Raw genomic sequence first — 72,089 nt, forward strand, 5'->3', positions numbered from 1 at the left:
CTCTAACAGTTTCGCATTCAAATCATAAACATCTAATTTCCTCCATTCGGTCTGGGATACACATCTCACGATAAAGTACGCAATCATGCTTTATCATTGTTTTTCGATTGTTACAACTTGCAAATCCTAATATCTCATTGGCGTGTCTACCGCTATTGCCGCAACAATAGTTAGGAAATTAGAGACAAACTCAGGTGCCCGTGTTTTGTTTGGAAACGAAGTTTAAATCCGTGATTGGTCATGGGATATTTCCACAAATCAAAAATCAGCTTCTATTTCCCCACTGTGTATGACCACATGAACACAAAAGCGCGGAGCTAAGGAATATCTCATTTTAAAACAATCCATAATAAGACGTTCTTCAAGGGATAAAAATTACTGATCTGGTGTTCTGTATTCAGTCCAAATGTTTGACAGAGGGCCGGGTCTGTGTTACAATGACGTCGTGTTTGTGAGGTACCGAGAATGATTCACCTTCAACTCAAGCAGTGTTCATTTACATTTACAATGTCGCTCACCGGAACTAAATGGTATTGACCGCAACATAACAACAGTTTGTTAGATTAATAATAAAGATTGCACTGTAGCGAATATATCAGTGACATCTAAAATTAACCAACATCACAATTTGAGATTGTAATATAATCGCTGTTTTGTTACTTGTTTGTGGAGTACATCAGCATAACATTAGCATAACATTGCGGATCAATGTGTGATCGATCGATCAGAGCAGTCAGCCTGCTAAAAGCAATCTGATACCGAATCCGCAAATAAGATTCAAGATTCGGAGCAAACAAAAAAAGGACAAAAGATAAATAACACAATAGTAACAACAGATTAATAAATATGAATTCATAATATAACTTATATGCATAGATTGTTTATATATCCATAAAGCGACGCCAGACTGTGCATAAGGTAACTGACAGGACATAATAAAGTAGTGGTGGAGTTAGTTGGTGGAGGTGTTGATCAGCCTTACTACGGGAAAGTAAGTTTTTGAATCTGGGGGTCCTGACGTGGATGCCAAACAGACTCTTCGTTAATTGGAGTGAGGTAAACAGTCCATGCGCAGGGTGGGTGGGATCCTTCATGATGTTAATGGCGTTCTTCCGTCACCTCTCTACCTCTCTCTCTCTTCCTCCCTCTCTCTCCCTATTTTTTTCTCTCTTTCTCCTCTCTCTATTGTCCCCCCTCTCTATTTCTCCCTCTCCTCTCTCTCTCTTGTCCCCCCTCTCTCTCACTCTGTATATATCAAAGGTTCAAATTTCAAAGTAAATTTGTTATCAAAGTACAACCCTAAGATTCATTTTATTGCGGGTATACTCAATATATCCGTGATAAAATAATAACCATACTAGAATCAATGAAAGACCGCACCAAACTAGGCATTCAACCAGTGTGCAAAAGACAACAAGCTGTGCAAATACAAAAAGAAATAAGCAAAGAAATTTAGAACATGAGATGAAAAGTCCTTGAAAGTGAGTTGATAGGTTGTAGGAACACGCATACACTCATATAGATACGTAATTTTCAATCGCATCCACACGAAATTCTGATTTGAACGTGTTATTTTTATCTAGAATATGTGTGTAAGGTTTGACGTAAAAGCGCCCATCATTTTGGACATTTGTTTCGTGTTGATCTAACTGCAGGTTTCGAGAATCTTTTAAAGTTGTACTTGCTCATTTTAACCGATAGGCCGCGCTATTGTACCGTGCTGTGCTCAGAGTCGGAACAGCGAACTGCTGTGCTTGCAAACTCAGACGCACAAACTTTCAAAACACTTCATAGTTTGTGTGCATATTGGGAAGTTTTGGATAGGCTATTGAATGTGTCTGTGCTGAAGGATATTTAAATCAGGTTTCGATTACAGAAATATGTCTCCATCGAGGCCACAGATAAACCGTTTTTAAGCACTGACAAATCATCCCGTTTTCGCCAGCCTAACGAGCACTTGCCTAAAAGTTGCCAGTATTGTTTGTAAACATTCAGCATTGTAGCTGACAGCACGGAAACCTTCTTCGTAGACGCCCCCCCCCCCACTCCGCAGGCGCACAAAACTATTCTAGATTGTGGAAAACTGTGCATCTTTGATCTTTCGACCTTACTGAAAATGTCGGAGTTATTCTGGTTCTGTTGAATTAGAACACCGTCCAGGCGAGGAAACATTTCGGACGCTATGTACCTTTGCTACAAATTTGTTAGCGGCAAATACTGGAACAGATGGTAGCAATCGTTAAATCCCTGTCAGATAGACTTCACTCGAACTGGTTTCTTTCACAGTTGACAGAACTATTTCTGAAAAAGAAATCTTTTGACGAGTTTTCTCGGCATTTGGACGCACAATTTGCTACGTCGGTGTGCATTCCTACCAGTATTTCATACGAAATTCTGCGAATGAAAGATTGGTCGGTACAATGAGCAATCATAACTTGACCTTGTATGAACTCGCGCCTTTTACTATCGATGTACAAAAGCAGATTCGAAACCCGATCCCTCGAAAGTCAACCTTTCCCGCCGCAGGTGCACGCGCACAAATGGACCACACTTATTATCAATTCCCGTCAACATTAAACATGATTGCTAACTGCATCGACTGAACTCATATTAAACTAGTCTGTCCAGCCCCCTGAGTAGCAATGCCTAATTAAAACACCCGCAGCAACTCACACGGAAATTTGCAATGCTTAAGTTTTAAAACAGATACAGTAATTATTGTACACATCCACAATAAAATTATTATTGAAAGTCAGACGCCCACAACGGTTGGGCCGTGAATCGGCAGCCGGGTAAGACTGCAGCAGAAATTGTCCCTCGCAAAGAATCGCGATTACTGACCATCGATAAGGATGAAGGTGGAAGAATTCCCACCACCGTTTCCATTAAAATCAACAACTTTGCCTCCAGAACGGAATTTCTAAGAATCTGTTACCCCGGCGTTATATATTATTTATTTTGAATCCAAAGATATCGCATGCTAATTTGAAGGACTTTGAATAACTTTCAATACACATAAGCAAAGCTGCATCGGCCTTATCTATTTGCTGCTCTTGTAGCCTTCGTCCGTTTTAAACGGAGACAAACAGTCTTGTCTCTCAATACTGTGCGGGACAGAAATTGTTCCCAATACAGATCCGATAGAGTGGCGAGCGGGACAGGAATTGTTCCTGGTACCGACCCGATAGAGTGGCGAGCGGGACAGGAATTGTTCCTGGTACCGACCCGATAGAGTGGTGAGCGGGACAGGAATTGTTCCTGGTACCGACCCGATAGAGTGGCGAACGGGACAGGAATTGTTCCTGGTACCGACCCGACAGAGTGGCGAACGGGACAGGAATTGTTCCTGGTACCGACCCGATAGAGTGGCGAACGGGACAGGAATTGTTCCTGGTACCGACCCGACAGAGTGGCGAGCGGGACAGGAATTGTTCCTGGTACCGACCCCCTCCCCCGCCCCAGATAGAGTGGTGTGCGGGACAGGGATTTTTCCCAGTAGAAACCACAATGCTTTGATTTACACCAAGATGCAAAAGACCTAGTTTATAAGGAAGAAAACTACCAACTTGAACTAATATTTAGTTAACCGTTGAGTACCCAATGCCAGCGTTACAAACGCAGTCTTTCACGGGACAGACACGAACACAATTCTGAGCAAACTCCTGTGTAGAACGGCCAAGAGGAATACCTTCATGTCTTTGTTAGTTGTTTTACAGAGCAGTATGTGCTACAGACTTTGTGTCTGAAAATATCGATGGAGTAACGATTTATCGTTCAAGGTATTACCAGAGATATCACGCGTATTACGGGTGACGCTCAACGCATCACCGGCACAAGCCTACCCGCTATCAAGGACACATACGGAAAGGTGCTGGAAAAGGGTCAGCAACATCATGAAGGATCCCACCCAACCTGCTCTTGGACTGTTTGTCCCACTCCCATCAGGGGGTAGGGTACTAGGGCCAGGACTACCAGATTCAAAAACAGTTACTTTCCCTAAGCAGCAAAGCTGATCAACAGCTCCACCCACCACTACTTTATCATTTCTTATCAGAGTCACTTTATGTAGAGAAACTCCTGTGCTTAGTGTCACGCTATCTTATATACATACATTGTGTTCTTTATCTTATTGTGATTTTTCAGCTGCATCGAATCCGGAGTAACTCTTATTTTGTTCTCCTTTACATTTGCGTACCGGAAAAGACAGTAAACAATATTGAATCTTGTTAGGGTAAAGATAAGATTGAATGATGTGCAAATTAATTTATACGGGAGGCTTAACCTATAGCATAAACTGTGCATTGTTGTTATTCTGGTATATTGGATCTGTGTAAAATGCGGGGTCATTTTAAGGTACATAAAAAAGTTTTCTTAATCTTTTAATCAAGTTAAATTTCTCAAAAATAAAGCGTTTCCGTTGACAAATGTGCAAGAAGCGTAGATTTAAAAAAAGCAAAATATAAACATTTGGGTGAATAATAATTATTATAGTGAACCACACAAGGAAAAGTGCACATCTTCCAAATTAAGGGACGTCCATTTGAACAAAGATGAGGATGAATTTCTTTACCCAGAGGATGGCTAATCTGTGGAATTCACTGCCACAGACGGCTTTGGAGACGAAGTCACTGGATATATTTGAAAGCGGAGGTTGATTAGTCAGGGCCTCAAAGGTTACGGCGTAAGGCAGGAGAATGGGGTTGGGTGGGATAATAAATCAGCCAGGAGACTCGATGTGCCGAATGGCCTGACTCTGCTCGCATGTATTGCGGTCTCATCACTGCCGGTAACATTTCCTATCGCGCAAATCAAATTGTATCTAATCCCAAACTTCATCCCCTGGCTTAATTCTTACGGTCTAAGAAACATTGCTAATATACGGCTCTGTTTTCCAAAGCCATCGACAATGAAATGTGATACGGAATTTCCTACTAAACCGCCTTTCTGAGGTCCAATAACTTTCTCCTTATTGTGACCAATGATTGTGTGCGTGTCTGTGCGCGCGCAGCGGTACGTGTTAAAGGTGTTTAAATATGCATTCTGGTCCCTTATCTTACAGCTGCATGCACTTTCTATAACTTGCTCTTTTACGTTTTTCTTTATTGTATCATCCATATTCATGTCTGCGTGTCCAAGTAGTTTTTGTTCACGGACATATTCTTAATCTTTGAAATGTGTGCGCGTGCGCTTACACAATTATCATGTCATATGGGCGATGCATTGAACTTTCAAAGTATCCATACGTATTTAAATAAGTAGGTCTCCGACAGTTGTATGCATCTTAAGAATATGAATAACCTTTGCTTTCAAATTTATTCTTAATTGGAAGTTCACCCTCCACATCTCCAAACACCACTACTTTATCATTTCCTGTCGGCGTCACCTATTTACAGACACTCCTATGACTATCGCCACTTTATGGACATACAATCAATCTATGTATATAAGCCATCTTATGTATTTATATTTATTGTGTTTTTTAAATCTTATCTTAGATTTTTGTGCTGCTCGGATCTGGAGTGATAATTATTTTTTTACTGGAAATGACATTCAACAATATTAATCTTGAATCTTGAAGTTAGATGGGTAGATCTGAAGGCATCACTCGTCAGCGCTTTGAGTTAATGATCATACTCAGTTATTTTTAGGACCCCTACGTAACAGCTTAATTCAATTGCGCAGAATGTGTCGGTATAATCCTATAACTGTGTCCAGGATTCACATCAATCTCTCTTTATAATTCTGTCCCCTTGTTTTAGCCGAGTTGGTAGGTACAAACGCTTGCACGAGTGGGGATGCTGCTAGCGCCGCTGCTTTCATTCGTGCGTTTGCACAAATCAGCATTTACCACAGTAGTCCTGAATCCGTTTTGTATAGTTGTGGAAAGTGGAGCATAGACGTACCCCTGATTTGTCCCCTTGATTAACCGGGGGCAAATGCATTGTTCAACACAGGAAACCCAGAGAAACACATAAAATGCTGGACGTACCGTTGGGTTCCTCCAACATTTTGTGAACTGTTTTTTGTATCCCGGAATGAAACGAACTCGTTAGTCACACAACCGACAATGTCCCAATATACAGGTCAAATTAAGAGACCCACGCGTTTTAATTTGAGTGATTTCACTCAATGGTTCGAATTTATCTCCCCTGAATGCTTGGATTATCCTGTGCGTTGTGTTAAAAACAAGCCGTTAGAATATTTAACAGCAGGATTGGAAGTGGTTGGGAGGACAGTTTCAACAGACCGAGTTATTTATTTATGGACAGAACATGTCCAGTAAGTAAATAAGTAACTCGCATTTGTGAACATGAGGCAAGTTCCAAACCAGCACACGTCAGCTCCAGCAGCAACACGTTATATATCTAAAAGTACCACAAGAAAACGAATCTGAGGGTTACAGATGGTGACATATATGTATTTTGATAATACATTTACTTTGAATTGGACAAGATAAAATACATAGACCTGCAATTAAAATATATAAACATTGCGGTTTTATCAAACTGAATTTTGGAATATCACTGTGTGCTAGTAAATTATTATTCCAGGCATCCTCAAACTACAAATTTCTGAAGTTATGACACGTAGTCGTGTCCTTGGTATCGGCCACGTTTCCAGTAACAAATTTCCTCTGCCCGATGCAAAATTCCACCCTTGCCCTCCCCCTTACCTCTTCCATCCCCACCCATCCATCCACAACTAAACGGCCCGGAAACGCCGTAAACTTACGGAAAGAATAGGGCCTGGCCTCAAATTTCACCTCATACCCCTACTCCCAAGGACGTAATTTACATCAAAGTAAAATGACTGTGTTTCAGAGAATCGCGTATTGCCATTCTACCGTACATCTACTACAGAATATAGTTCATGTACATTACATCCACTCAGCAAAACAAGACAGCGCAAATATTGTAGTGTAATAACTGTACTGAATTATACTAATGCGTCTCCCTTCAATCTGTGCTTGAAGTCTAAAGCAATTTCTTCCTTCCCGTCCAGGAAAGTCAAAGCATACCATTGGTAAACGGAATTAAACTGAGCCATTTCTTTCTTTGACTAGTTTTAGTGTTCTGGGATTGTCATTGTGGTAAATTAAACTGTGAAATTGTTAAAAATCTGGGGTTCAGTGGGGTAGGGTGATTTGAAGCATAGTATTTCCGTCCGTACAAGCAAATAACCAGATCTTAATTTGATATTCATTTTAAGAGTGAAGTTACAACCGTAACTTAGATCTAGCAGCTAACCAATTACTCTGGCTTTTTGGTTACACAGCTTCATTTCACTTGTTGGTGCGAAACTAATTTACAGGAGGATACAATATCAGACAAAACAACTGAAGAAAATTCGGCAAAAGAGAGAACATGCATTATTTTCTACAGACTGGACAACTTTCAAGTAACCATCGCGTTTAACACTGAGGGTAATCCAGAAACGCTGAGTGTGCAAGCTTAAATTTAGTGTAATCAGATAACAGTAATTTACTAAATGCGGGTATTATTTGATTATTAGTTATTTTTTCATATTTACATATGTGTAGTTACTTCAACACAATAGATTTCGAGTCTAAAACAATACAACTACGGGACCTGAACAGAAAGCATTTAACGCATCTCTACGCTATTCGTTTAATGATATTCATCTTACGAATATAGTTACGACTTTCCTGAAGTTTGGCACAGTATTTGGTATATAACGAAATAATATTCAGGGGTAAAAGATGTAATAGATTCCTTCGAGATTATCTATTTACTTTTCCCAAATAATCGGTGTATAGGATATTTACTTTCCGTATTAAAGAAATGCTTGATAAATTCTCTGTGGGTGTAAATAAATGCTCTCGCTACAAAACCAGCAACCGGAGTAAACGACGGCAGGTGAAACTGAATCGTTCGGGAAGAAAGCGGCTCGGTGATCACCAACCTCTATGCGGCGCTGGCCACTAGAGGGCACTCACGTCCCTTGCTCAACACGCAGTGGCAACTATTGAACAATAATCCCGGATCCATACCCAACTGAAATATTTCACCCGATCAGCACGTTTATGGTCAGAAAACACTTCTTCTTTCTGTCAAATTCCTCTCTGTATTGATAAGATAATTTAGCTGAATATGTTCTGTACGCGTGTAATATTGACCTAGCGTAGAAGTGAACTGGTCTCCCGCTGCTTTTAATACTATAAATAAAGCTGATTTATCAAATATTGTAGCCAATTCAAAAATAAATGTTGCAAACGTTAATTGAAAATATATGTGTATGATTTTTTAAAACTCACCATTAGTTTTATATTTAAGAGGGGGTAACACGTGCAGAATAAACGATTCTATTTGAAACTAGTCATCATAATGTATTAGTTAAAATATCTTATAGCATATATAGATTGCAACATATACAAAATGTATGCAGATCACTTTTAACCATCATATATTTACTTATCTGCACCGCTGTTCGTATTTATAATTAAAATTATCTGCAAGATTCACTCAAACAGGGATTAAGATTATTAATTAAATACGCCGATTCAGTAAATAAGAAAATACTTGCTTGCGCAGTTACACGGGCAGGTGTTATAGAGTGATTTTAAAAGATATTGTGTTTCTGCACGGACACACACAAATAATTACATTTCAAAATCAAGATATTTTGAAGATAATGTATTTCAGGTTCTGAATGCGCTTCACCCCCTCCACCCCCACTATCTATTGGGATTTTCTTTGTACAGTTGTTGCCGTGTTATAGAAGTGAATATTATATTGTTGCTGTCATCAGAATAACACTGTAGCCAGTGACCGGGTTAGTGGATAAACTATGCACTCCCGCCACTCGCTTAGAGAAGAGAATTCCCCACAAAACCACCACATTAGACTTGAAGGTTGTGCGATCGCTTGTTTTATGTAAGTAACAAAATATTACTTTAACATAAATATATAAGGGACTCTGATTTCCTTCTTTTATCTTCACAAGACACATTGAAAGGTACCAAAAACAATCTTTCAAAGGGGGGGGGGGAGCATAACGAAAATTTTACATCCCACATATAACATCTAATCAATTAAAACTACAGAAGAAACAGTTTTCAGAACTTCTTTAAAAGAAATAAATACATTGAGGCAGGCCACGTGAAAATGATATTAAAATTCCCTGGGCAGCATTATGGAAAAATGTATACAAGGAAAAAAATCATTCAGATTATGTTTATCTTCTTCAATTCAAAAGACAAATTTATGTAACATATTTACATTGTGGTATAAGATGTGCATGATAACCGCTCTCCATAAACCTAGGAGAAAAGGTTCTAACAAAGTCTTCCACTTTCAACTGCATTTTACTAAACGAACCGACACAGAATTTAGTTCGTGTCTCAGGGTTACTTCTGTCTTTACCAACCTATCTGACCCGGTGTTATTTTTAAATATATTTTTAAATGTTTTCTAACACCTTACTAAATTTTATTGTCTTTAGGAATCGCTATATCTGCGGTTAAATTACAATCATATCACCACATCAAAATATCTCAAATATGTACACACCTTTTCTAGAATTTTGAATGTTTGGATATGTTCTTTGTAAGAAAGCGCAATATACTGATATGTTTTAAAAGATTTTTTTGTTTCATTTTATCCGACTGGGGATTGCTTTTATGTTAGATTGTAGACGCACATTTAATAAGTACAATGTTTTATACTGTAATATATTTTTTTCGAAAAAAATGTGGCAGGAACTACAACATTTTGACTCTGCAATTTTATTATTTCATTATAGTACAGTGCTAATTCGGAGGCGTGAAGACGCTAGCTAGCATATTTGTAATTGTCCTCTCCTATCAAATGTATTGTGTTTCTTGCCACCGGAATTAGTTTTTATTAAACATGGGGGGTAAAACTTTGAGTCGTGATCTGTAATACTTAATAGCGCCTGAAATGTATCGATTTATAGTTTATTTATTTACTTCTTTGTGTTTATGTGGATTTGTTCTGTTTGCAATTTCGCAGCTCCCAACTTCAGTTCCCGGCGAGAACTGTATCGTTTGAGCTGAGGTCCCTCTCCGCTTGACTGACACAGCCTATTCTCTGCTCACATACACTGCCTCTTGTCTTGTACAATTCAGCGCCTAGGAGAAATGTCTCCCACTCGGTCGGGATTTTCTTTGAAACAACCCCGCAAATGGTGGCTAGTGTATTGGAATTTCCTTGCCCCTTTTACCTTTTCGTGTAACAATCAAAACTGCAGCTCCTTTAGCCAAATCTCCCTCTGGCTTACACACACACACACACACACACACACACACACACACACACACACACACACACACACACACACACACACACACACACACACACACACACACACACACACACACACCTCTTCTACCTGACACATTAACAATACTAGCAGCCTTTTTCCGGGCGCCGCTCTATCCTGGGCAGTTTTGTGTCTCCCCACAGCTTTCTAACGGTATGTATAATCAGTGCCTCTGTTATTATTTATATACTCACTCCATTTGCCCGCCAGCTCCGTCTGTATAGGTCAAAACCACATCATTAACATGTTCTACCGCAACGATAGTCCGGTGTTTTAAACTGTTCGTTTAAGAAAAGAACAAATTAAATGAACAAAGAGCGTGTGGGGGACAGCATTCACTGTACAGAAGTCTGAACTCCATGATGTGACGGCGGGGTGTCCCTGGCCCCATATACATCCTCGGCTCCGGGGTGGGCTCCTCCGGGAGGAGTCATTCGTTTCTCTTTTTGTCTTCTGTTACAAAACCAAACCCTAACCACCTCCTTCTCCAGCTGCAGACTGTCCGCCAGAGTGGAAATCTCCTGGGCCGAGGGTTTTGGGCACTTCAAAAAATGACTTTCCAGGGCCCCCTTGACGCTCACCTCTATAGAGGTCCTCTTTTTCCTCTTCCTCCCCTGGGCAGCGATTTTGTCTATGCTGGTGGGGCTCCCGGACGACGAATCGGCCTCCTCCAGCCACTTGTTCAACAACGGTTTGAGTTTGCACATGTTTTTAAAGCTTAACTGAAGCGCCTCAAACCTGCAGATGGTAGTCTGCGAAAAGACATTACCGTACAGCGTCCCAAGAGCGAGTCCCACGTCGGCCTGGGTAAATCCTAGCTTGATCCTCCTCTGTTTGAACTGCTTGGCGAACTGTTCCAGGTCGTCCGAGGTAGGGGTGTCCTCGTCCGAGTGCTCGTGACCCTGGTGCTGGTGCTGGTGATGGTGGTGCGGCGGCGGGTGCTGCTGGTGGTGCTGACTGTGGTCGCCGTGGTGGTGGTCGTCGTGGCCTTCCCTCAAGCCATGGTGCATACCTTGAGTCGAAGCTGGGTTGATCATGCCGTTGACCGTAAAGCCCGGTTGCGAGTAGATGAGGCTCTGGCCGTTGGATGCCATGCTGGGGATGTGAGCTGAAGTTGTGTTGCCCCACGCTCCATGGTGGTTCCCATGCTGGTGCACCATATGAGGCGGCCGGTGGTGCAAGGTGCCCCCGCTGTGGAGTTCATCCCTCCCCGACTGCACCGCGGGTTTGATGTCTTGCTGGCCGAGCGGACTGGCCGCCACGCCGGCCGACCACGGGGATCCCTCGGCGTGCGAGAGCGCTGTTAACCATTGATGAGCATGGCTGAGAGGGTGCCCGTTGCTCTGCATGTAATCGTTCTGGACCAGTTTCTGTGCATCCCTGTAGGCTGTGCCTTGTTGCATGCTCCCCGGCTCGGCGTGCACGATGGAGTTGGAGGTGAGGATGTTGCCGCTTGTAATGTAATGATTAGATGCTGTGGTCGCCATGACTTGCGAAGCCGGAATGATCTGACTTGTTAAACGAGCCGAGCCTTTGACAACTTGCATCGAGCCCGGATCTTTGGCAACCAGCGCGAGCAGGGGAAAAGCCGACGCTGCGCGCGCGCCGGTTCCCGGCCTCCAATTGGCTACCTGCCTCTTGATTGATGTGAGGAACCATGGCAACCCAGGCCGGGGAAGAGCATCCCCGGCACGCGATTGGCGGCCGAGTCTGGTGGGGATTTCTTTGATGGCTCTCTGGACCCATGCAGGCAGGGCAACCACGCGGAAGGAGGAAGCGCGGGGGGGGGGGGGGGGGGAGGTGGAGGGAAAATGTTTCTGCCTCCGAAACAGGAATTACAACAAAAGCAGCGAAGTGAACAGCCGAGAGCTCCGACGCTCGCTGCAGTATCACAGCGTCGAACGGGGAGTGAAGCAGAGTCGGTACGGAAGTGGTGCCAAGTTGGAAACGACAGGAACACAGTAGCAAGTGCTGGGGGAAAAAAGATCTCGAGAACCCGCTGCCTTTTCAGAGTGGCCGCCTTGTTGGGAGAGAAAAGTATCTTCACAAGTGATCATTGCGTCGACTTTCTCGGTACGCATTTCGCTCGCCCTCGAAACTGAGACAAACCATTGCAACTTCTCCACAAATTTCCCCACATTGCAACAATCTGAACACTTTTGCCAGTAATCAGTTCTTTTATTCTATAATACCGATTTTTCACTCGCGGCTACTTGTTTCAAAAAGCGTTTTAAGTTCTCTCGCCATGGTTGTCAAGCGCGTTCTATCAGGAACGGACGATCCGACATTTAAAACAATTCAGCTGCTGCAAGGTGGTGATCCAAACTTGCTTAATCCGTATCGTTAAACTGAAACAATAATGCAATCGAGTGCAAAGAGTTGCTTGCATCCTTGTTCACACACATTGGCGAGGGAGGGTGTGGAAGGAGCCTTAGACATTTAATGGCCGGTTCTGTTTGTAGCACTGGCCTTTCCTGCATCCGACCTCCACTCCTCCCAAAATTAAACAAGCCGGTCGGCGACTCGCATTTAGATTCTGTCAACTTGCTGAACGATTATGCGTCCCTACCTCCCATCCTCTTCCTCGCCGCCAGACTGAGAAGAATCAGTCTTATAGAGAGCAGGATGAAGTGATTATACTAGAGTCATTGGAATACGAGTAGCCACGGCTCTCCCCGTTCCGGCGCGATCCGCTTTGAACAGATATCAGCACGAGTGTGGTGAACTGTCCCGGGGAGTCGATTCCGCCAGCCTCACGACGCTGGTGAATAGCGGAATCCACTAGAGTTTAAATCGAAACGCCGCCCAGTCCAGCGCTGAACTCAGTCCATTTAACCGATTCAATCCGGGACAGCGTCTCCGTCTCCAACCCTGATATCAAGTCCAGTTCTCTGGGTTTGGAGCCAGGGGTTGCCGTCCTTGACAGAATCATTGCGAGGACACCCAAACCGCACCAAACTATTACAGAGCCCAGCGCTTCCCATTTCCGGTGTAATTAGCTTCACCAATGACTTTGCCGAGCTGTCACGCTGGGACTGCGATCAGCGTCACTGATGCTCAACCTGAACCCGAGACTGAGTGGGGTTCACTCTCCCGACGAATCGGACTCGCCTTTGCAACTTTTTTTTCTAACGTGGTTAAATTCCAACGTCCGTAAGGTGTTGAAGTATAATAAGCAACTGGGTATGCTGCGTGGGGAAGTATAACACATCTATTTATTTATTTAGAGATATAGCGCAGACCAGACCCTTCCGGCCCAGCAACACACCTGTTTTTAACCCGTCTAATCACAGGATAAATTACAGTGACCATTAACCTACCAACCGGTACGCCTTTGGAGAACCCCATGCGTGCTGTGGAGAAGGCACAGATTCCTTACAGAGGATGCTGGGATTAAACTCGAAACTCCGACTCCCCAGGCTGTAATAGCAAGATTATCTGGAAGGTGGGGGTACTTGACGATGGATGCTGCTTTCTAATGGCAGCACCCACCCTTAACCTCCACCCCTGCCACGCTGCCTTTACTCTACCGTAGTGCTCCAGCATTGAAGGCATATTGGCCGTAGCTGTAGTGCAAATACAGACCAGACAGCGAAAAACTGGTGGGAGTGGGGATGGACGCTGGCACAAGAAAGCAGCACCCATCATCAAGGACTTCCACCATCTAGGTCATAGTCTCTTCTTGCTGCAGCAATTGGGAAGGAAGTACAGAAGCCTCAGGTCTCACACCACCAGGATCAAAAACAGTCATTACCCTCAACCATCAGGCTCTTGAACCAGAGGGGATAACTTTACACACCTCAACACTGAACTGATTCCGCAACCTATGGATTCACTTTCAAGGACTCATTTTCTCAGCATTATTTCTTTATCTATCTGTCTGCTGGGAAACATCACCTTGTGGGATGTCGCTCGGGGTCTTCGACTAAAAAAATTTTTCTTATGTGACTATGTTCTTTCTTTTCTGTTCTCGTTATTTTGAATGTGCGTTTTTGCATGTTGGCCCCCGAGGAACGCTGTCTCATTCGGCAGTATCCCTGTATGGTTTGAATGACAACTAAGCTTGATTTGATATGATTTTGATCTATCTATCTATCTATGTCTATCTTTCCATCTGTATCTGTCTTATCTATCTATTGATCTATCAATCAATCTATCTACCTATTTATTTATTTAGAGAAGTATGGTGCAGAAACAGGCCCTTCAGCCCATCTAGTCCATGCCCAAACCATTTAAGACCATAAGCCCATAAGGCATAGGAGCAGAATTAGGCCATTCAGCCCATCGAGTTCACTCTGCCATTTCATCATGGCTGATCCCGGATCCCATTCAATCCCATACACTTGACCTTGCACCATATCCTTTGATGCCCTGACAGATCAGAAATCTATTAAATTCTGCATTAATTATACCCACAGACTTGGTCTCCACCACAGTCTGTGGCAGAGAGTTCCACAGATTCACCATTCTTTTACTAAAAAAATTTCTCCTTACTTCTGTTGCAAAGGGAAGTTGCCTCAATTACTTATGTTGCCTCAATTTTGAGGCTCTGCCCTCTAGTTCTGTATACCCAACTATAGGAAACATCCTCTCTACATCTACCCTTTCAACATTCAGTAGGTTTCAATGGGATCCCCCCGCATTCTTCTAAATTCCAGTGAGTACAGGCCTAAAGCTGCCAAAATCTGCTCATATGTTAATCCCTCCATTCCCAGAATCATCCTTGTGAACCTCTTCTGGACTATCTCCATAACAACAATACATCCTTTCCGAGATACGGGGCCCAAAGCTGTTACTCCAAGTGCAGGCTGACTATTGTCTGATAAAGCTTCAGCATGATCTCCTTGTTTTTATATTCTATTCCCCTTGAAATAAATGCCAACATTGCATTTGCATGTGACTTAATCTTCTGGGAGTCTTGCATGAGGATGCCCAAGTCCTTTTGTACCTCTAATGTTTGAAACTTTTCCCCATTTAGATAATAGTCCACACTATTGTTCCTTTTACCAAATTGCATTATCATACATTTCCCAACACTTTATTCCATCTGCCACTTTTTTGCCCATTCTTCCAATTTGTCTAAGTCTTGGTTCAATTGTATTGCTTCCTCAGCACTATCTACCCCTCCATCTATCTTTGTATCATCTACAAAATTTTCTGCAAAGCCATCCGTTCCACTATCTAGATTATTGACAATGGGGAAAGTAGCGGTCCCAACACTGACCCCTGAAGAACACCATTAGTCACTGGCAGCCAACCAGAAAAGGACCCCTTTATCCCCACTGGCTTCCTCCTCTGATCAGCCATTCCTCTATAGGATTTTATCTTGTTAAGCAGCCTCATGTAAGGCACCTTATCGAGTGCCTTCTGAAATCTAAGTAAATGACATCCACTGCCTCAACATCAACAGATTTGTCAGGCAAGATTTCCCTTCACAGAGGCCATGCTGACTTTGACTTATTTTATCATTAGACTTCAAGTACCTTGAAACCTTGTTCTAAATAAGGGACTCCAGCATTGTCCAAACCACTGAGGTTAGGCTAACTGGCTTATAATTTCCTTTCTTTTGCCTTCCTCCCTTTTTAAAATGTCTACTCCCATCATAGAAAACCTACAGTTTAATACAGGCCCTTTGGCCCACAAAGCTGTGCTGAACATGTCCTTACCTTAGAAATTACCCAGGGTTACCCATAACCCTCTATTTTTCTAAGCTGCATGTACCTATCCAGGAGAACTTAAAAGACCCTATCATATCCGCCTCCACCACTGTCACCAACAGCACATTCCATGCACTCACCACTCTCTGCGTAAAAAACTTAACCCTGAATCTCCTCTGTACCTACTTCCATGCACCTTTAAACTGTGTCCTCTTGTGTCATTTCAGCCCTGAGGAAAAGCCTCTAACTATCCACACAAACAATGTCTCTCATCATCTTGTACACCTCTATCAGGTCACTTCTCATCCACCATCGCTCCAAGGAGAAAAGGCCAAGTTCACTCAACCTATTCTCATGAAGCATGCTCCCCAATCCAGGCAACATCCTTGTAAATCTCCTCTGCACCCTTTCAATGTTTTCTACATCCTTCATGTAGTGAGGCGACCAGAACTGAGCACAGTACTCCAAGTGGGGTCTGACCAGGGTTCTGTATAGCTGCGACATTACCGCTTGGCTCCTAAACTCAATTCTATGATTGATGAAGGCAATCATATGGAGTATCTTATGGACTCAGATCCCAAGATCCCTCTGATCTTCCATGCTGCTAAGAGTCTTACCATTAATACTATATTCTGCCATCATATTTGACCTACCAAAATTAATCACTTCATACTTATCTGGATTGAACTCCCTGCCACTTCTCAGCAAAGTTTTGCATCTTATCAGTGACCTGCTGTAACCTCTGACAGCCCTTCACACTATCCACATCACCCCCATCCTTTGTGTCATCAGCAAATTTACTAAACCATCCTTCCACTTCCTCATCCAGGTCATTTATAAAAATCATGAAGAGTAGGAGTCCCAGAACAGATCCCTGCAGCACACCACTGGTCACTGAACTCCATGCAAAATATGACCTATCTACAACCACTCTTTGCCTTCTGTGGGCAAGCCAGTTCTGGATCCACAAAGCAATGTCCCCTTGGATCCCATGCCTCCTTACTTTCTCAATAAGCCTTGCATGGGGTATCTTATCAAATACCTTGCAACTACTGCTCTACCTTCATCAATGTGTTTAGTCACATCCTCAAAAAATTCAGTCAGGCTTGTAAAGCATGACCTGCCTTTGACAAAGCCATGCTGACTATTCCTAATCATATTATGCCTCTCCAAATGTTCATAAATCCTGCCTCTCAGGATCTTCTCCATCAACTTACCAACCACTGAATGAAGACTCCCCTGGTCTATAATTTCCTGGACTATCTCTACTCCCTTTCTTGAATAAAGGAACTACATCTGCAACCCTCCAATACCTCAGAACCTCTCCCGTCCCCATTGATGATGCAAAGATCATTGCCAGAGGCTCAGCAATCTCCTCCCTCATCTTCTACAGTAGCCTGGGGTAAATCTTGTTTGGTCCCAGTGACTTATCTAAGTTGATGCTTTCCAAAAACTCCATCACATCCTTTTTCTTATTATCTACATGCTCAAACTTTTCAGTCTGCTGAAAGTCATCCCTACAACCAACCTGCACTGGGAGTATAGCCCTCCATGTACCTATCCGAACTTCTCTTAAATCTTGAAATCAAGCTTGCATGCATCACTTTCACCGGTAGCTTGTTCCACACTCTCACATACCTCTGAGTGGAGAAGATTTCCACATGTTCCCCTTAAACTTCTCACCTTTCAGCATTAACCCATGACCTTTGGTTGATGTTTCAGTCTGAGACCCTTCTTCAGGACAGAGAAACATTCAAAATGAGAAATTGGTCTAGCCTGAAATATATTTTTATGCCTATTGTTATGAGTGATGAACAGACCTGATGGACAATGGGGTGAAGGGTTAACCATTCCAAACCCCCCTCCTGAGAACCACAAACTATTACTGTTGTTATGCTGACCATGAGAAAGAGAGACAAAAAACAAGCAAGAACATCAGTGACAGATAAGAGAGAGGGGGAAATTGCTGATTAACTGTATTGTGACTCCTTTTTGAATTATTTACTGTTTTGCTGCAAGGACAATAGTTTGCTCAATGACATTCCTCAGTGGACTGAAGGAGTGGCTTGATTTGATGGATGCAGTCACTCAGGATTGATGGATAGCTGAGTCTCCGTTAGTAGGGATAAAAAGACAGGTCTGGAGAGACACCCTCCAGACACGCCAGTGGGCACTGATCGAGTGATGGAACCCACAAGAAAGGTGGGGGCTTCGGAGACTGAACCAGGAGGTTGGTCATTAAGGCTATCAGTGTAAAAGCAGGGCCGGTGGGGACTTGTGTGTGTGTCCACTCATGCCAGAGTGATGAGTCCACCACAGAAGAATGGTCTGGCTGAAGACCAGAAAGGTCATAATTGAATGACTACAAGAATACGATGGATTAAGAAAGCAAAGGAAGGTTTGGCTGTTGTAGCTGTTACATCTTGCTCTCTCTCTCTCTCTCTTGCTCTCTCCAACGATTACAACTCAACAAGCATACACTACCTTAGCACTCATGAACTGAACTGAACTTTATATTCTATGACAATTTATTTACCCCTAGACATTGATAGAGCTTGTTTATTATTGATTGTTATTATTATTATTCCTACACTTTTAGGTTTATTACTGCTACCTTGTGTTATATGTATATTTGCATTATTGATATGGTTTTGCTTATTTTTATTAATAAACACCTTTAATTATAGTACCACCGGACTCCAACAGATACTTCTATCTCTGCTGGTCTGAAACCCAGTTTCGGGGTACGTAACACTATACACAAATGTACAGTACATTTCCAACTTCCTTATGATACTGGATTGACCTGTGATAATATTTACTTGGAGCAACACTCTGAGCTTGACTTGACCAGGCTGGTATGACTACACTATACTTTGCAGACTGCAGGTTCATGTAAATATTGTCTTTCCCCTATCACCTGGATCAACCTGTCACCTGCCAGCTCTCGCTCCACCCTTTCACACACTCCAACTACATTTTTATACTGATTATCAGCCCTCATTCTTCCCTGTCTCAGTGCAGGGTCTTGACTCGAAACTTCTATTCTGCTCCACAGGTGCTGCCTGACCTACTGTGTTCTATCAGCATTTTGTGTGTTCCACAATCCTTGGTGATATCTTCACTTAGTGCTCTGATATTGGAACCTGTGAGAGATAACCAATGCCTTTTTGTAATGATATCAAAATAGCTTGTTTGACTATGAGCATTGTGGCATAGCAGTTAGCTTAATGATCTACGGTGCCCACTGTAAGATTGGCATTCAATTGGGTTTCCTCTGGGTGCTCTGGTTTCCTCCCATATTCCAAAACCTGTCAGCAGGCTTTGTTGACACCTGAAGCATGGTGACACTTGCAGACTGCCCCCAGCACATCCTCAGACCGTGTTGGTCGTTGATGCAAAAAATGCATTTCACTGTGTTTTGATGTAGATGTCATAAATAAAATTAAACTTTAATCTTTATCCTTAAGAGAACTTGTAACCTGAATCCTTAACAATGTTTTTTTTTGTAAAAAAGCATAAACATTCTGTTTGACTATTTGGGACCTCACCAAGCACTTATTTGGAATTTGTTTCAACACACACACACACACACACACACACAAGTCAGGCAGCATCTATGGAGGGAGAATAAACTTCCAGATTCTGCAGAATCTCTTGTGCTTTGAATCTTTTGAATGATAAATAGTGAGATGGTGCTTCTATTTACTTTCCTTTAACATAAAGAATTGGTTGCCCACAGCAAACAGCTCTGCATGTGTCCAGGCATATATTTGCAGCACCTCTTTGTTCTTTAACTCAGAGTGTTGTGCGGCTGTTACTATCACCCAGGGCTGCAGCTGTGCCCCACACCATTTAGATAATGATTTGTGTATAAAGCAAGTGACACAAAGCATCCAAAATCTGACACAAGGTGTGAGACCAAGTCTGAACATAAGGCTAAAATTTGCTCCCACCTAACCCTACCAAATCAGAAGAAGAAAAATAATTTTGAAACATGGGGTACTGCAAAATCTGATTTGAAAATTTCTACAGATGTACCTTGGAGAGCGCTCTAACTGGTTGGAGGCGCCACTGCGCAGGTTTGGTAAAAGCTGCAGAAAACTGTAAGCTCACCAGCTCAATTATGGGCACTAGCCTCCACAGTATCAAGCACATCTTCAAAAGGTGATGCCTTAAAATGTGGCATCCATCATTAAGAACCCCTATCACCCAGGACATGTCCTCTTCTCATTGCTACCATCAAGGAGGAGGTACAGGAGCCTAAAAACACAGACTCATCCTTTCAGAAACAGTTTCTTCCCCTCCGCTGTCAGATTTCTGAATGGACGATGAACCATATCACCATATCTTCGTGTAATTTATAGTTTTTATTATAATGTAGTGCAACGTATTGCTATTGCAAAACAACAAATTTTGCAACATATACTGGTGATATCAAACCTGATTCTCATTGTTATTCAGATTCTGAACTGAATTTGGGATGACTGCAAGGTCGATATCAGATCTATCAACATCCCACTTTTGACTTGGTTTAATCCAGATTGTAGACCAGTTTGGTTAAATGATTTACTGTAAGATGTTCTGATTTTAGTGAAGTGACTTTGGCAGACCAAACAATCTACAGCACATTACAGGCCCTTCAGCCCCAATGTTGTGCTGACCATGTAACCTACTCTAGAAACTGCCTAGAATTTCCCTACCACATGGCCCTCTATTTTTCTAAGCTCCATGTATGACTTTGAGAGGCTCTTAAGAGACCGTATTGTGTCTGCCTCTACCACTGTTGCCAGCAGTGCATTCCATGCACCCACCACTCTGACACCCCCCCCATCCCGCCATACCTACTTCCTGACACCTTAACACTATGCTCCCTCACACTAGCCATTTCAGCCCTGGGAAAAAACCGCTGGCTATCCACATGATCAATACCTCTCATCATTTTATACACTTCTATCAGGTCACCTCTCATCCACTGTCACTCCAAGGAGAAAAGACCAAACTATTCTCATAAGGCATGCTCCCAGATCCAGGCAACATCCTTATAAATCTCCACTGCTCTCTCTCTCTCTATAGTATCCACATTCTTCATGTAGTGAGGTGATCAGAACTGAACACAGTACTCGACAAGTGTGGTCTTATGTAGCTGTAGCATTAGCTCACAGCTCTTGAATTGAATCCCATAGTTGATGAAGGCCAACATATGCCTTCTTAACAACACTGTCAACTTGCGCAGCAGTGTTGAATTTCCTATGGACCCGAACCCCAAGATATCTCTGACCCTCCACACTGCCAAGAGTCTTACCATTAATACTATTATCTATCTTCATGTTTGATCTTTGAAAATAAACCACTTTACACTTATCTGGGTTGAACTCCATCTGCCACTTCTTAGACCAGTTTTGTATCCTATCAATGTCCCGCTGTAACCTCTGACAACCCTCCACACTATCCACAACACGTCTAACCTTTGTGTCATCAGCAAACTTACTAACCCATCCTTCTACTTCCTCATCCTTGTCATTTATAAAAATCACAAAGAGGAGGAGTCCCACAACAGATCCCTGAGAAACACCACTGGTCACTGTCCTCCATGCAGAATACGAACCATCCACAACCACCCTTTGTCTTCTTTTGGCAAGCCACTTTTAGATCCACAAGGCAATGTTTCCTTATATCCCATGACTCCTTACTTCCTGAATGATCATTGCAAGGGAAACTTATCAAATGCCTGACTGAATCCATATACACTACATCCATTGCTCTATCTTCAATAATGTGTTTTGTTACATCTTCAAGGGTATCAATCAAGCTCGAAAGCCATGATCTGAACTTGACAAAACCAAGCTGACTATCCCTAATCAGATTATGTCTCTCCAAATGTTATTAAATCCTGCCTCTCAGGATCTTCTCCAACAACTTGCCCACAACTGAAGTAAGACCCACTGGTCTTACTCAGATACCTCATATACTGAGATATACTGATTCCAGATATACTGAAATATATCTTCTGAGATATCTTTACTCCATTTCTTGAACAAGGGAACAACATTTGCAACCATCCAATCCTCTGATACTTCTCCAGTCCCTATTGACGATGCAAAAATCATTGCCAGAGGCTTAACATTCACCTCCCTTGCTTCCCATGATAGACTGAGGTATATCTCATCTGGAACTGGTGACTTATCTAACTTAATCTAACTTATCTAACTGTGCATGGAAGGTCATTTTTGAGTGCATGGAAGGTCATGTTTGACAAATCTTATTGAATTTTTTGAAGGGGTTACGAGGAAAGTTGAGGAGGGTAAAGCAGTGGATGTTGTCTATATGGACTTTAGTAAGGCCTTTGACAAGGTTCCACACGGAAGGTTAGTTAGGAAGGTTCAATTGTTAGGTATTAATATTGAAGTAGTAAAATGGATTCAACGGTGGCTAGATGGGAGATGCCAGAGAGTAGTGGTGGATAACTGTTTGTCAGGTTGGAGGCTGGTGACTAGTGATGTGCCTCAGGGATCTGTACTGGGTCCAATGTTGTTTGTCATTTACGTTAATGATCTGGATTATGGGGTGGTAAATTGGATTAGTAAGTATGCAGATGATACTAAGGTAAGTGGCGTTGTGGATAATGAAGTAGGTTTTCAAAGCTTGCAGAGAGATTTAGGCCAGTTAGAAGAGTGGGCTGAACGATGGCAGATGGAGTTTAATGCTGATAAGTGTGAGGTGCTACATTTTGGTAGGAATAATCCAAATAGGACATACATGGTAAATGGTAGGGCATTGAAGAATGCAGTAGAACAGAGTGATCTAGGAATAATGGTGCATAGTTCCCTGAAGGTGGAATCTCATGTGGATAGGGTGGTGAAGAAAGCTTTGGTATGCTGGGCTTTATAAATCAGAGCATTGAGTATAGGAGTTGGGATGTAATGTTAAAATTGTACAAGGCATTGGTCAGGCCGAATTTGGTTTATTGTGTACAGTTCTGGTCACCGAATTATAGGAAAGATATCAACAAAATAGAGAGAATAAGAGAAGATTTACTAGAATGTTACCTGGGTTTCAGCACCTAAGTTACAGGGAAAGGTTTAACAAGTTAGGTCTTTATTCTTTGGAGCGTAGAAGGTTGAGGGGGGACTTGATAGAGATAGTTAAAATAATGAGGGGGATAGATCGAGTTGACATGGATAGGCTTTTTCCATTGAGAGTAGGGGAGATTCAAACAAGAGGACATGATTTGAGAGTTAGGGGGCAAAAGTTTAAGGGTAAAAGAAGGGGGAATTTCTTTACTCAGAGAGTGGTAGCTGTGTGGAATGAGCTTCCAGTAGAAGTGGTAGAGGCAGGTTTGGTATCGTCATTGAAAGTAAAATTGGATAGGTATATGGACAGGAAAGGAATGGAGGGTTATGGGCTGAGTGCGGGTCAGTGGGACTAGGTGAGTGTAAGCATCGGCATGGACTAGAAGGTCCGAGATGGCCTGTTTCCATGCTGTAATTGTTATATGGTTATATGGTTATGGTTAATGTTTTTCAACAGCTCCAGTCATCCTCTTTCATAATGTCTATATGCTCAAGTATTTCAGTCCATGATAAGTCATCCCAACAATTGCCAAGGTCTTTTACCTGGTGAATATTGAAGCAAAGTATTCATTAAGTACCTCTGCTATCTCATCTGTCCATACACACATTTCCACTATCACACCTGATTGCTTCTATTCTCACATGGCTCATCCTCTTGCTCTTTCCATATTCTAGAATGTCTTAGAGGTTTCCTGAATTCTTCTCATGGCCCCTTCTAGCTCTCCTAATTTCATTCTTATATTAATTCCTGGCAACCTTGTAATTTTCTGGAGCTCTAACAGTACCTAGCTTCTCGAAACTTTCACTAAGCTTTTCTTTTCTTCTTCACTAGATTTTCTATATCCTTCGTACAGTATTGTTATTTTACCCTACCATCCTTTTCCTGCCTGAATGGAACATACCTATATAGAACTCCATGCAAATGTTCCCTGAATATTTGCCACATTACTGCCATGCATTTCCATGCAAATATCTTCTCCCAATTTCTCCTCCAAAGTTTCTGCCTAAAGCATCGTACTTCCCCTTACTGCAATTAAATGTTTTCCTAAATTGTCTGCTTCTATCCCTCTCCACCACTATGGTAAAGGAGATAGAGTTTTGATCACCACCTCAAAAATATTCTCCCACTGAGAGATCTGATACCTGACCAGGTTCATTTCCCAATAACACATCAAGTACAGCCTCTTCTCTAGTTGTCTTATCTACATATTGCATCGAGAAACCTTCTTGAACACACATAACAAACTCCACCCCATCTAAACCCCATTGCTCTTAGAAGATGCCAGTCAATATTAGGTAAGTTGAATTCACTCAACACCGTTCCAGAGTTTGCCCCCCATATGCTCTTTGATGTTTCTGTTACTGTTGGGAGGGGTGTATAAAAAACATCCTGTAGAGTAATTGCCCCCTTCCTGTTTATGACTTCCATGACATCCATCCACACTTATTCAGTAGACAATCCCTCCATGACTTCCTCTTTTTCTGCAGCCGTGATAAAACCCCTGGTTAGCAATGTCATGCCCCCACCTCTTTTGCCTCCCTCCTTGACTTTTTAAAAAATCTAAAGCCCGGCAGACTCAGCAGCCATTCCTGTTCCCAAGACATCCAATTCTCTGTAATGGCCACAATATCATAGTTCCATGTATTGATCCACGCTTTGTTCACCCAGCTTGTTTACGATAATCCTTGCATTCCAATAGACATATCTCCAACCACCTGGCTGAGTGCATCTTTGCTCTATCATCTGCCTATCCTTCGTCATAAACTCACTACAAGCTGTCTCTATTTGTGCACTAACCACCCATCCCCTGCCCCTTCATTTTGGTTCCTGCCCCCTGCAAGTTTAGTTTAAACCCTCCCAAACAAAATTAGCAAACACCCCTCCCAGCATATTGGTTCCCCTCCAGTTCAGGTGCAAACCATCCCACATGTACAGGTTGCCCTTTCCCCAGAAAAGGTTCCAATGATCCATGAACATGAAACCCTTCCCCCTGCACCATCTCCTCAGCCACTCATCCATCTGCGCTATCTTCCTGTTCTGACCTTCCTTAGCTCATGGCACCAGGAGTAATCCTGAGATCACCTTGGAGGTCCTGCTCTTCAGCCTCCTTCTTAACTCCCTAAACTTACTGCGCAAGATGTCTACCCCTCTTCTGCCTATGTTATTGGTACTAACACATACCATGACCTCTGTCTGCTCACCCTCCACTTCAAGAATATTCTGCAGCCACTCAGAGACATCCTGGACCCTCGCACCTGGGAGGCAACACACTATCCTGGTGTCTCTTTTGCTGTTGCAGAATCTTCAATCTGTCCCCTAACTATCGAGTCCCCTTTGACTATTGCTCCACCTGACTTCACCCCACCCTTCTGAGGCTCAGAGCTGACCACAGTGCTACGGGTCTGGCTGCTGCTGGCTTGTCCATATAGGTCATTTCCCCTCAGCAGTATCCATGAATGATAGGGAATGGCCACAGGGGACCCTGCACTGACTTCTTTCTCCTGGTACCTCTCTCAGTGTTCACCCAACTCCTCCCTGAGTTCTGTACTCTGGTTATTACAACCTACTCAAAAGTCTTATTTATCAATTGATCTGCCTCCCGGATGATCCTTAGTTCTTCCAAATCCAGCTCCAGATCTGTAATATGGTCTTTCATGAGCCGGAGTTAGCTGTGCTTCCTGTGGGTAAAATCATCAGGGAAACCATCAGGTTCCATGAATTCCCACATCCTATAGGAGGAGCATTCCACTGCTATATCTGCCATCCTACCTGCACTATACTATAGGCAACCAAGACCAAATCAGCAATAACGAAAGGAAAAAAAAACTACCCTTGATAGCTGTTTCTTTGACCTCAGCCTCTTCTCGTCAAAACCTCTTGAGTCAAAGCCTCTAGGTTGACTCGAGCCTCTAGCCTCTGACTCTAGCCCCCACTCTGATGTTGCCCATTCTGCTGGACCCTCTCTGTCCTTTATGGTTTAAAAAATAAGAAAACCCCCATGCAAAGAGAAACAACTTAACGCGTTTGGCAGTGCTTCTCCTGCCTTCTGTTCCCACCGATGGCTCACTTGTCTTCCCATCCTTAACAAACTGACTCACCTAAATCCTAAATATTTGACTTCGATTGCTATAAATGAGCACAACGAAAGGATATGGCCCTTTCCTGTAAGTCATGGGTCAGAGTGTTGACGTCTGATGACTTGTAACAAAGTGTGCTCAGAGGAAGTTCACTGCCAGGAAGTGTACAACAAACTCAAAAATGCACAGAAACTCAAAGTAAATTTATTATTGAAGTTCATATGTATCACCGTGTCCTACCCTGAGATCCACTTTCAGCCATTAGTTTACTAGTTTGCATATATCACCACATCCTACTCTGAGAATTGCTTTCAGCAGTTCATTATTGAGCACAGTACTGCGCAAAAGACTAAAGTACATATATATAGCTTGGGTGCCTAATATATAGCACATAGGCACACACATATTGCTAGGGTAATTTAGGCACATATAAATATATAGCTAGGGTGCCTAAGACTTTTGCAAAGTATTGTATATTGGTTAAAACAGGAAGTTGAGTGAGAAACAGAAATAGGAGTACTTACTCTTGTATTAGCTCAGTGGTATTAAGTGTTATTTGGTAACTGGGAAGACATAATACACAAGTGCTGAAGACTTTTGCACATGTTCTACCCTAAGAATCACTTTTAGTAGTTTACTAGTGCATGTCTATAGCTTCACAGCCATCTGGTATATTCAGTTGTCCAAAATCCTTGGAAGAGCAAAGAACATAGAATAACATTTTCATCAAAGATTAACTGGGATCTTCAGGACACCTTTGAGAATTGTGAACTTGTGATTCATGGAAAATTCACATCTGTGGATTCAACATTTCATAATGTGAAAACCATCAGGAAATCCTCCCAAAATGCTTAACTATCATCTTTTATGAGTGATAGAAGTCCAAACCTAATTATTTTTTCAAATATTAATTTCCAAGGATCTTGGGGTCTATTTCCATAGATCCCTTTAAGTTGACAGTGTGGTTAAAGAAGCATATGCTGTGTTAGACCATAAGACCAGAAGATGTAAGAGCAAAATTAGGCCATCTGGCCCATCAAGTCTGCTCTGCTATTCAATCATGGATGATCCTTTTTTCCATCTCCTCATCAACCCCAGTTCTCGGCCTTCTCCCCATAACCTTTGGTTCCATGTCGTATCATAAACCTATCAATCTCTGCTTCAAATACACCTAACAACCTGCCCTCCACAGCTGCATGTGGCAACAAATTCCACAAATTCATCACCCTTTGGCTAAAGAAATTTCTCCGCATCTTTTTTAAAAGGATGCCCCTCTATCCTGAGTCTGTGCCCTCTTGTCCTAGACTCTCCCACCATGGAAAACATCCTTTCCACATATACTCTGTTTAGGCCTTTCAACATTCAAAAAGTTTCAATGAGATCCCTCTTATCCTTCTGAATTCCAGTGAATACAGACCCAGGACCATCAAACGTTCCTCATATGATAATCCTTTACTTCCTGGAATCATCCTTGTGAATCTCTTCTGGACCCTCTCCAATGCCAGCACATCTCTTGGAGGGCACAAAACTATTCCCAATACTCAAAATGAGGCCTCACCAGTGCCTTATAAAACCTCTTTGCTCTTGCTCTTGTATTCTAGACAACTTGAAATGAATGCTAACATTGCATTTGCCTTCCTCATCACCAACTCAACCTGCAAGTTAATCTTCTGGATGTTCTGCACAAAGACTCTCAAAACCTTCAGCACGTCAGATTCCTGGATTTTCTCCTCGTTTAGAAAATAGTCCGCACAATTATTTCTACTAGTAAAGTGCATGACCATGCATTTTCCAATATTGTATTTCATTTGCCACTTTCTTGCCCATTTTCCTAATCTGTCTAAGCCCTTCTGCAGCCTACCTGTTTCCTCAACACTACCTGTTCCTCCACCAATCTTCTTATCATCTGCAAACCTGGCAACAAAGCCATCTATTCCATCATTTAGATCATTTATATACAGCATAAAAGGAAGTGGTCCCAACACAATTAATCACTGGTAGCCCACCAGAAAAGGATCCTTTTATTCTCACTCGCTGCCTTCTAGCAATCAGCAAAAGCTCTAACCATGTTAGTAACTTTACTGTAATACCATGGGCCCTTGGTAGGCAGTGTCATGTATGGCACCTTGTTAAAGGTATTCTGAAAGCCCGAATAGACAACATCCACTGCATCCCCTTTATCTATCCTATTTATAATCTCCTCAAAGAATTCCAACTGGTTTGTCAGGCAGGATTTTCACTGGCTGAAGGATGGTTGTAGCGGCTGCAGAAAAGGAGGAGGTCATAGATGGATTGTCTACTGAGTCTCTGAAGGTGGAAGTTAGGAACAGGAAAGGGTCAATAAATCTACTGGGTGTTTTTTATAGATCATCCAATAGTAACAGGAACATCGAGGAGCTGATAGGGAGACATATTCTGGAAAGCTGCAATAACATCAGGGTTGTTGTGGTGGGAGATTTTAATTTCCCCAATATTGATTGGCATCTCTCTAGAGCAAGGGGTTTAGATGGGGTGCAGTTTGTTAGATCAGTTCAGGTAGGTTTTCTGACACAATATGCAGATCAGCCTACAAGAGGAGAGTCTGTACCTGATCTAGTATTGGGAAATGAACCTAGTCAGGTGTCAGGTCTCTCAGTGGGAGAGCGTTTTGGAGATAATGATCACAATTCTATCTCCTTTACTACAACATTGGAGAGGGATAGGAACAGACAAGTTAGGAAATCATTTAATTGAAGTAAGGGAAAATATGAAATTATCAGACAGGAACTTGAAAGCATAAATTGGGAACAGATGTTCTCAGGGAAATGTATGGCAGAAATATGGCAAATGTTCATGGGATATTTGCATGGCATTCTGTATAGGTACAAGTACATTCCAATGAGACAGGGAAAGATTGGTAGGTACAGGAGCCGTGGTGTACAAAGGCTGTTGCAAATCTAGTCAAGAAGAAAAGAAGAGCTTACAAAAGGTTCAAAAAACTAGATAATGATAGAGATCTAGAAAATTATAAGGCTAGCATGAAGGAGCTTAAGAATGAAATTTGGAGAGCCAGAAGGGGCCATGAGAAGACCTCAGTGAGCAGGATTAAGGAAAACCACAAGGCATTCTACAAATATCTAAAGAGCAAGAGGACAAGGCTTATTGAGAAAGTAATGAGGCATGGGATCCAAGGGGACCTTGTTTTGAGGATCCAGAATTGACTTGCCCACAAAAGTTAAAGTGTGGTTGTAGATGGGTCATATTCTGCATGGAAGTCAGTGCCTCAGGAATCTGTTCTGGGACCCCTTCTCTTCATGATTTTTATAAATGGCCTGGATGAGGAATTGGAGGGATGGGTTAGTAAATTTGCTGATGACACAAAGGTTGGGGGTGTTGTGGATAGTGTGGAGCACTGTCAGAGGTTACAGCAGGACATTGATAGGATGCAAAACTGGGCTGAGAAGTGGCAGATGGAGTTCAACCCAGATAAGTGTGAGATGGTTCATTTTGGTAGTTCAATTATGATGGTAGAATATAGTATTAATGGTAAGACTCTTGGCAGTGTGAATGAGCATAGGGATCTTGGGGTCCGAATCCATAGGACACTCAAAGCTGCTGTGCAGGTTGACTCTATGGTTAAAAAGGCATACGGTGCATTGGTCTTCATCAATCATGGGATGGAGTTTAAGAGCCAAGAGGTAATTTTGCAGCTATATAGGACCCTGGTCTGACCCCACTTGGAGTACTGTGCTCAATTCTGGTCGCCTCACTACAGGAAGGATGTGGAAACCATAGAAAGGGTGCAGAGGAGATTTACAAGTATGTTGCCTGGAATGGGGATCATGCTTTATGACAATAACCATATAACAATCACAGCACGGAAACAGGCCATCTTGGCCCTCCTAGTCCGTGCCGAACCCTTAATCTCACCTAGTCCCACCTCCCCGCACTCAGCCCATAACCCTCCACTCCTTTCCTGTCCATATACCTATCCAATTTTACCTTAAATGACACAACTGAACTGGCCTCTACTACTTCTACAGGAAGCTCATTCCACACAGCTATCACTCTTTGAGTAAAGAAATACCCCCTCGTGTTTCCCTTAAACTTCTGCCCCCTAACTCTCAAATCATGACCTCTAGTTTGAATCTCCCCTACTCTCAATGGAAACAGCCTGTTCACGTCAACTCTATCTATCCCTCTCAAAATTTTAAATACCTCGATCAAATCCCCCCTCAACCTTCTACGCTCCAATGAATAGAGACCTAACTTGTTCAACCTTTCTCTGTAACTTAATTGCTGAAACCCAGGTAACATCCTAGTAAATCGTCTCTGCACTCTCTCTAATTTATTGATATCTTTCCTATAATTCGGTGACCAGAACTGCACACAATATTCCAAATTTGGCCTTACCAATGCCTTGTACAACTTTAGCATTACATCCCAACTTCTGTACTCAATGCTTTGATTTATAAAGGCCAGCGTTCCAAAAGCCCTCTTCACCACCCTATCTACATGAGACTCCACTTTCAGGGAACTATGCACAGTTATTCCTAGACAATAGGTTGAGTGAACTTGGCCTTTTCTTTTTGGAATGGTGAAGGATGAGAGGAAACCTGATAGAGGTGTATAAGGTGATGAGAGACATTGATCGTGTGGATAGTCAGAGGCTTTTTCTCAGGGCTGAAATGGCTAACATGAAAGGGCACAGTTTTAAGGTGCTTAGAAATAGGTACAGAGTGGATGTCAGGGGTAATTTTTTTATGCTTGGTGGTGTGTGCATGGAATGGGCTGCTGGCGATGGTGGAGGAGTATACAATAGGGTCTTTTAAGATACTCCTGGATAGGTACATGGAGCTTAGAAAAATAGAGGGCTATGGGTAACCCTAGGCAATTTCTAAAGTAAGTACATGTTTGGCACAGAATTGTGGGCCAAAGTGCCTGTATTATGCTGTAGGTTTTCTATGTTTCTATGAATTTCCAAGGTTACACATTATATTGGAGGGATAGGAAGCCAGGCAGAGGGTTGGTGTGGCTCTACTGGTAAAGAATGGCATCAAATCATTGGAAACATCTGATATAGGATTGGAAGATGTTGACTCCTTGTGGGTTGAGTTAAGAAACTGTAATGGGAAAAGGACTTTGATGGCAGTTATATATACAGGCTTCTCAACTGTGGCTGGGAGGTGGACCACAGGTTACAACAGGAAATAGAAAAGAAGAGTCAACAGGGCAATATTATGGTAGTCATGGGAGATTTTAACATGCAGGTCGATTGGGAAAATTAGTTTTGTAATGGATCTCAAGAGAGTGAGTTTGTTGAATGCCTATGAGATGGCTTTTTAGAGCAGTTTGTCATTGAGCCTACTAGGGGATCAGCTATACTGGATTGAGTGTTATGTAATGAACTGAAGACATTGAGGGAGCTTAAGGTAAAAGAACCCTTAGGCACCAGTGATCACAATATGATTGTGTTCAACTTGAAATTTGATAGGGAGAAAGTAAGTTCTGATGCAGCAGTATTTCAGTGGAGTAAGGGAAATTACTGTGGTATGAGAGAAGAGTTGGCCAAAGTAAATTCGCAGGAACTGCTGGAAGGGATGCCAGCAGAGCAGCAATGGTGTGAGTTTCAGAGAAAAATGAAGAAGGTGCAGGACATGTGTATTCCAAAAATGAAGAAGGTGTACAGGTGTGAGATATGCCAACTAGTGGAATGGTGCCACAACAACAACCTGACACTCTGATGCACCATCAATAACTCACTCTGAGACGTAAGGCGAGATATCGGCTTTTATTGACTGGAAGAAGGAACAAACATGGAATCATGTTTGTCAATCATGGAAAACCCTGGACATCCTCTGCACAACACCATCCAGAGACAGAGAAGCAGCTTAAGTGGCAGGTTGCTGTCAATGCAATGCTCCTCAGACAGGATGAAGAGATCATTACTCCCCAATGCCATTCGGCTCTACAATTCACCCACCAGGGGCAAGACATGTTAAAGTGCCGGGGTTAGGACTGAGCTTAAGTTACCACTCAACGCACTTTAGTAAACTATTTAAGAACTTTTTAAAAGCTATTTATTAATGCTTTTTGGGAGGGTGATTTTAGATGCATATCGTATTTATACTGTTAAATACTGTATGTAATTAGTTTTGCTACAATAAGTGTATGGGACACTGGAAAAATGTTGAATTTCCCCTTGGGGATGAATAAAGTATCTATCTATCTATCTATCAAACAGTGAGTGACCACCATACTACATCCTGGAGACTGAGAGGCCGGGCTCAGGCCTTGATCGCCTTTATACAGGGGTCTGTGGGAGGAGCCACAGGAGCAGTCAGCAGGGGACATGTCCAGACAGGTATATGTAGTTCACCACACATTCAACGTCAGTAAGATGAAAGAGCTGATTGTGGACTTCAGGAAGGGTAAGACAAAGGAACACATACCAATCCTCATAGAGAATTCAGAAGTGGAGAGAGTGAACAGCTTCAAGTTCCTGGGTGTAAAGATCTCTGAGGATCTAACCTGGCCCCAACATATCGATGTAGTTATAAAGAAGGCAAGACAGCGGCTATATTAAGAGTTTGAAGAGATTTGACATGCCAACAAATACTCTCAGAAACTTCCATATTCCAGATTTTCTGGGTTTCCCCAGTTTCCGTTGGGGCAGCTGATTCTTGTTTGGGCTGGCCTCATAAATAGCTTCAGGTTTCAGCCTCTGGCTACTGGGTTGTTCCTGATCAAACCCCTTGTCTGTATCCCGTCCCTTCACCTTCCTGCCTGGAGCCTAGCCTTGCCTCGCCATGGCCTGGTGACTCGCCTCGCCTCTGTCTGGAGCCTCGCTTTGCCTCACCTCGCCTCTGTCTGGAGCCTCACTTTACCTCACCTCGCCTCCATCTGGAGCCTCGCTTTACCTCACCTCGCCTCTGCCTGTAGCCTCACTTTGCCTCACCTCGCCTCTGCCTGGCACATCGCCTTGCCTCTGTCTGGAGTTTCACCTTGCCTCTGTCTGGAGCCTCACTTTACCTCACCTCGCCTCTGTCTGGAGCCTCGCTTTACCTCACCTCACCTCTGTCTGGAGCCTCACTTTACCTCACCTCGCCTCTGTCTGGAGCCTCGCTTTACCTCACCTCACCTCTGTCTGGAGCCTCGCTTTACCTCACCTCGCCTCTGCCTGTAGCCTCGCTTTGTATCACCTCTGCCTGGCACATCGCCTCGCCTCTGTCTGGAGCGTTGCCTCGCCTCTGTCTGGAGCCTCACTTTGCCTCACCTTGCCTCTGCCTGGAGCCTCACTTTGCCTCGCCTCGCCTCTGTCTGGAGCCTCACTTTGCCTCTGTCTGGAGCCTCGCTTTACCTCTGTCTGGAGCCTCGCTTTACCTCACCTCGCCTCTGCCTGGAGCCTCACTTTGCCTCACCTCACCTCGCCTCTGCCAGGAGCCTCACCTCGCCCCGCCTTGCCTCTGCCTGGAGCTTCGCCGTTTGGAACTGCCTCTCCGTGTCCATGCCTTCGCTAGGTAGGTTCAACTATTTGCCACTACCTAGCGTTAGGAACTGTCAGCGTTCTGTGTAATGAGTCCTGGCCCTATGTCCTGTACCCAAGGAGGGGTCCCGGTTCGGTGTTCCATGTTCCTGTCTCGCCCTGGACCAAGGCTGTGTTCTCGTCACGTCCTGTAGCCATGTCTTGTCCTCGCCAGGTTCTGGAGTCCCAGCCCGAGTCAAGACCCAGGTTCTGGGTCCTTGTCCAGTCTCTGGCTCAGAGTCCAAGCCCAGGCTCCTAATTCACAGTTCCATGTCCTGGTTCTGCTATCCTTGTCAAGTTCTAGCCCAGGCCCGGAGTTCTTGTCTCATCTGGGGCCTGTGTCATGCACAGCATCCTTTCTTCCCCACTTTCCTTGCTTCCTTCTCACACCTAGTCCTGTTCCTGGTACTTCAGTGTCTGTGTCTTGCATTTGGGTCTGCTCCCAGTGCCCCCCCCACCCTTTATGACAACCCTATATCCTGGCCCGTCCTGCTTCCTGCTTCTTATATCTAACATATGCTTCCTTCTTCCTCTTGACAAGTTGTTGCCTCCTGTTTTATCAGCTACGGTTCCCTTTTCCTTCCATTTTTTCCTTGTCTCAGTGGGACAAACCTATCCTGAACCCAGCACAAGTAGTCCCTAAATTTCTCCCACATTATTTCTGTGCTTTCCCCTTTGAACATCTGTTTCCAATTTACTCTCGCTAGTTCCTGCCTCATCCCTTCATTGTTAGCCCTTCCCCAGTTAAGCACTTTACCATTTCATCTGAGTTTATCCTTTTCCATAGCTATGCTGAAGCTAAAGGAGTTATGGTCACTCTCACCAAAATACTCCCCCACCTAACCAAGTTCATTACGCAGAACTAGATCCAGTATGGCCTCTCCTCTCGTCAGCCGGTCCACATACTGTGTCAGGAATCCCTCTTGAACACACCTGACAAATTCAGCCCCATCTATCCTCCTTGTAGTCAGGAGGTGCCAGTCAATATGAGGGAAGTTGAAATCATCCATAACTACAACCCTGTATTTCCTGCACCATTCTAAAATCTGCCTGCTTATCTGCTCCTTGGTGTCCCGAGGGCTATTTGGGGGCCTATAGACTACTCCCAGCACTGTGATTGATCCCTTCCTATTTCTGACTTCCATCCAGACTGACTCCGTGGACACTCCTTCTGCAGCGTCCTCCCTTTCTATAGCCGTGATACTATCCCTGACCAGCAATGCCACTCCCCCTGCTTTTCTACCTCCCATCCTATTCCTTTTAAAACACCTGAACCCAGGACCTGCATCATCCAATCCTGCCCTTCCTCCAGCTAAATTTCAGTAACGGCCACAACATCGTAGTTCCACGTACTAATCCACACTCTGAGTTCATCCTCTTTATTCCTAATGCTCCTCCTAGTGTTGAAATAGACACATTTCACACATTTCAACCCCTCTAACTGGCTACATTTATGTTTTGTCCCCTGCCTGTCCTTCCTCACCAACTCAGAACACATAGCATCTTACCCTTGTCCTTCGACCTTAATCTCTGCACTCACATTCTGAGTCCCACCCCCCAGCATAACTACTTATTCTGAGTCCCACCCCCCTGCATAACTACTTATTCTGAGTCCCACCCCCCTGCATAACTACTTTAAACCCTCCCCAACAGCTCTAGCAAACCTGCCCGCCAGGATTTTGGTCTGTTTCTAGTTCAGGTGCGGCCCGTCCTTTTTGTACAGGTCAGACCTTCCCCAGAAGAGATCCCAATGATCCAGAAATCTGAACCCCTGTCCCCTACACCAACTCTGCAGCCATACATTCATCTGCCATAACTTCCTGTTCCTACCCTCTGTCTCGTGGCACAGGCAGCAATCATGAGATTACCAAACTTATTTAACCATATAACAATTACAGCATGGAAACAGGCCATCTCGGCCCTTCTAGTCTGTGCTGACGCTTACACTCACCTAGTCCCACTGGCCCACACTCAGCCCATAACCCTCCATTCCTTTCCTGTCCATATACCTATCCAATTTTACTTTCAATGACGATACCAAACCTGCCTCTACCACTTCTACTGGAAGCTCAATCCACACAGCTACCACTCTCTGAGTAAAGAATTTCCCCCTCATGTTACCCTTAAACTTTTGCCCCCAAATCTCAAATCATATCCTCTTGTTTGAATCTCCCCTACTCTCAATGGAAAAAGCCTATCCACGTCAACTCGATCTATGCCTCTCATTATTTTAAATACTTCTATCAAGTACCCCCCCCCCCAACCTTCTACGCTCCAAAGAATAAAGACCTAACTTGTTCAGCCTTTCCTTGTAACTTAGGTGCTGAAACCCAGGTAACATTCTAGTAAATCTCCTCTGTACTCTCTCTATTTTGTTGATATCTTTCCTATAATTCAGTGACCAGAACTGTACACAATTCTCCAAATTCGGCCTTACCAATGCCTTGTACAATTTTAACATTACATCCCAACTCCTATACTCAATGCTCTGATTTATAAAGGTCAGCATAGCAAAAGCTTTCTTCACCACCCTATCCACATGAGATTCCAGAATATGAACACAATGCTGGAAGAACTCAGCCGGTCAGGCAGCATCTGTGAGAAAAGAGTAGCCAACATTTCCTGATGAAGGGTCTCGGCCCGAAACGTTGGCTACTCTTTTCTCACGGGTGCTGCCTGACCTGCTGAGTTCTTCCAGTGTTGTGTTCATATTCTTTGACCCACAGCATCTGCAGTTGTATTTTTGTGCCACATGAGATTCCACATTCAGGGAACTATGCATCATTATTCCTAGATCACTCATTTTACTGCATTCCTCAATGCCCTACCATTTACCATGTATGACCTATTTGGATTATTCCTACCAAAATGTAGCACCTCACACTTAGCAGCATTAAACTCCATCTGCCATCATTCAGCCCACTCTTCTAACTGGCCTAAATCTCTCTGCAAACTTTGAAAACCTACTTCATTATCCACAACGCCACCTACCTTAGTATCATCTGCATACTTACTAATCCAATTTACCACCCCATCATTCAGATCATTAATGTATATGACAAATAACATTGGACCCAATACAGATCCCTGAGGCACACCACTAGTCATCGGCCTCCAACCTGACAAACAGTTATCCACCACTACTCTCTGGCATCTCCCATCCAGCCACTGTTGAATCCATTTTACTACTTCCATATTAATACCTAACGATTGAATCTTCCTAACTAACCTTCCATGCGGAAATTTGTCAAAGGCCTTACTGAAGTCCATATAGACAACATCCACTGCTTTACCCTCATCAACTTTCCTTGTAACCTCTTCTAAAAATTCAGTAAGATTTGTGAAACATGACCTTCCATGCACATATCCAAGCTGACTATTCCTAATCAGACCCTGTCTATCCAGATAATTATATATAGCATCTTTAAGAATACTTTCCATTAGTTTACCCACCACTGATGTCAAACTGACAGGCCTATAATTGCTAGGTTTACTCTTAGGACCCTTTTTAAACAATGGAACCACATGAGCAATATGCCAATCCTCCGGCACCATCCCCGTTTCTAATGACATTTGAAATATTTCTGTCACAGCCCCTGCTATTTCTACACTAACCTCCCTCAAGGTCCTAGGGAATATCCTGTCAGGATCTGGAGATTTATCCACTTTTATATTCCTTAAAAGTGCCAGTACTTGAGCCTTAAAAGTGCCACTTGAGGTCCTGCTTTTTATCTTCTTTCCTATCTCCTTATATTCTTTCTTCAGGACCTCATCCCTACTCCTGTCTATGTCATTGGTCGCCACGTGGACCATGACATCTGGCTGCTCACCCTCTCTTCTGAGAATACCGAGAATTCGATCCGAGATATCGTGAACCCTGGCACTAGGGAGGCACCAGATCATCTGGGATTATAAATTTCTCCCACAGAACCTCTTATCTGTCCCCCTAACTGTCGAATCCCCTATCATTATTGCTCTCCTCTTTTCCCTCCTTCCTTTCTGAGTTGAGGGTCTGGTCTCGGTGCCAGACTCAAGCAGAGTGGCTAGTGGAGAACAGCCAGTGAGTGAGTGGGCCACTGTATGTCAATGTTAGATATGGCCCTTGTGGCTAAAGGGATCAGGGGGTATGGAGAGACAGCAAGTACAGGGTTCTGAATTGGGTGATCAGCCATGATCATACTGAATGGTGGTGCAGGCTCGAAGGGCCAAATGGTCTACTCCTGCACCTATTTTCAATGTTTCTATTAGGTAGGAGGTACAGAAGCCTGAAGGCACACACTCAGTGATTCAGGAACAGCTTCTTCCCCTTTGCCATCCGGTGCCTAAATGAACATTTAGACACTACTTCACTTTTTTTTAATATACGGTATTTCTGTTTTTGCATTTTTTAAAATCTATTCAATATATGTAATTGATTTACTTGTGTATTTATTATTTTCTTTCTCTCTGCTAGATTATGTATTTTATTGAACTGCTGCTGCTAAGTTAACAAGTTTCACAACACATACCAGTGATAATAAACCCGACTCTGATTCTTTCCCATAGATGCTGCCTGGCCTGCTGAGTTCCTCCAGCATTTTGTGTGTGTTATTCTTCTGTCTATCCTGCTTGTTGTTTCTTCTGTTACGGATTCAGCAACAATAAATATATGAGTGAGGCAGGGTTTCTTATAGCAAATAAAACATTTATTAAACACTGAAAAACAAACCCCCAAAAGTAAACAAACCACTAACGTAACAGGAAATCAGATGCTGTGCGGCAGCTTAAACAGTTCTTAAAGGAATAAAGTGAAAACAGTTCTTAAAGTGATGTTGAAAAAAACAGTTCTTCAAAGTAGTACTGCAAAAGTTCAAAATGATTACAGTCCATTAAAGGAGAGACTTTTTAGACGATTTAAATTCTCTTTCACGTCGTGTTGTTGCGGTTTCCCAGTCGAACTATACTTTTCCCCGGAGAGTTTATGAAGATGAAAATGAAACGGCTTAAAGGCACTGACCTTTCCTTTACAAAACTGTACCCAACCCTTTCTGCTGTTATTTGCAGGGGTTACCACAGGGACAGCCAACAAATTCCTTCTGAATGAGGATCAAACAAGGTCGAACCTGTTTCACAGTTGAAATCAACTTTCCTCAATCGTTTAGCTCCCGAACTCCGATCTTCACTCTCCACTGATTTTTAACTGGCAGTATTATAAAGAAACTGCCGGCAATGACCTTTTAAACTTTAGGCATTAAATAAAACTCCACCTTTCAACCAAACTGCGTCATAATATTGGACCATGCAGTGGCATGGAGTCAAAATGGAAATCCAGCCACGAACTGCCCCTCCTCACAGGGAGGGGTCCTCCTTTTATACCCTGTAAAAAAAACCTGTCACATGACCTCTACTGGTGGGAAAATGACGTCACTCCACCATCACAAGACCACTACCTTAAGTCCAGTATAGCTTCAACAACACTGTCACATAACAAGTACAAGATACCCACGGGTATGTAACACTTCAAAGAATTCCAAATGAGGGGTAAACCTATAAACCCTGCCAGAGTTGACGTGCGTCTGATGTCATTTCCAACTTCACTCAAAATTGTTTCTTCACTCTTGAAAAAAAGCTCTCCGCAAGTCATATCTGGCTTTCTTGTACAGACTTGAATAACCAGACTTAAATACTACAGATCTAGTTCTTTGCAGATAACAAACCTTCTGGTTCATACACGGTTTCTGGCTTGTGAACGTACAGCAAGTTTTTGTAGGCACACACAATAAAATAGACAATAGACAATAGGTGCAGAAGTAGACTATTCGGCCCTTCAAGCCTGACTGCCATTCTGAGATCATGGCTGATCTTCTACTATCAATACCCGGTTCTTGCCTTGTCCCCATATCCCTTGATTCCCCTATCCATAAGATACCTATCTATCTAAATGTTGTATACATCTATCAAATCTTCTCTCAATCTTCTATATTAAACAGAACAAGGTCCTAACCTATCCATTCTTTACCTACCTGTATAATGCAAGTCCTCTAGTCCTGGCAATATCCTTGTACATTTTCTTTCTACTTTTCCAACATTATTTATATTTTTACTGTTGTTAGGTGACCAAAAGCAGATGGTGAAGAAGGCAAATGCAATGTTGGCACTCTTTTCACGAGGACTAGAATATAAAAGCAAGGATGTAATGTTCAGACTTTATAAAGCAGTGGTGAGGCCTCACTTGGAGCATTTTGAACAGTTTGGGGCCTAAGAACGGATGAGCTGAAACTCAAGAACTCAAAGGAGGTTCACAAAAACTGAATCGAAGATTGAACAGTTTGTTGGCTCTGATGTCTATTCACTAGAATTCAGAACAATGAGGGGTGACCTAATTGAAATCTATCAAATGTTTAAAGTCCTCAATAGAGTGGATGTGCTAAACCAGAGGTATTCCTAAGGCAGCACCTTTCAGACCCAACTACCATCTAGAAGGACGAGAACAGCAGATACCTGGGAACTCCACCACTTTGAAATCCTCTCCAAGTCACTCACCATCCTGACCTGGAAACATATTGCTGTTCCTTCATTGTCACTGGGTCAAAATCATGGAATTCCCTCCCTAACAGCACTGTGGGTGCACCTACACCTTAGGGACTGCAGTGGTTCAAGAAGGCAGCTCATCACCACCTTCTCAAGGGCAACTAGGGATGGAAAATAAATGCTGGTTTAGCTGGTGATGCCCACATCCCATAAATGAATAAATAATAATAAGATCCTCAGAAAGAGATTAAATTAAATTAGATTCCCATACTAAGATTAAAATAAATCAGAACCTCACAGTGAGGTTAAATTAAACCAAATCCTCCGATTGAGACTAAATTTTATTCAGTGGATCAGAGTGAGTTTAAATTAAATCAGTGTCTCAGAGGAGGATGAAACAAACCCAGATCCTTGGAGTGGGATTAAATTAAACCATATCATCAGTGTGATTAATATAATCCAGATCATCAGAGTGAGATTAAATTAAATTTAAGCAGAGTGAGATCAAATGAAATTAGTCCTGCCTGACTAACCTACTGCACTTTTTTAAGGAAATTACAAGCAGGGGAGACAAAGGAGATGTAGTACATGTGGTGTACTTCGATTTTCAGAAAACCTTTGACAAGATCCCGCACATGAGACTGTTTAGCATGATAAGAGCCCATGGAATTACAGGGGAGTTACTCGCATGGGTGGAGCATTGGCTGATCAGCAGAAAACGGAGAGTGGGAATAAAAGGATCCTATTCTGGCTGGCTGCCGGTTACCAGTGGATTTCCACAGGGGTCGGTGCTGGGACCACTGCTTTTTACAATGTATGTCAATGATTTGGACTATGGGATTAATGGATTTGTGGCTAAACCTGCCGATGATACAAAGATAGGTGGAGGAGTTGGTAGTGTTGAGGAAACAAAGAGCCTGCAGGGAGACTTAGATAATTTAGAGAAACGTGCAAAGAAATAACATATGAAATACAATGTTGGAAAGAGTATGGTCATGCACTTTGCTGGAAGAAATAAATGGGCAGATTATTATTTAGATGTGGAGAGAATTCAAATGGTCTTAACTTGAGTCTCAGAATAAGGCTACATTAAACCAAATCCTCAGACTGAGATTAAATTAAAGCAGATCCTCAGAATGAGATTAAATTATACCAGTATCTCAGAGTGATATAAATTAAACCAGATCCTTTGTTTGAGATGAACTAAAACCAGGGTATGAGAATGAGTTTAATTTAAACCAGAGCTTTACACTGATTAAATTAAACCAGAGTCACAGAGTAAGATTAAGTTTAACCAGAGCCTTAGTCAGATTTTTAAAAATCAGCAGCTCTGAGAGAAATTAAATTAAATGAGGTTCAGAGTAAAGTTAAATTATAGCAGAGTCTCAGAGTGAAATTAAATTAAAACTGTCTCAGCGTGAGATGAAACCTTGCGCAATCCTCACAGTGACATTAATCTAAACATTAAAATTAAAATTAAATGTTCACTAGCATGATTAAGTTCATGAGGATGCTTCCAGGAATGAAGGAGTTAACATATAAGTAGCGTTTTGCAGCTTTGGGCTTGTACACACTGGAATTTAGAAGAATGCAGGGGGATCTCATTGAAACCTACTGAATGTTGAAAGGACTACAAAGGATGGATGTGGAGAGAACATTTCCTCTGGTGGAGGTATTCAGAACTAGACGGCACAGCCTCAGAATTAAGGGGCATCCTTTTAGAACAGAGGTAAGGAGGAATTTTTGTCTTTTAGCCAGAGAGTGATGAATCTGTGGAATGCTTTGCCACAGACTGCAGTGGAGGCCAAGTCCATGGGTATATTTAAGGTGGAACTTGATTATTTCCTGATTGGTGAGAAGGCAGGTGTATGGTGTATGGGGTTGAGAGTCAGAGGGTGGTAAATCTGTGGAATTTGTTGCCACGAGCGCCTGTGGAGGCCAAGTCATTGGGTGTATTTAAGGCAGATAGATATGTTCTTGATTAACCAGGGCATCAAAGGGTATGGGGAGAAGGCAGGGGAGTGGGGATGACTGGAAGAATTGGATCAGCCCATGATTGAATGGTGGAGCAATTTCGATTGGCTGAATAGCCTACCTCTGCTCCAATATATTATGGTCTTATCCTGAGATGGTGCCTCTTATTCTAAACTCCCACCGTGGGAAACATCCTCTCCACATCTTCTTTGTCCAGGCCTTTCAACATTTGATAAGTTTCAATGAGTCCCCCCTCATCCTTCTAAATTCCAACGAGTACAAACCCAGGGCCACCAAACACACCTCGTATCATAACCCTTTTGTTCCTGGAATCATCCTTATGCACTGTCTCTGAACTTTCTCCAATGCCAGCACATCATTTCTCAGATGAGAAGCCCAGAACTGTTCACAATACTCAAGGTGAGGCCTCACCAGTGTCTTATAAAGTCTCAGCATCACATCCCTGCTCTTGTATACTAAACCTCTTGAAATGAATGCTAACATGGCATTTGCCTTCTTTACCACTGACTCAACCTGCAAGTTAACCTTTAGCTTGTTCTGCTCAAGGGCTGCCAAGTCCCTTTGCATCTCAGAGCTTTGGACTTTCTCCCCATTTAGAAATTAGTCTGCACATTTAATTCTACTACCAACGTGCATGACCGTGTATTTCCAGCATTGTATTTCATTTAGTCTGACATCGGTGGTGGGGAAAATGCTAGAGTCGGTTATCAAAGATGTGATAACAGCACATTTGGAAAGAGGTGGAATCATCGGACAAAGTCAGCATGGATTTCTGAAAGGAAAATTATGTCTGACGAAACTTATAGAATTTTTTGAAGATGTAACTAGTAGAGTGGATGGGGAGAGCCAGTGGATGTGGTATATTTAGATTTTCTAAAGGCTTTTGACAAGGTCCCACACTGGAGATTAGTGTGCAAACTTAAAGCACATGGTATTGGGGGTATGGTATTGATGTGGATAGAGAATTTGTTGGCAGACAGGAAGCAAAGAGTGGGAGTAAAAGGGACCTTTTCAGAATGGCAGGCAGTGACTAGTGGGGTACCGCAAGGCTCAGTGCTGGGACCCCAGTTGTTTACAATATATATTAATGATTTAGATGAGGGAATTAAATGCAGCATCTCCAAGTTTGCGGATGACACAAAGCTGGGCGGCGGTGTTAGCTGTGAGGAGGATGCTAAGAGGATGCAGGGTGACTTGGATAGGTTAGGAGAGTGGGCAAATTCATGCCAGATGCAATTTAATGTGGATAAATGTGAGGTTATCCACTTTGGTAGCAAGAACAGGAAAACAGATTATTATCTGAATGGTGGCCGATTAGGAAAAGGGGAGGTGCAACGAGACCTGGGTGTCATTGTACACCAGTCATTGAAGGTGGGCATGCAGGTACAGCAGGCGGTGAAAAAGGCAAATGGTATGTTGGCATTCATAGCAAAAAGATTTGAGTACAGGAGCAGGGAGGTTCTACTGCAGTTGCACAAGGCCTTGGTGAGACCACACCTGGAGTATTGTGTGCAGTTTTGGTCCCCTAATCTGAGGAAAGACATCCTTGCCATAGAGGGAGTACAGAGAAGGTTCACCAGATTGATTCCTGGGATGACAGGACTTTCATATGAAGAAAGACTGGATCGACTAGGCTTATACTCACTGGAATTTAGAAGATTGAAGGGGGATCTTATTGAAACGTATAAAATTCTAAAGGGATTGGACAGGGTAGATGCAGGAAGATTGTTTCCGATGTTGGGGAAGTCCAGAACGAGGCTTCACAGTTTAAGGATAAAGGGGAAGCCTTTTAGGACCGAGATGAGTAATAACTTCTTCATACAGAGAGTGGTGAATCTGTGGAATTCTCTGCACAAGAAACAGTTGAGGCCGGTTTATTGGCTATATTTAAGAGGAAGTTAGATATGGCCCTTGTGGCTAAAGGGATCAGGGGGTATGGAGAGAAAGCAGGTACAGGGTTCTGAGTTGGATGATCAGCCATGATCATACTGAATGGCGGTGCAGGCTCGAAGGGCTGAATGGCCTACTCCTGCACCTATTTTCTATGTTTCTATTTGCCACTCTCTTGCCCATTCTCCTAATCTGTCTAAATCCTTCTGCAGCCCACCTGTTTCCTCAACACTACCTGCCCCTCCAATCCTCTTATCATCTGCAAACTTGGCAACAAAGCCATCTATTTCTTTATCTATATCATTTATATACAGCATAAAAAGAAGTGGCCCCAACACCATCCCCTGCAGAACACCACTAGCCACTGGCAGCCAACCATACAAGGATTTTTTTATTCCCACACACTGCCTTCTACCAATCAGCCTGTGCTCTAACCATGCCAGTAACTTTCCTATAATACCATGGGCTCTTAACTAGATAAGCAGCCTCATGCATGGCACCTTGTCAAAGACCTTACGAAAATCCAAATATACATCAACTACACCCCCTTTATCTATCCTACTGGTAATCTCCTCAAAGAATTCCAACAAGTTTATCAGGAACCCATGCTGACTTTGTCCTATCTTGTCCTTTGTCACCAAGTACTTCATACAATCTGAAGAGAAAAAAAGTACTCCATAACCTCATTTTTAACTAAATTAAGGTCTTAATTAAATCAGATCTCAGAGTGAGATTAAATTAAACCTGAGTCTCAGAGTAAGGTTAAAGTTAACCAAATACTCAGAATGATATTATTTAACTAGAAGATGAGAATGAAATTAAAGTAAGCCTGATTGTGAGAATCAGATTAGATTGAACAAGATGATGAAAGTGAGATTAAATTACGTGAGAGTCTCAGAATGAGACTAATTTAACTTCAAATCTCAGATTGAGATTAAATCAAACCAGATTCTCCATCAGGGACATTTATCAGGAGCTCTGAGTATGCTGGGTCCTCACTATTATTAAGGTACCTGCCCATCCACCCGGCATCCTCTTGTTATTTATGTGTGATTCATCTGCAGATTTAACCCTTACCTTCAAAGTTATCGCATATGTATGTGTACTAATGTGCTTTACACGCTTGTTCAAAGAAACATTGTCTTGTTTCTACATACATTATATGGTCATATACATGTATATAGTCAAATGACAATAAATTTGTCTTGACTTGACAAGATTTAAAATTAAACCAGATCCTCACAGTGAGATTAAATTAAACCAGGCCTTTAGAGTGAGATTAAATTAACACAAAACCTCAATGAGATTAAATTAAACCTGAGACGAGAGTGAGTTCAAGTTAAACCAGAGTCTCAGTGAGATTAAATTAAACGAGTGTGTCAGAGTGAGGTTAAATTTAAACCAGATCTTCAGAGTGAGATTAAATTAAACCCATGTCTCAGAGTGAAATTAAATTAAACCTGTGCCCCAGAATGAGATTAAATTAAACCATATCCCCAGAATGAGGGTAAATTTAACTGGAGGATGAGAGAGAGATTCAAGTAAATTTGATTTTCAGAATTAGATTAAATTAAACCCTTGCCCCAGAGTGAGATTAAATTAAACCCGTGCCCCAGAGTGAAATTAAAATAAACCTGTGCCCCAGAGTGAGATTAAATTAAACCCGTGCCCCAGAGTGAGATTAAATTAAACCCGTGCCCCAGAGTGAAATTAAAATAAATCCATGCCTCAGGGTGGAATTAAATTAAACCTGTGCCCCAGAATGAGAGTAAATTTAACCGGAGGATGAGAGAGAGATTCTTTTTTCTTTTTCAAACTTTTTATTAATATCAACATTATAAGATTAATACATAGTTATTAGGATTACAAAATTACAAAATTAAAGTGAACATAAAAGGATACACAAGCAATAAGTACAATATAGTTAAGTCTTCCCAAATCATGAATGATACAACTATCGTATAAATGAAACAACAACAAAAAACTAGGTATATCATGTTGAAAAAAACAGAAAAGAGAAAAAGAGAAAAAACTGTTGCCCTAAGAAAAACTAACCTAACAAACTAACCACTAACTAATAAAGAGAAAAAAAGGAAAAAAGGGAAGGAAAAAAAATGGGCTGGTTATAGTATCTATAAAAAGACAAAGAATCATCAGTGTCCCCAACTCTGATCCTCTCAACATACATATAATCAAAACCGGAAAAACAAATAGGATTGGAACAGGGTCGAATTACATCATGTGAAAATATTGAATAAATGGCCTCTAAGTCTTTTCAAATTTAATAGAAGGGTCATATATGACTCTTCTAATTTTTTCCAAATTTAGACATAACATAGTTTAAGGAAACCAATGAAATATGGTAGGGGGTTTAATTTCTTTCCAATTCAACAAAATCGATCTTCTAGCCATTAATGTAAGGAATGCAATCATCCGACAAGCAGAAGAAGATAAATGAATTGACTCTATCATTGGTAAACCAAAGATTGCAGTAATAGGCTGAGGTTGTAAATCAATGTTCAATACCATGGAAATAATATGAAAATGTCTTTCCAATATTTTTTCAAAAGCAGACATGACCAAAACATATGAGTTAAAGAAGCTATCTCAGAATGACATCTGTCACATATAGGATTTATATGGGAATAAAAACGAGCCAATTTATCCTTGGACATATGAGCCCTGTGCACTACTTAAACTGTATCAATGACTTTAGCACATATAGAGGATAAATTAACTAATTGCAGAATTTTATCCCTATTCTCAATAGGGATAGTAAGGTTAAGTTCTCTTTTCCCATCATTTTTAATCTTATAAAAGGCCTCTGAATGTATTTTCATAATTATATTGTAAACATTTGATATTACACATTTGATATTTGAGAGAGAAATTCAAGTAAATTTGATTTTCAGAATCAGATTAAATTAAAGCAGATCCTCAGAGCGAGATTAAATTAAACCCGTGCCCCAGAGTGAGATTAAATTAAACCCGTGCCCCAGAGTAAAATTAAATTAAACCCGTACCCCAGAGTGAAATTAAATTAAACCCGTGCCCCAGAGTGAGATTAAATTAAACCCGTGCCCCAGAGTGAAATTAAAATAAACCCGTGCCCCAGAGTGATTAAAATAAACCCGTGCCCCAGAGTGAGATTAAATTAAACCCGTGCCCCAGAGTGAGATTAAAATAAACCCATGCCCCAGAGTGAAATTAAATTAAACCTGTGCCCCAGAGTGAGATTAAAATAAACCCGTGCCCCAGAGTGAGATTAAAATAAACCCGTGCCCCAGAGTGAAATTAAATTAAACCCGTGCCCCAGAGTGAAATTAAAATAAACCCATGCCCCAGAGTGAGATTAATTGGCACTTCCATTGTATCCTGGACAATAGACTACCAGACTACAATAGACAGACTACAATTTGTGCAGCTTCAGATCTGTGTGTCAGACATGGCTGTAAGCAGCACTGGGGCACCACAGGGGACTGTATTGACTCCCTTCCTGAGAATAGCAGATTGTCAGAGTGAGTTAAATTAAACCAGATCCTCATATTGAGATTAAAATAAGACAGATGCTCAGTGTGTTTGAAATTAAACCAGAGTATCGGAGTTTAATTAAATTAAACCTGATCCTCAGAGGGATATTAAATTAGACCAGATCTTCAGAAAGAGATTTTATTTTAACAGAGTCTTAGAGTGCGATTAAATTAGGGATCCCGGGGATCCAGCATGAGATTAAATTAAACCTATGTTTTAGAATGAAATTAAATTAAACCACATTCCCATAGTGAGATTAAGTTAAACCAGATATCCAGAGTGAGATTAAATTAATCCAGATCGGCATCGATCACGTGGACAGTCAGAGGCTTTTTCCTGGGGCTGAAATAGCTAACACAAGAGGGCGCAGTTTTAAAGTGCTTGGCAGTAGATATAGAGGAGATGTCAGGGGTGAATATTTTACGCAGAGTGGTGATTGTGGAATGGGCTGCTGGCGACGGTGGTGGAGACAGATACGATAGGGTCTTTTAAGAGACTTTTGGATAGGTACATGGTGTTTAGAAAAATGGAGGGCTATGGGTAACCCTAGATAATTTCTGAAGAAAGGACATGTTCGGCACAGCATTGTGGGACGAACGGCCTGTATTGTGCTGTAGTTTTCTAATGTTTCAGATATCCAGAATGTGAATACATTGAACCAGATCCTCAGAGTGAGATTAATTTAAACTGGGCTCTCAGTGTGAGATTAAATTAAACTAGAACCTAAGAGTGAGCGTTAATTAGACCAGTCTGGGAATGATATTAAATTAAAACCGATCCTCTGAGTGAGATTAAATTAACCTGATCCTCAGTGTGAAATTAAATTAAACCAGATCCTCAGAGTGAAATTAAGTTAAAACAGAGTTCCAGAGTGAGATTAAATTAAACAAAATCCTCAGAGTAAGATTAACGTGATACAGAGTCTCGGAGTGAAATTAATCTAACCCACATCTTCAGAATGAGATAAAATTAAACCAGATCCTCAGAGTGAGATCAAATTAGACCTGATATTCTGTGTGAATTTAAATTCAACCAGACTGCCAGAATGACAATAAATTAAACCAGTCACAGAGTGACATTAAATTAAAACAGGGTCTCATCATGAGATTGAACTAAATCAGAGTGACAGAATGAGATTAAATTAAATCAGAGGAGGAGACTGAAATTAAATTAAACAAGATTCTTACAGTGAAATTAATATAAACCAGACTCTAAGAGTAAGAATTAATTAAAGCAGATCCTCAGATTTAAATTAAATTAAACCAGAGTCCTGGATGAGATTAAAGAAAACTAGAGTTTTAGAGTGAGATTAAATTCATCCTGCATCTCAGAGGGAGACAAAATGAAATTAGAGGCGCAGAGTGAAATAAAATTAACCACAAGTCTTAGAATGAAATAAAATTAAACCAGATTCCAAGAGGGAGATTAAATGAAGCCAGATCCTCAGTGTCAGATTAAATCAAATCAGAGATCTAGTGTGTGATTAAAATAAACCAGAGTCTCATATGAGATTCAATTGAACCGGTGTGTCATAGTGAGATTAAATTAACCCAGTTCCTGAGTGTGAGATTAAATTCAACCAGATCAGCAGAATGATATTAATTTCATCCAGATTCTCAATGTGAGGTCAAATTAAACCAGTGTCTCCATGGGAGAGTAAATTATACCTGAGTGTCAGAGTCTAACTAAATTAAACCTGAACATCAGAGTGAGATTAAATTAAATCAGATGCTCAGCATGAGATTGAATTAGACCATAGGACCATAAAATATAGGAGAAGTAGGCCATTTGACCTATCGAGTCTGCTCTGCCATTCAACAATGGGCTGATCCAATTCTTCTAGTCATCCCCACTCCCCTGCCTTCTCCACATACTCTTTGATGCCCTGGCTAATCAAGAACTTATCTATCTCTGCTTTAAATGCACCCAGTGACTTGGCATCCACAGCTACTCATGGCAATAAGTTCCACAGATTTAAACAACACACACAAAATGCTGGTGGAACACAGCAGGCCAGGCAGCATCTATAGGGAGAAGCACTGTCAATGTTTCGGGCCAAGACCCTCGGCCCTTTTGTCCTAGACTCCCCTACCTTGGGAAATAACTTTGTCATATCTAATCTGTTCAGGCCTTTTCATATTCGGAATGTTTCTATGAGATCCCCCCTCATTCTCCTGAACTCCAGGGAATACAGCCCAAGAGCTGCCAGACATTCCTCATCGGGTAACACTTTCCTCCCTGGAATCATTCTCGTGAATCTTCTCTGAACCCTCTCCAACGTCAGTATATCCTTTCAAAAATAAGGAGCCCAAAACTGCACAGAATATACTAAGTGTTGTCTCATGAGTGCCTTACAGAGTCAATATTCCAGTGGGCAGGTTTGTTAGAGCTGTTGGGGAGGGTTTAAACTAACTGGGAATCAAACCAGTCCCAGAATGAGATTAAATGAGATCCTCAGAATCAGATTAAGGTAATACAGAGTCTCAGAGAGATTAAACTAAACCATATCTTCTGGGGAATTAAGGGTTATGAAGAAAAGGCAGTTATGTGGAGATATGTCCAAAGCCAGATCAGCCATGATCTTATTGAATGGTGGAGCAGGCTCAATGGGCCAGATGGCCAACTCCTGCTTCTGTTTCTTATGTTCAGAGTGAGATTGAGTTAAACCAGATCATCAGAGTGAAATTAACATTAAAAGTCTCAGAGTGACACTGATTAAAACAGAGATTAAACTAAACAAGGTCTTCAGAGTGAGATTAAATTAAACTAGATCCTCACAGTGAGTTTGAATGAAACCAGATCCTATAGCAAGTTAAATGAAACAAGCTCATCAGAGTGAGATTAAATTTAACCTGATACTCAGTGTGAATTTATAATCAACCAGAATCTCAGAATTCTTGCTAGTGAGGGAGTGCAGCATTTGTTCATGAGGTTGATTCCCAGGATGGCGGGACTGTCATATTTTGAAAGATTGGAGTGATTGGGCTTGTAGACACTGAATTTAATCTCACTGAGGATCTGGTTGAATATAAGCTATAAGGGGATCTGGCTGAATTTAATCACTGAGGATCTGGTTGAATTTAAACTTTCAGAGGATCTGGCAGAATTTAAACTTTCAGAGGATCTAGTTGAATTTAATCACACTGAGGATCTGGCTAAATTTAATCACACTGAAGATCTGGTCGTATTTAATCACAGTGAGGATCTGGCTGAAATTAATCTCACTGAGGATCTGGTTGAAATTGAACTTGCAGAGGATCTGGTTATACTTAATCACACTGAGTATCTGGTTGAATTTAAACTTTCAGAGGATATGGTTGAATTTAATCATACTGTGGATCTGGCTGAAATTAATCTTTCAGAGGATCTGGCTGAATTTAATCTCACTGAGGATCTGACTGAATTTAAGCTCATGGAGAATCTGGTTGAATTTAAACTTTCATAGGATCTGTTTGAATTTAAACTCTCAGAGGATTTGTTTTTATTTAATCTCACTGAAGATCTGGTTGTATTTAATCATACTGATGATCTGGCTGAATTTAATCTCACTGAAGATCGGGATGTATTCAATCACACTGATGATCTGATTGTATTTAATTATGCTGAGGGTCTTTTTGAATTTAAACTTTCAGAGGATCTGGTTGTATTTAATTATACTGAGGATTTGCCTAAATCTAAACTTTCAGAGGATCTGGTTAAATTAAAACCTTCAGAGGATCTGTTTGAACTTAATCTCACGGAGGATCTGGTTGAATTTAAACTCTCAGAAGATTTGGTTTTATTTAATCTCACTGAAGATCTGGTTGTAATGAATCACACTGATGATCTGGCAAAATTCAAACTTTTAGGGGATCTGATTGAATTTAATCTAACTGAGGATCTGGTTGAATTTAATCACACTGAGGATCTGGTTAAATTAAAACTTTAAGAGGATCTGGTTGAACAAACTCAGGGAGGATCTGGTTGAAATTAAACTCTCAGAGGATCTTATTATATTTAATCTCTTTGAAGATCTGGTTGTATTTAATCACACTGAGGGTCTGGCTGAATTTAATCTCACTGAGGATCTGGTTGATGTAAACTTTAAGGGGATCTGATTAAATTTAATCTCACTGAGGATCTGGTTGAATTTAAACTTTCAGAGGATCTGGTTGAATTTAAATACTCAGAGGATCTGGTTATATTTAATCTTACTGAAATCTGGTTGTATTTAGTCTCACTGAAGATCTGGTTGTATTTAATCACACTGATGATCTGGCTAAATTTAAACTTTCAGTAGATCTGGTTGAATTTAATCACACTGTGGATCTGCCTGTATTTAAACATTAAGAGGATCTGGTTGAATTTAAACTCTCAGAGGATCTGGTTATATGTAATCTTACTGAAATCTGGTTGTATTTAATCTCACCGAAGATCTGATTGTATTTAATCGCACTGAACTTTCAGAGGACATGTTTGAATTTAAAATCTCAGAGGATTTGGTTTTATTTAATCACACTGAGGATCTGGCTGAAATTAATGTCTCTGAGGATCTGACTGAATTTAATCACATGGAGGAACTGGGTAAATTTAACATTTCAGAGGATTTGGTTGAATTTAAACTTTCAGAGGATCTGGTTGTATTTAATCTCACTTAGGATCTGGAAGAATTTAAACTTTCAGAGGATCTGGTTGAAATTAATCACACCGAGGATCTGGTTGAATTAAATTACACTGAGGATCTGGCTGAAATTAAACTTTCAGAGGACATGTTTGAATTTAAAATCTCAGAGGATTTGGTTTTATTTAATCTCACTGAGGATCTGGTTGTATTTAATCACTCTGATGATCTGGTTGTATTTAATTACGCTGAGGGACTTTTTGAATTTAAACTTTCAGAGGATCTGGTTGTATTTAATTATACTGAGGATTTGCCTAAATCTAAACTTTCAGAGGATCTGGTTGTATCTAATCTCACTGAGGATCTGGTTAAATTAAAACCTTCAGAGGATCTGTTTGAACTTAATCTCACGGAGGATCTGGTTGAATTTAAACTCTCAGAAGATTTGGTTTTATTTAATCATACTGTGGATCTGGCTGAAATTAATCTTTCAGAGGATCTGGCTGAATTTAATCTCACTGAGGATCTGACTGAATTTAAGCTCATGGAGAATCTGGTTGAATTTAAACTTTCATAGGATCTGTTTGAATTTAAACTCTCAGAGGATTTGTTTTTATTTAATCTCACTGAGGATCTGGTTGTATTTAATAACACTGATGATCTGGCTGAACTTAGTCTCACTGAAGATCGGGATGTATTCAATCACACTGATGATCTGGTTGTATTTAATTATGCTGAGGGTCTTTTTGAATTTAAACTTTCAGAGGATCTGGTTGTATTTAATTATACTGAGGATTTGCCTAAATCTAAACTTTCAGAGGATCTGGTTAAATTAAAACCTTCAGAGGATCTGTTTGAACAAACTCAGGGAGGATCTGGTTGAAATTAAACTCTCAGAGGATCTTATTATATTTAATCTCTTTGAAGATCTGATTGTATTTAATCGCACTGATGATCTGGCTGAATTTAAACTTCCCGTAGTTCTGGTTGAATTTAATCTCACTGACGATCTGGCTAATTTAAACTTTGATAGGATTTGGTTGAATTTAATATCACTGAGAATCTGGTTAAATTAAAACTTTCGGAGGATCTGGTTGGAATTAATCTCTCAGAGGATCTGGTTGAAATTCAACTTTCAGAGGATCTGGTTGAATTGAATCTAACTGAGGACCTGGTTGTATTTAATCACACTGAGGATCTGGTTAAATTTAAACTCTCAGAGGATTTGTTTTTATTTAGTCTCACTGAAGATCTGGTTCTGATTAATCACACTGAGGATCTGGCTGAATATAATCTCATTGAGGATCTGACTAAGTTTAATCTCACGGAGAATCTGGTTGAATTTAAACTTTCATAGGATCTGTTTGAACTGAAACTCTCAGAGGATTTGGTTTTATTTAATCTCACTGAAGATCTGTTTTTACTTAATCACACTGAGGATCTGGCTGAATTTAATCACACTGATGATCTGGCTGAACTTAATCTCACAGTAGATTGGGATGTATTCAATCACACTGAGGATCAGGCTGAATTTAATCACACTGATGATCTGGTTTTATTTAATCACACAGAAGGTCTGTTTGAATACAAACTTTCAGAGGATCTGGTTCAATTTAAACTTTCAGTGGATCTGGTTGTATTTAATTACACTGACGATCTGGTTAAATTAAAACTTTCAGAGGATCTGGTTGAACTTAATCTCATGGAGCATCAGGTTGAATTTAAACTCTCAGAAGATTTGGTTTTATTTAATCTCACTGAAGATCTGGTTATAATTAATCACACTGATGATCTGGCTAAATTCAAACTTTCAGAGGATCTGATTGAATTTAATCTAACTGAGGATCTGGTTGCATTTAATCACACTGATGATCTGGCTAAATTTAAACTTCCAGTAGATCTGGTTGAATTTAATCTCACTGACGATCTGGCTGAATTTAATCAAACTGAGGACCTGTTTGAATTTAAACTTTCAGAGGATCTGGTTGAAATTAATCTCACAGAGGATCTGGTTGAAATTAAATTCTCAGAGGATCTGTTTATATTTAATCTGACTGAAGATCTGGTTATATTTAATCACACTAAGGATCTGGCTGAATTTAATCACGCTGAGGATCTGGTTGAAATTAAACTTGCAGAGGATCTGGTTCTATATAATCACACTTAGGATCTGGCTAAATTTAAATGTTCAGAGGATCTGATTCAATTTAATCTTTCAGAGGATCTGATTGTAATTAATTACATTGAGGATCTGCCTAAATTTAATCTTTCAGAGGATCTTCTTGAATTTAAACGTTTAGAGTGTCTGGTTGCATTTACTCGCACGTTGGATCTGGATGAATTTAAACTTTCAGTGGATAAGGTTGTCTTTCATCACACTGAGGATCTGGCTGAATTTAATCACAGTGAAGATCTGGTTCAAATTAAACTTTCCAAGAGTCTGGTTGAAAGTAATCACATGCATGATCTGGCTAAATTTAAAATTTCAGAGGATTTGTTTGAATTTAAACTTTCAGTGGACCTGGTTGTATTCAATGTCACTGATATTCTGGTTGACTACAAACTTTCAAAGGATCTGGCTTGAATTTAATCACACCGAAGATCTGGCTGAATTTAATCACACTGAGGATCTACATCAATATAAACTTTCAGAAGATCTTCTTGTATTTAATCACACCGTGGATCTGGCTAAATTTAAATTTGCAGAGAATTTGGTTGAATTTAATCTCACTGAGGATCTGGCTAACTTAAACTTTGATAGGATCTGGTTGAATTTAATATCACTGAGAATCTGGTTGAATTTAATATCCCTGAGGATTTGGTTAAATTAAAACTTTCGGAGGATCTGGTTGAAATTAATCTCACAGAGGATCTGGTTGAAATTAAACTCTCAGAGGACCTGGTTAAATTAAAACTTTCAGAGGATTTGTTTGAACTTAATCTCACAGAGGATCTGGTTGAATTTAAAATTTCAGAGCATCAGGTTGAATTTAAACAGTCAGAAGATTTGGTTTTATTTAATGTCACTGTAGATCTGGTTATAATGAATCACACTGATGATCTGGCTAAATTTAAACTTCCAGTAGATCTGGTTGAATTTAATCTCACTGACGATCTGACTGAATTTAAGCTCATGGAGAATCTGGTTGAATTTAAACTTTCATAGGATCTGTCTGAATTTAAACTCTCAGAGGATTTGGTTTTATTTAATCTCACTGAAGATCTGGTTGTATTTAATAACACTGATGATCTGGCTGAATTTAATCACACAGAGGGATCTGTTTGAATTTAAACTTTCAGAGGATCTGGATCAATTTAAACTTTCAGAGGATTTGGTTGTATTTAATCACCATGATGATCTGGCTAAATTTAAACCTTCAGAGGATTTGGTTGAATTTAAACTTTCAGTGGATCTGGTTGAATTTAATCTCACTGAGGATCTGGTTGTATTTAATCACACTGAGGATCTGGCTGAATTTAATATCTCTGAAGAGCTGGTTGTATTTAAACACACTGAGGATCTGACTGAATTTAATCTCACTGAGGATCTGACTGAATTTAATCACACTGAAGATCTGGTTGAAATTAAACTTTCCAAGAGTCTGGTTGAAAGTAATCACATGCATGATCTGGCTAAATTTAAAATTTCAGAGGATTTGTTTGAATTTAAACTTTCAGAGGACCTGTTTGTATTTAATGTCACTGATGTTCCGGTTGACTACAAACTTTCAAAGGATCTGGCTTGAATTTAATCACACCGAAGATCTGGTTGAATTTAATCACACAGAGGATCTGGCTGAATTTAATCACACTGAGGATCTACTTCAAATTAAACTTTCAGAAGATCTGGTTGTATTTAATCACACTGAGGATCTGGCTAAATTTAAATTTGCAGAGAATTTGGTTGAATTTAATCTCACTGAGGATCTGGCTAACTTAAACTTTGATAGGATCTGGTTGAATTTAATATCACTGAGAATCTGGTTGAATTTAATATCCCTGAGGATTTGGTTAAATTAAAACTTTCGGAGGATCTGGTTGAAATTAATCTCACAGAGGATCTGGTTGAAATTAAACTCTCAGAGGACCTGGTTAAATTAAAACTTTCAGAGGATTTGTTTGAACTTAATCTCACAGAGGATCTGGTTGAATTTAAAATTTCAGAGCATCAGGTTGAATTTAAACAGTCAGAAGATTTGGTTTTATTTAATGTCACTGTAGATCTGGTTATAATGAATCACACTGATGATCTGGCTAAATTTAAACTTCCAGTAGATCTGGTTGAATTTAATCTCACTGACGATCTGACTGAATTTAAGCTCATGGAGAATCTGGTTGAATTTAAACTTTCATAGGATCTGTCTGAATTTAAACTCTCAGAGGATTTGGTTTTATTTAATCTCACTGAAGATCTGGTTGTATTTAATAACACTGATGATCTGGCTGAATTTAATCACACAGAGGGATCTGTTTGAATTTAAACTTTCAGAGGATCTGGATCAATTTAAACTTTCAGAGGATTTGGTTGTATTTAATCACCATGATGATCTGGCTAAATTTAAACCTTCAGAGGATTTGGTTGAATTTAAACTTTCAGTGGATCTGGTTGAATTTAATCTCACTGAGGATCTGGTTGTATTTAATCACACTGAGGATCTGGCTGAATTTAATATCTCTGAAGAGCTGGTTGTATTTAAACACACTGAGGATCTGACTGAATTTAATCTCACTGAGGATCTGACTGAATTTAATCACACTGAAGATCTGGTTGAAATTAAACTTTCCAAGAGTCTGGTTGAAAGTAATCACATGCATGATCTGGCTAAATTTAAAATTTCAGAGGATTTGTTTGAATTTAAACTTTCAGAGGACCTGTTTGTATTTAATGTCACTGATGTTCCGGTTGACTACAAACTTTCAAAGGATCTGGCTTGAATTTAATCACACCGAAGATCTGGTTGAATTTAATCACACAGAGGATCTGGCTGAATTTAATCACACTGAGGATCTACTTCAAATTAAACTTTCAGAAGATCTGGTTGTATTTAATCACACTGAGGATCTGGCTAAATTTAAATTTGCAGAGAATTTGGTTGAATTTAATCTCACTGAGGATCTGGCTAATTTAAACTTTGATAGGATCTGGTTAAATTTAATCTCACGGAGAAACTGGTTGAATTTAAACTTTCATAGGATCTGTTTGAATTTAAACTCTCAGAGGATTTGGTTTTATTTAATATCACTGAAGATATGGTTGTATTTAATAACACTGATGATCTGGCTGAATTTAATCACACTGACAATGAAGCTAAATTTCATTTCACTGACGATCTGGTTAAATTTAAACTCGCAGAGGTTTTGTTTTTATTTAGTCTCACTGAAGATCTGGTTCTAATTAATCACACAGGATCTGGCTGAATTTAATCTCATTGAGGATCTGACTGAATTTAATCTCACGGAGAATCTGGTTGAATTTAAACTTTCATAGGATCTGTTTGAATTTAAATTCTCAGAAAAATTTTGTTTTTATTTAATCTCACTGAAGATCTGGTTGTATTTAATAACACTGATGATCTGCTGAAATTAGTCTCACTGAAGATTGGGATGTATTCAATCACACTGAGGATCAGGCTGAATTTAATTACACTGATGATCTGGTTGTATTTAATCACACTGAGGGTCTGTTTGAATTTAAACTTTGAGAGGATCTGGTTGCATTTAAACTTTCAGAGGATCTGGTTCCATTTAAACTTTCAGAGGATCTGGTTGAATTTAATCTAACTGAGGATCTGGTTGTATTTAATCACACTGAGGATCTGGCTAAATTTAAATTTGCTGAGAATTTGGTTGAATTTAATCTCACTGAGGATCTGGCTAATTTAAACTTTGATAGGATCTGGTTGAATTTAATATCACTGAGAATCTGGTTGAAATTAATCTCACCGAGGATCTGGTTAAATTAAAACTTTCGGAGGATGTGGTTGAAATTAATCTCACAGAGGATCTGGTTGAAATTAAACTCTCAGAGGATCTGGTTGAATTTAAACTTTCAGAGGATCTGATTGAATTTAAACTCTCAGAAAAATTTGGTTTTATTTAATCTCACTGAAGATCTGGTTGTATTTAATAACACTGATGATCTGGCTGAAATTAGTCTCACTGAAGATCGGGATGTATTCAATCACACTGAGGATCAGGCTGAATTTAATTACACTGATGATCTGGTTGTATTTAATCACACAGAGGGTCTGTTTGAATTTAAACTTTCAGAGGATCTGGTTCCATTTAAGCTTTCAGAGGATCTGGTTGTATTTAGTTACACTGAGGATCTGGTTAAATTAAAACTTTCAGAGGATCTGTTTGAAAATCTCACGGAGGATCTGGTTGAATTTAAACTCTCAGAAGACTTGGTTTTATTTAATCTCACTGAAGGTCTGGTTATAAATAATCACACTGATGATCTGGCTGAATTCAAACTTTCAGAGGATCTGATTGAATTTAATCTAACTGAGGATCTGGTTGCATTTAATCACACTGATGATCTGGCTAAATTTAAACTTCCAGTAGATCTGGTTGAATTTAATCTCACTGACGATCTGGCTGAATTTAATCACACTGAGGACCTGGTTGAATTTAAACTTTCAGAGGATCTGGTTGAAATTAATCTCACAGAGGATCTGGTTGAAATTAAATTCTCAGAGGATCTGTTTATATTTAATCTGACTGAAGATCTGGTTGTATTTAATCACACTAAGGATCTGGTTGAAATTAAACGCAGAGGATCTGGTTCTATATAATCACACTTAGGATCTAGCTAAATTTAAATGTTCAGAGGATCTGATTCAATTTAAACTTTCAGAGGTTCTGGTTGAATTTAAACTTTCAGAGGATTTGGTTTTATTTAATCTCACTGAAGATCTGGTTGTATTTAATAACACTGATGATCTGGCTGAAATTAGTCTCACTGAGGATCTGGCTAATTTAAACTTTGATAGGATCTGGTTGAATTTAATATCACTGAGAATCTGGTTGAATTTAATCTCACCGAGGATCTGGTTAGATTAAAACTTTCGGAGGATGTGGTTGAAATTAATCTCACAGAGGATCTGGTTGAAATTAAACTCTCAGAGGATCTGGTTCCATTTAAACTTTCAGAGGATCTGGTTGAATTTAAACTCTTAGAAAAATTTGGTTTTATTTAATCTCACTGAAGATCTGGTTGTATTTAATAACACTGATGATCTGGCTGAAATTAGTCTCACTGAGGATCTGGCTAATTTAAACTTTGATAGGATCTGGTTGAATTTAATATCACTGAGAATCTGGTTGAATTTAATCTCACCGAGGATCTGGTTAAATTAAAACTTTCGGAGGATGTGGTTGAAATTAATCTCACAGAGGGTCTGGTTGAAATTAAACTCTCAGAGGATCTGGTTGAATTTAAACTTTCAGAGGATCTGATTGAATTTAAACTCTTAGAAAAATTTGGTTTTATTTAATCTCACTGAAGATCTGGTTGTATTTAATAACACTGATGATCTGGCTGAAATTAGTCTCACTGAAGATCGGGATGTATTCAATCACACTGAGGATCAGGCTGAATTTAATTACACTGATGATCTGGTTGTATTTAATCACACAGAGGGTCTGTTTGAATTTAAACTTTCAGACAATCTGGTTCCATTTAAGCTTTCAGAGGATCTGGTGGAACTTAATCTCATGGAGGATCTGGTTGAATTTAAGCTCTCAGAAGACTTGGTTTTATTTAATCTCACTGAAGATCTGGTTATAAATAATCACACTGATGATCTGGCTAAATTCAAACTTTCAGAGGATCTGATTGAATTTAATCTAACTGAGGATCTGGTTGCATTTAATCACACTGATGATCTGGCTAAATTTAAACTTCCAGTAGATCTGGTTGAATTTAATCTCACTGACGATCTGGCTGAATTTAATCACACTAAGGACCTGGTTGAATTTAAACTTTCAGAGGATCTGGTTGAAATTAATCTCACAGAGGATCTGTTTGAAATTAAACTCTCAGAGGATCTGTTTATATTTAATCTGACTGAAGATCTGGTTTAATCACACTAAGGATCTGGCTGAATTTAATCACACTGAGGATCTGGTTGAAATTAAACTTGCAGAGGATCTGGTTCTATATAATCACACTTAGGATCTGTCTAAATTTAAATGTTCAGAGGATCTGATTCAAATTAAACTTTCAGAGGATCTGGTTGAATTTAAACTTTCATAGGATCTGTTTGAATTTAAACTCTCAGAGGATTTGGTTTTATTTAATCTCACTGAAGATCTGGCAAAATTCAAACTTTTAGAGGATCTGATTGAATTTAATCTAACTGAGGATCTGGTTGTATTCAATCACACTGAGGATCTTGCTGAATTTAATTACACTGATGATCTAGTTGTATTTAATCACACAGAGGGTCTGTTTGAATTTAAACTTTCAGAGGATCTGGTTCCATTTAAACTTTCAGAGGATCTGTTTCCATTTAAACATTCAGAGGATCTGGTTGTATTTAATTACACTGAGGATCTGCCTATATCTAAACTTTCAGAGAATCTGTTTGAACTTAATCTCACGGAGGATCTGGTTGAATTTAAGCTCTCAGAAGGTTTGGTTTTATTTAATCACACTGAAGATCTGGTTGTAATTAATCACACTGATGATCTGGCAAAATTCAAACTTTTAGAAGATCTGATTGAATTTAATCTAACTGAGGATCTGGTTGAATTTAAACTCTCAGAGGATCTGGTTATATGTAATCTTACTGAAATCTGGTTGTATTTAATCTCACCAAAGATCTGATTGTATTTAATCGCACTGATGATCTGGCTGAATTTAAACTTCCCGTAGTTCTGGTTGAATTTAATCTCACTGACGATCTGGCTGAATTTAATCAGACAGAGGACCTGGCTGAATTTAAACTTTCAGAGGAACTGGTTGAATTTAATCTCACTGAGGATCTGGCTGAATTTAATCTCACTGAGGATCTAGTTGAATTTACTTGCACGTTGGATCTGGATGAATTTAAACTTTCAGAGGATCAGGTTGTATTCAATCACACCGAGGATCTGGTTGAAATGAATCACATAAGTATCTGGCTGAATTTAATCTCACTGAAGAACTGGTTGTATTTAAACACACTGAGGATCTGGCTGAATTTACTCTCACTGAGGATCTGACTGAATTTAATCACACTGAAGATCTGGTTGAAATTAAACTTTCCAAGAGTCTGGTTGAAAGTAATCACATGCACGATCTGGCTAAATTTAAAATTTCAGAGGATTTGTTTGAATTTAAACTTTCAGAGGACCTGTTTGTATTTAATGTCACTGATGTTCCGGTTGACTACAAACTTTCAAAGGATCTGGCTTGAATTTAATCACACCGAAGATCTGGTTGAATTTAATCATACAGAGGATCTGGATGAATTGAATCACACTGAGGATCTACTTCAAATTAAACTTTCAGAAGATCTGGTTGTATTTAATCACACTGAGGATCTGGCTAATTTTACATTTGCAGAGAATTTGGTTGAATTTATTCTCACTGAGGATCTGGTTATATTAAAACTTTCGGAGGATCTGGTTGAACTTAATCTCACAGAGGATCTGGTTGAAATTAAACTCTCAGAGGATCTGGTTGAATTTAAACTTTCAGAGGATCTGATTGAATTGAATCTAACTGAGGATCTGGTTGTCTTTAATCACACTGAGGATCTGGTTAAATTAAAACTTTCAGAGATCTGTTTGAACTTAAACTCAAGGAGGATCTGGTTGAATTTAAGCTCTCAGCGAATCTGGTTGAATTTAAGCTCTCAGAAGACTTGGTTTTATTTAATCTCACTGAAGATCTGGTTATAAATAATCACACTGATGATCTGGCAAAATTCAAACTTTCAGAGGATCTGGTTGAACTTAAACTCAGGGAGGATCTGGTTGCATTTAATCACACTGATGATCTGGCTAAATTTAAACTTCCAGTAGATCTGGTTGAATTTAATCTCACTGACGATCTGGCTGAATTTAATCACACTGAGAACCTGGTTGAATTTAAACTTTCAGAGGATCTGGTTGAAATTAATCTCACAGAGGATCTGGTTGAAATTAAACTCTCAGATGATCTGGTTGAATTTAAGCTTTCAGAGGATCTGATTGAATTGAATCTAACTGAGGATCTGGTTGTATTTAATCACACTGAGGATCTGGTTAAATTAAAACTTTCAGAGATCTGTTTGAACTTAAACTCAGGGAGGATTTGGTTGCATTTAAGCTCTCAGCGAATCTGGTTGAATTTAAACTCTCAGAGGATCTAATTGAATTAAATCTAACTGAAGATCTGGTTGTATTTAATCAAACTGAGGATCTGGTTAACTTAAAACTTTCAGAGGATCTGGTTGAACTTAATCCCATGGAGGATCTGGCTGTATTTAATCACACTGAAGATCTGCCTGAATTTAATCTCTGAGGATCTGGTTGAATTTAAACTTTCAGAGGATCTGGTGGAATTTAAACTTTCAAAGGATCTAGTTGAATTTATTCTCATTGAGGATCTGGCTAAATTTAATCTCACAGGAGATCTGGTCATATTTAATCACAGTGAGGATCTGGCTGAAATTAATCTCGCTGAGGATCAGGCCTAATTGAAACTTTCAGAGGATCTGGTTATATTTAATCTGACTGAAGATTTGGTTGTATTTAATCACACTAAGGATCTGGCTGAATTTAATCAGACTGAGGATCTGGTTGAAATTGAACTTGCAGAGGATCTGGTTCTATTTAATCACACTGAGGATCTGGCTGAATTAAAAAATTTCAGAGGATCTGGCAGAATTTAATCACCCAGAGGGTCTGGTTGAATTTAATCATACAGAGGATCTGGATGAATTGAATCACACTGAGGATCTACTTCAAATTAAACTTTCAGAAGATCTGGTTGTATTTAATCACACTGAGGATCTGGCTAATTTTACATTTGCAGAGAATTTGGTTGAATTTATTCTCACTGAGGATCTGGTTATATTAAAACTTTCGGAGGATCTGGTTGAACTTAATCTCACAGAGGATCTGGTTGAAATTAAACTCTCAGAGGATCTGGTTGAATTTAAACTTTCAGAGGATCTGATTGAATTGAATCTAACTGAGGATCTGGTTGTCTTTAATCACACTGAGGATCTGGTTAAATTAAAACTTTCAGAGATCTGTTTGAACTTAAACTCAGGGAGGATCTGGTTGAATTTAAGCTCTCAGCGAATCTGGTTGAATTTAAGCTCTCAGAAGACTTGGTTTTATTTAATCTCACTGAAGATCTGGTTATAAATAATCACACTGATGATCTGGCAAAATTCAAACTTTCAGAGGATCTGGTTGAACGTAAACTCAGGGAGGATCTGGTTGCATTTAATCACACTGATGATCTGGCTAAATTTAAACTTCCAGTAGATCTGGTTGAATTTAATCTCACTGACGATCTGGCTGAATTTAATCACACTGAGAACCTGGTTGAATTTAAACTTTCAGAGGATCTGGTTGAAATTAATCTCACAGAGGATCTGGTTGAAATTAAACTCTCAGATGATCTGGTTGAATTTAAACTTTCAGAGGATCTGATTGAATTGAATCTAACTGAGGATCTGGTTGTATTTAATCACACTGAGGATCTGGTTAAATTAAAACTTTCAGAGATCTGTTTGAACTTAAACTCAGGGAGGATCTGGTTGAATTTAAGCTCTCAGCGAATCTGGTTGAATTTAAACTCTCAGAGGATCTAATTGAATTAAATCTAACTGAAGATCTGGTTGTATTTAATCACACTGAGGATCTGGTTAACTTAAAACTTTCAGAGGATCTGGTTGAACGTAAACTCAGGGAGGATCTGGTTGAATTTAAGCTGTCAGAGGATCTGGTTATATTGAAACTCACTGAGGATCTTGCTAAAAGTAAACCTTCAGAGGATTTAGTTGAATTTAAACTTTCAGAGGACTGGTTGAATTTAATCACACTGAGGATCTGGCTAAATGTAAACCTTCAGAGGATTTGGTTGAATTTAAACTTTCAGAGGATCTGGTTGAATTTAATCTCACTGAGGATCTGGCTGAATTTAATCTCACGGAAGATCTGGTCATATTTAATCACAGTGAGGATCTGGCTGAAATTAATCTCGCTGAGGATCAGGCTAAATTGAAACTTTCAGAGGATCTGGTTATATTTAATCTGACTGAAGATCTGGTTGTATTTCATCACACTAAGGATCTGAGTGAATTTAAACTTTCAGAGGAACTGGTTGAATTTAATCTCACTGAGGATCTGGCTGTATTTAAACTTATTGAAAATCTGGTTGTATTTAATCACACTGAGTATCTGGCAGAATTTAATCACACTGAAGATCTGCCTGAATTTAATCTCTGAGGATCTGGTTGAATTTAAATTTTCAAAGGATCTAGTTGAATTTAATCACACTGAGGATCTGGCAGAATTTAATCTCACTGAGGATCTGGCTGAATTTAATCCCTCGGAGGATCTGGTTGAATTTCAACTTCCAGAGGATCTGGCTGTATTTAATCACACTGAAGATCTGGCTGTATTTAATCTTCGAGGACCTGGTTGAATTTAAACTTTCAGAGGATCTGGTGGAATTTAAACTTTCAAAGGATCTAGTTGAATTTATTCTCACTGAGGATCTGGCTAAATTTAATCTCACTGAAGATCTGGTCGTATTTAATCACAGTGAGGATCTGGCTGAAATTAATCTCGCTGAGGATCAGGCTAAATTGAAACTTTCAGAGGATCTGGTTTTATTTAATCTGGCTGAAGATTTGGTTGTATTTAATCACACTAAGGATCTGGCTGAATTTAATCAGACTGAGGATCTGGTTGAAATTGAACTTGCAGAGGATCTGGTTCTATTTAATCACACTGAGGATCTGGCTGAATTTAAACTTTCAGAGGATCTGGCAGAATTTAATCACCCAGAGGGTCTGGTTGTATTTAATCACACTAAGGATCTGGCTGAATTTAAACTTTCAGAGGAACTGGTTGAATTTAATCTCACTGAGGATCTGGCTGTATTTAAACTTACTGAAAATCTGGTTGTATTTAATCACACTGAGGATCTGGCAGAATTTAATCGCACTGAGGATCTGGTTGATTTTAATCTTTAAAGGATTTCTGGTTGGATTTAAACTCTCAGAGGATCTGGTTGAATTTAATCACACGGAGGATCTGGTTGAATTTCAACTTCCTGAGGATCTGGCTGTATTTAATCACACTGAAGATCTGCCTGAATTTAATCTCTGAGGATCTGGTTGAATTTAAACTTTCAAAGGATCTAGTTGAATTTATTCTCACTGAGGATCTGGCTAAATTTAATCTCACAGAAGATCTGGTCATATTTAATCACAGTGAGGATCTGGCTGAAATTAATCTCGCTGAGGATCAGGCTAAATTGAAACTTTCAGAGGATCTGGTTATATTTAATCTGACTGAAGATTTGGTTGTATTTAATCACACTAAGGATCTGGCTGAATTTAATCAGACTGAGGAACTGGTTGAAATTGAACTTGCAGAGGATCTGGTTCTATTTAATCACACTGAGGATCTGGCTGAATTAAAAAATTTCAGAGGATCTGGCAGAATTTAATCACCCAGAGGGTCTGGTTGAATTTAATCATACAGAGGATCTGGATGAATTGAATCACACTGAGGATCTACTTCAAATTAAACTTTCAGAAGATCTGGTTGTATTTAATCGCACTGAGGATCTGGCTAATTTTACATTTGCAGAGAATTTGGTTGAATTTATTCTCACTGAGGATCTGGTTATATTAAAAATTTCGGAGGATCTGGTTGAACTTAATCTCACAGAGGATCTGGTTGAAATTAAACTCTCAGAGGATCTGGTTGAATTTAAACTTTCAGAGGATCTGATTGAATTGAGTCTAACTGAGGATCTGGTTGTATTTAATCACACTGAGGATCTGGTTAAATTAAAACTTTCAGAGATCTGTTTGAACTTAAACTCAGGGAGGATCTGGTTGAATTTAAGCTGTCAGAGGATCTGGTTATATTGAAACTCACTGAGGATCTTGCTAAAAGTAAACCTTCAGAGGATTTAGTTGAATTTAAACTTTCAGAGGACTGGTTGAATTTAATCACACTGAGGATCTGGCTAAATGTAAACCTTCAGAGGATTTGGTTGAATTTAAACTTTCAGAGGATCTGGTTGAATTTAATCTCACTGAGGATCTGGCTGAATTTAATCTCACGGAAGATCTGGTCATATTTAATCACAGTGAGGATCTGGCTGAAATTAATCTCGCTGAGGATCAGGCTAAATTGAAACTTTCAGAGGATCTGGTTATATTTAATCTGACTGAAGATCTGGTTGTATTTCATCACACTAAGGATCTGAGTGAATTTAAACTTTCAGAGGAACTGGTTGAATTTAATCTCACTGAGGATCTGGCTGTATTTAAACTTATTGAAAATCTGGTTGTATTTAATCACACTGAGTATCTGGCAGAATTTAATCACACTGAAGATCTGCCTGAATTTAATCTCTGAGGATCTGGTTGAATTTAAATTTTCAAAGGATCTAGTTGAATTTAATCACACTGAGGATCTGGCAGAATTTAATCTCACTGAGGATCTGGCTGAATTTAATCCCTCGGAGGATCTGGTTGAATTTCAACTTTCAGAGGATCTGGTTATATTTAATCTGACTGAAGATCTGGTTGTATTTCATCACACTAAGGATCTGAGTGAATTTAAACTTTCAGAGGAACTGGTTGAATTTAATCTCACTGAGGATCTGGCTGTATTTAAACTTATTGAAAATCTGGTTGTATTTAATCACACTGAGTATCTGGCAGAATTTAATCACACTGAAGATCTGCCTGAATTTAATCTCTGAGGATCTGGTTGAATTTAAATTTTCAAAGGATCTAGTTGAATTTAATCACACTGAGGATCTGGCAGAATTTGATCTCACTGAGGATCTGGCTGAATTTAATCCCTCGGAGGATCTGGTTGAATTTCAACTTCCAGAGGATCTGGCTGTATTTAATCACACTGAAGATCTGGCTGTATTTAATCTTCGAGGACCTGGTTGAATTTAAACTTTCAGAGGATCTGGTGGAATTTAAACTTTCAAAGGATCTAGTTGAATTTATTCTCACTGAGGATCTGGCTAAATTTAATCTCACTGAAGATCTGGTCGTATTTAATCACAGTGAGGATCTGGCTGAAATTAATCTCGCTGAGGATCAGGCTAAATTGAAACTTTCAGAGGATCTGGTTTTATTTAATCTGGCTGAAGATTTGGTTGTATTTAATCACACTAAGGATCTGGCTGAATTTAATCAGACTGAGGATCTGGTTGAAATTGAACTTGCAGAGGATCTGGTTCTATTTAATCACACTGAGGATCTGGCTGAATTTAAACTTTCAGAGGATCTGGCAGAATTTAATCACCCAGAGGGTCTGGTTGTATTTAATCACACTAAGGATCTGGCTGAATTTAAACTTTCAGAGGAACTGGTTGAATTTAATCTCACTGAGGATCTGGCTGTATTTAAACTTACTGAAAATCTGGTTGTATTTAATCACACTGAGGATCTGGCAGAATTTAATCGCACTGAGGATCTGGTTGATTTTAATCTTTAAAGGATTTCTGGTTGGATTTAAACTCTCAGAGGATCTGGTTGAATTTAATCACACGGAGGATCTGGTTGAATTTCAACTTCCTGAGGATCTGGCTGTATTTAATCACACTGAAGATCTGCCTGAATTTAATCTCTGAGGATCTGGTTGAATTTAAACTTTCAAAGGATCTAGTTGAATTTATTCTCACTGAGGATCTGGCTAAATTTAATCTCACAGAAGATCTGGTCATATTTAATCACAGTGAGGATCTGGCTGAAATTAATCTCGCTGAGGATCAGGCTAAATTGAAACTTTCAGAGGATCTGGTTATATTTAATCTGACTGAAGATTTGGTTGTATTTAATCACACTAAGGATCTGGCTGAATTTAATCAGACTGAGGAACTGGTTGAAATTGAACTTGCAGAGGATCTGGTTCTATTTAATCACACTGAGGATCTGGCTGAATTAAAAAATTTCAGAGGATCTGGCAGAATTTAATCACCCAGAGTGTCTGGTTGAATTTAATCATACAGAGGATCTGGATGAATTGAATCACACTGAGGATCTACTTCAAATTAAACTTTCAGAAGATCTGGTTGTATTTAATCACACTGAGGATCTGGCTAATTTTACATTTGCAGAGAATTTGGTTGAATTTATTCTCACTGAGGATCTGGTTATATTAAAAATTTCGGAGGATCTGGTTGAACTTAATCTCACAGAGGATCTGGTTGAAATTAAACTCAGGGAGGATCTGGTTGAATTTAAGCTCTCAGAGGATCTGGTTATATTTAATCACACTGAGGATCTGGCTAAATGTAAACCTTCAGAGGATTTGGTTGAATTTAAACTTTCAGAGGATCTGGTTGAATTTAATCTCACTGAGGATCTGGCTGAATTTACTATCACTGAAGATCTGGTTGTATTTAAACACACAGAGGATCTGACTGAATTTAAACTTACTGGAAATCTGGTTGTATTTAATCACACTGAGGATCTGGCAGAATTTAATCTCACTGAGGATCTGGTTGATTTTAATCCCACGGAGGATCTGGTTGAATTTCAACTTCCAGAGGATCTGGCTGTATTTAATCACACTGAAGATCTGGCTGAATTTAATCTTCGAGGACCTGGTTGAATTTAAACTTTCAGAGGATCTGGTGGAATTTAAACTTTCAAAGGATCTAGTTGAATTTATTCTCACTGAGGATCTGGCTAAATTTAATCTCACTGAAGATCTGGTCGTATTTAATCACAGTGAGGATCTGGCTGAAATTAATCTCGCTGAGGATCAGGCTAAATTGAAACTTTCAGAGGATCTGGTTATATTTAATCTGGCTGAAGATTTGGTTGTATTTAATCACACTAAGGATCTGGCTGAATTTAATCAGACTGAGGATCTGGTTGAAATTGAACTTGCAGAGGATCTGGTTCTATTTAATCACACTGAGGATCTGGCTGAATTTAAACTTTCAGAGGATCTGGCAGAATTTAATCACCCAGAGGGTCTGGTTGTATTTAATCACACTAAGGATCTGGCTGAATTTAAACTTTCAGAGGAACTGGTTGAATTTAATCTCACTGAGGATCTGGCTGTATTTAAACTTACTGAAAATCTGGTTGTATTTAATCATACTGAGGATCTGGCAGAATTTAATCTCACTGAGGATCTGGCAGAATTTAATCTCTGAGGATCTGGTTGAATTTAAACTTTCAGAGGAACTGGTGGAATTTAAACTTTCAAAGGATCTAGTTGAATTTATTCTCACTGAGGATCTGGCTAAATTTAATCTCACAGTAGATCTGGTCATATTTAATCACAGTGAGGGTCTGGCTGAAATTAATCTCGCTGAGGATCAGGCTAAATTGAAACTTTCAGAGGATCTGGTTATATTTAATCTGACTGAAGATCTGGTTGTATTTAATCACACTAAGGATCTGACTGAATTTAAACTTTCAGAGGAACTGGTTGAATTTAATCTCACTGAGGATCTGGCTGTATTTAAACTTACTGAAAATCTGGTTGTATTTAATCACACTGAGGATCTGGCAGAATTTAATCGCACTGAGGATCTCGTTGATTTTAATCTTTAAAGGATTTCTGGTTGGATTTAAGCTCTCAGAGGATTTGGTTGAATTTAATCACATGGAGGATCTGGTTGAATTTCAACTGCCTGAGGATCTGGCTGTATTTAATCACACTGAAGATCTGCCTGAATTTAATCTCTGAGGATCTGGATAAATTTATACATTCAGAGGATCTGGTGGAATTTAAACTTTCAAAGGATCTAGTTGAATTTATTCTCACTGAGGATCTGGCTAAATTTAATCTCACAGAAGAACTGGTCATATTTAATCACAGTGAGGATCTGGCTGAAATTAATCTCGCTGAGGATCAGGCTAAATTGAAACTTTCAGAGGAACTGGTTATATTTAATCTGACTGAAGATCTGGTTGTATTTAATCACACTAAGGATCTGAGTGAATTTAAACTTTCAGAGGAACTGGTTGAATTTAATCTCACTGAGGATCTGGCTGTATTTAAAATTACTGAAAATCTGGTTGTATTTAATCACACTGAGGATCTGGCAGAATTAAATTGCACTGAGGATCTGGTTGATTTTCATCTTTAAAGGATTTCTGGTTGGATTTAAACTCCTAGAGGATCTGGTTGAATTTAATCACACTGAGTATCTGGCAGAATTTAATCACACTGAAGATCTGCCTGAATTTAATCTCTGAGGATCTGGTTGAATTTAAACTTTCAGAGGATCTTGTGGAAATTAAACTTTCAAAGGATCTAGTTGAATTTATTCTCACTGAGGATCTGGCTAAATTTAATCTCACTGAGGATCTGGCAGAATTTAAACTCTGAGGATCTGGTTGAATTTAAACTTTCAGAGGAACTGGTGGAATTTAAACATTCAAAGGATCTAGTTGAATTTATTCTCACTGAGGATCTGGCTAAATTTAATCTCACAGAAGATCTGGTCATATTTAATCACAGTGAGGGTCTGGCTGAAATTAATCTCGCTGAGGATCAGGCTAAATTGAAACTTTCAGAGGATCTGGTTATATTTAATCTGACTGAAGATCTGGTTGTATTTAATCACACTAAGGATCTGACTGAATTTAAACTTTCAGAGGAACTGGTTGAATTTAATCTCACTGAGGATCTGGCTGTATTTAAACTTACTGAAAATCTGGTTGTATTTAATCACACTGAGGATCTGGCAGAATTTAATCGCACTGAGGATCTGGTTGATTTTAATCTTTAAAGGATTTCTGGTTGGATTTAAACTCTCAGAGGATCTGGTTGAATTTAATCACATGGAGGATCTGGTTGAATTTCAACTGCCTGAGGATCTGGCTGTATTTAATCACACTGAAGATCTGCCTGAATTTAATCTCTGAGGATCTGGTTAAATTTAAACATTCAGAGGATCTGGTGGAATTTAAACTTTCAAAGGATCTAGTTGAATTTATTCTCACTGAGGATCTGGCTAAATTTAATCTCACAGAAGAACTGGTCATATTTAATCACAGTGAGGATCTGGCTGAAATTAATCTCGCTGAGGATCAGGCTAAATTGAAACTTTCAGAGGAACTGGTTATATTTAATCTGACTGAAGATCTGGTTGTATTTAATCACACTAAGGATCTGAGTGAATTTAAACTTTCAGAGGAACTGGTTGAATTTAATCTCACTGAGGATCTGGCTGTATTTAAACTTACTGAAAATCTGGTTGTATTTAATCACACTGAGGATCTGGCAGAATTAAATTGCACTGAGGATCTGGTTGATTTTCATCTTTAAAGGATTTCTGGTTGGATTTAAACTCCTAGAGGATCTGGTTGAATTTAATCACACTGAGTATCTGGCAGAATTTAATCACACTGAAGATCTGCCTGAATTTAATCTCTGAGGATCTGGTTGAATTTAAACATTCAGAGGATCTTGTGGAAATTAAACTTTCAAAGGATCTAGTTGAATTTATTCTCACTGAGGATCTGGCTAAATTTAATCTCACTGAAGATCTGGTCATATTTAATCACAGTGAGGATCTGGCTGAAATTAATCTCGCTGAGGATCAGGCTAAATTGAAACTTTCAGAGGATCTGGTTATATTTAATCTGACTGAAGATTTGGTTGTATTTAATCACACTAAGGATCTGGCTGAATTTAATCAGACTGAGGATCTGGTTGAAATTGAACTTGCAGAGGATCTGGTTCTATTTAATCACACTGAGGATCTGGCTGAATTTAATATCACTGAA

The 72,089-nt window shown here is 40.0% G+C and overlaps 1 protein-coding gene across 1 annotated transcript; it reads right to left on the reverse strand.

Annotated features, from left to right (window-relative positions):
• Nucleotides 1-10,637: 10,637 nt before the first annotated feature.
• On the reverse strand, nt 10,638-11,798 carry pou3f2b (POU class 3 homeobox 2b). The gene has a single exon (XM_059981221.1). It carries the CDS (start codon nt 11,787-11,789, stop codon nt 10,638-10,640), a length of 1,152 nt encoding a protein of 383 aa, XP_059837204.1. The 5' UTR covers nt 11,790-11,798.
• Between the last annotated feature and the right edge of the window lie 60,291 nt (nt 11,799-72,089).

This window comes from Hypanus sabinus, chromosome 10, assembly GCF_030144855.1.
Source record: "Hypanus sabinus isolate sHypSab1 chromosome 10, sHypSab1.hap1, whole genome shotgun sequence".
In the NCBI taxonomy this organism is placed as follows: Eukaryota; Metazoa; Chordata; class Chondrichthyes; order Myliobatiformes; family Dasyatidae; genus Hypanus; species Hypanus sabinus.

Bases quoted from the DNA above. Each gene is read 5' to 3' on its own strand.
- pou3f2b (XM_059981221.1), bottom strand. From the start codon at position 11,789: ATGGCGACCACAGCATCTAATCATTACATTACAAGCGGCAACATCCTC.